This window comes from Peromyscus eremicus, chromosome 4, assembly GCF_949786415.1.
Source record: "Peromyscus eremicus chromosome 4, PerEre_H2_v1, whole genome shotgun sequence".
Taxonomy (NCBI): domain Eukaryota; kingdom Metazoa; phylum Chordata; class Mammalia; order Rodentia; family Cricetidae; genus Peromyscus; species Peromyscus eremicus.
This window is the reverse complement of record NC_081419.1, coordinates 101,434,834-101,495,781: the sequence shown is the minus strand read 5'-3', so window position 1 is coordinate 101,495,781 and position 60,948 is coordinate 101,434,834. Positions and strand designations below refer to the sequence as shown.

Sequence of the window (60,948 nt, the reverse complement as noted above, 5' to 3'; positions counted from 1 at the left end):
TCTACAGCAGCCCTATGGACAGGACAGCTTTGCCTGCCCATCCCAGGAGCATCTTGGAAAGCCATTATCTCCACAAAGGAATAAGGAAGCAGAGGTGTCATCCGTGAGGGGAGGGCTTTGTCAGCCTGCAGTGTGATAGGATATCCTTTGCAGGGTGCCCACACTTCCTCCTATGTACAGCATTCCCAAGTCAGAAGAGTTCTCTGGCAGGGACAATGGCCAGAACGAGTTGCTGGTTCACTGCTGTGTATACTCTTTCCAAATATACAAAGCAGTCGGGACAGAGCCCTAGGTACCTGCACGTCTGAGGGGTGTCATTGTGTACTCCCTCGTTTATTCCAAGTGTTGCTGGGCAACTACTGTGCTACCAAGCTGAGTGCTGTTTCTGTCCTGTCGTACAGCATGCTTACCAAGTAGCCAGTAGGGTACGATGGCTATGAGGTCCTATGGCGTCTATTCTAACAGTTTGGGCTGTGACCATAGCTCAGCTGCTACACAAACATGAGGCCCTGAGTTTAGTTCTCACATTAAAAAAAAAAAAAAAAAAAAAGCCAAGTACAGGAACAACATGGAAGGTATTGGCTGGAAGGGCCCAGGCAGGCAGCTTCCTCCAGGGCTCACTGCCAGGCCAGTCTAACCTACTTGGTGAGCTCCAGGCCGGGGAAAGCTGTCTCTAAAAGCAAGGTGGACAACACCTGAGGATGCCCTCTGGTCTCCACGTACGTGTCCATATACACCTGCACAGGCAATCAGTTCCAATAGTTCTGTAACGGAGGCATTATTGGTCTGATGGCAGCACAGTCAGCAGTACGTGTTCAATACACATTCCTGTCGCGACACTCCCTTCCCAAAACACTTCCTGACCTTGGGGTCATCTCAACTCCAACAGCCACACTCCAAAACTGTTTCGGAACCACATAAGTCTGATCACACTATCTGTCGAAATCCAGCCGAGCTCCTGGTATCAGGTTCAGTAATTGATTGTCAACTTGGGGAGGGAGGAATAAGGGATAAGGAAACAACCAGAGCCTAAACTGCCACACGGGTAGGACACTGGCGGCCTATGACATCTGACTCCGTGGTGGCTGACACTGAGGACCTGTGGAGCTGCAGGCAACAATAACCCAGAAATTATTAATGAGATGCGGCTCACACTCGGGACTTTGGTAGCACACTCTCTCTTCCTTATACTCTACAAGGCAGCTTGGACTTCACCCTGCTCATCTGTGTCTAATACTGCCAGTAAAGATTAATGCAGAACTTTGTCCTTTCTCAGAGGCCAACCTGGAGGCTAACAAAATAGCAAGAGGGGAAGGAGGAGGAAGGAGAGGAGAAGGAAGAGAAAATGGAGGAGGAGGAGGAGGAGGAGGAGGAGGAGGAGGAGGAGGAGGAGAGAAAGGGGAGGCGGGGACAAATGAGGAGGGAAAAATTGTCTCTAAAATCTTTATGATTGGAGAAATGAGAGATCTCATCATTCAAAACATTCATTGGGGTCCTCCACATTGCCAGGCAGCATTCAAGATGGCACAGTGGCCCACCCCAAGAATACTCCCATTCTTCAGCTCCTCTTGAGGCCCACAGCCTAAGGAAGGGCAAGGGCCAAGGGTCAGGGACAAGCAGCTAGTAGTAAATAAGCAAGAGACACTGCCGGTAGTGGTGAGTGTTTGCAGAGAATTCACTCAAGACAAGTTCAGTCTGCCTTTGCCTGCCCACTGGGTGGGGCTGAGGCCCTTGATCAGGACCAACAAAAACAAGTGAGTTGGGGAAGAAAAGCAGAATTCAAAAGTATTGCCGAGCTGGTAGGGACCTTCTCTCTCCCTCCTTCCCTTCTCTCCTCTTCCCTTCTTCTTCTTCTTCTTCTTCTTCTTCTTCTTCTTCTTCTTCTTCTTCTTCTTCTTCCTTCTCTCTCTCTCTCTCTCTCTCTCTCTCTCTCTCTCTCTCTCTCTCTCTCTCTCTCTCTCTCTCTCTCTCTCTCTCTCTCTCTCTCTCTCTCTCTCTCTCTCTCTCTCTCTCTCTCTCTCCCCCTGCTCTCCTTACTTTGGTATGTTTGGTTGGTTGGTTGTTTTGTTTTTTTTTTTTTCTGAGGCATGGTTTCACTCTGTAGCCAGAGACACTTACTTTGTAGTCTCAGTAGACCTGATCTCATGAGTGACCCTCCTGCCTCAGCCTCCCAAGTTCTGGGATTATAGCTGTAAATCACCATACCCACCATTCCCATTTTCTCTCCTCTGCTACCTCCCAGCCATGGACACATAGGCCATCTGAAACCCAGAACTGGACACAGAATGCAAAGACACCTCTAAAAGCAGCCATCGGGGCCTGGCCTAGAAAGAGCCCTGGGAACCAGAGAGTGTGCACGAAGCTGCAGCAAACCACCTGACCAGGCAACTTCAGGAAGGTTTGTTCTGACTGCTCATGCTTTGAGAAGACAGCCTAGCATGACACGGAAAGCATGGCTGCAAGAGCCTAAGGCAGCTGGCCACATCGCACCAGCAGGCAGGGAGCAGAGCGAAGAAGGTTAGTGCTCAGCTCACTTGCCCCTTTTTATTTAACACAAGACCCCATCCACGGCAGTGTCAACACATTAGGGTAGGTCTTCCCACCCCAACCCAATGTAGAAACTCCCTCACAGACATACCCAGAGGGGATTTGTCTCCTGAGTAGATTCTGTCGAGATGGCGATCAATACTATGAAGAATTCCTGGAAAGAAACTATGACTGCAAACACTGATTGACAGATTGGAACTGCAGTGATATGGAAAGGTTGGGATGTTGCAGGCCCACCGCCTAATTATATCTTATCCTGTCTCTTAGCTTTAGCCATCTAAACAGACATTTCCTTGCTCACTTTCTATGTTGGACCTAACATCCTGTGATTCATAGATTAAAAACCTTTTGGGATTTATTAGCTTAGCAGACTACAAGCTTCCACCAACTCGAAAGCTAAGGTCATCAGATAGTGTCTATGGCCTGAAGGAGAGATTCACTTCTCTGATGTTTGCACTAATTTTAAAATTACTTTGATTTATGACTTTCTTTGTTCTACAGCTATAAGAATTTGTGAAACATGGAACCTGAGGTACCTAGCTCTGTGTTTCTTGGACCATGGGCACTCAAATTTGGCTCCAGAACAAACCATCTCTTACTCCCTTTGAGGTGAGAGCTGTGTTTCTCACATCAATAATACTGATTATCCCGCAAGCCCTTGTACGCCTTTCCCGCTCCAGCCCTGGGCCCTCACGCTCTTGCCCACGCCACCCTTACTGTGTTTTTGGTCCTCAAGATAGCAAAGAAAAGAAAAAAACTGGGTTTAGCCAGAAGACCAAGATAGAAGTGGAAGTTGCGGTCTTCTGGGTTCTAGAAGGTGTTAGATCAGAGCAGGGACATAGCTCAAGAAAATCACCCCATAAGATAGTCCATATGGGGGAGACTGGGAGGAGTGGAGAGAGGGGAGGCAATGTCGGGATTATTGTATGAGAAGAATTTTTAAAAAAAAAAATAGTTCATATGGCCTGAGCTCACCCTGAAGCTGACCATAAACAAAACACCAAAGAGCTAGAGCATCCCAGGCTGGCCTTGGGTTCAAAGCTAGCACACCATTGCAAAACCTTCAAAAACTGAACCAACATCGAAACCACAGCCCAAAGGAGGCACAGAGCTTACTGCCTGATAAAACAAGACAAAATATTAGTATTCAAGATAGGATTTAAACAAGACTCAGATCCCACGACGCAAGACTCCTAATGTCCATGAGACAATCCCAAAATCACTCCATCTTTGAAGACTGGAGAAAATATCAACATTTATAAAAAGAAAAGACAAGCACCAACAAGTCTAAGACAACATAGCTCCTGGAACTGAGGCATTAAAGCAGCTACTATAACTATGCCCCAAGAAAGGGCGGAAAATCCACCTGTAGCTAGCAGAAGACATCTCAACAGGGAGCAGAAGATGCAAACCAGGAACCAAGTTGAAAGATAAACTGCTCTAAAATGGCAAACCTCCATGCTCTCACATACACATACACACAATAATTGTGTGAAATGAAAATACATATAAAAATATTACAGAATCAACTAAGCAGGGCTCATAGGGGCCCACAGAGACTGAAGCAGCCATCACGGAGCCCACACAGGTCTGTGCTAGGCCCTCTGCATACATGCCGTGGTTTAGCTTGGAGTGTTTGGGGGACTCCTAACAGTGGGAGAGAGGGTGTCTCTGACCCTTTTGTCTGCTCTTGGGACCCTTTTCCTCCTCCTGGGTTGCCTCGTCCAGCCTTGATATGAGGGTTTGTGCCTAGTCTTACTGCATCTTATGTCGGGTTCAGTTGCTATCCCTGGGAGGCCTGCTCTTTTCTAAAGGGAAATGGAGGATCAGTGGATCTGGGGGAGAGGGCAGGTGGGGATGGACTGGGAGGAGTGGAGGGAGAGGAGGATGCAGTTGGGATGTATTGCATGAGAGAAGAATAAATAAAAATATTTTTCACTTCAGCTAGAATACAGAAACCTTCTTATCGTATGGTCCCTTTATCTCTCACTTGTCCCTGTGGTGGTCATTGTATTAGATACATGTAAGTTAAAAATAATACCAACAGTGCTTTTGACTTCAACCATACTTTACCCAGATATTTATCACCCATGTCTCTATTCCTTCATTGCTACTGCCCCAAGCTCCCTACTGGTATAATTTCCTTTGCCAGAACTTGCATGTGTGTGTGTGTGTGTGTGTGTGCACAAACGCGCGCGCATACACACACACACACACACACACACACACACACACACACACACACCCAAGGGCACAGTGTGCATATGTGTACATGCAGGTGTGTACTTATGCTGCCTCTATCATGCTCTGCCATTGTCCCTTGAGACAGGATCTCTCAGTGAATCTGGAGTGAGGCTGGCATCCAATAAAAAGCACCAGCGATGTTCTGTGTCTGTGTGATTAGTATTTGTTTAGAAGCTGCTCTAGGAAGTACAACGTGCATAGTTAACTTTACAGACTACTCAGAATTAATAGTTTCTAGGCCAGTGATATGGCTCAACAGATAAAGTCACTTGTCCCTCAAGCCTGATGACCCAAGTTCTATCCCTGGAACCCGAACTCTACCCTAACAGCTTCCTACTGCCCCATGTAGATTATGGTCAGATCAAAGGGGGCCCCCAAGGGTGGCATAGTGTTTGTGGCATTCAGAAAAGGTGATGAGAGGTGAGATTCCAAGAGAAAATAGTGGCTTTGGATCCATCCTGTCAGCAACGTAGGGACCTGAGCCTGTGTACTGTAAGCTCTAGGACTTGGGAAGAGTTGAGGACAGGCTGACCTGAGGTCTACTGAGGAGCCTGTTACTGCCCTTCCTTGCAAGGCCTTGGCTTTGAGCTTCATTTACCCAACCCCCCCGCCTGGCTGTGCCCAGGCCAAGGGAGCTAACTGGCTACTCCTCCCACCTTGCCCAGGACAAGCCCTGGAATTCCCTGCTGTTGCTAAGGAACAAGACACAGGCCTCTTGTGCAGGACATCCCGTCTCCTCTCCCGTGCATCCTCTCCTCTGCCCGGGGAGGCTTTCCAGCTGGCCTGCTGGAGCCAGGGAGGAAAGGAAGAAGACTTTGGGGCGCCAAGCTTTCCCTCAGAGCTGTGGAAAAATGAAGGTCAGTGGGTTGGAAGGTAAAGAAGAAAGTGGCCCAGTCTCCAGACCTGGTTTGGGTGTGAAAGGAACACCTTTGTGTGTGGAAGCAGAGCAACGCCGTCAGCCCCGGGCTCTATTAGGGAAGGAACTGCCTGGCCCCAACCCTGGGTCCTAGCTGGACTAGGAAGACAGCAAGAGGAGAACCCCAAAGAGGGATTCAAGTGGGGCAACACCAAGTCCCTGAGGAGGGGAGGGGAAAAGCCTGGCTGCTCCAATCCCTCAGTTAGAATCCCAGAGTCGCCTCGATGGGAAGAAAGGCAATCTGCATGACCACTCTGTGACCTTGACTGTACCTCTTCGGTATCCAGTCCCCCTTCTTGGACAAGTATAACAGAGCCACGTGGTGGACTACCTGAGCTCCAGAGGTGTCTGTTGATGGCTACACATAGTAGGTCCTCAAGAAGTGGTCTTTATCTTAGCATACCAACAACAAAGAAAAAAAAAAAACCTGCTTTTACTCTGAGCGTATGGCTGTCACTCCTATCTCCTGGAGTCCTTTGTTCCAGGATTCAAAAGTTCCTTCCGAGGGAAAGTCTAGAAAAGAGCCTCCGCGAAGCCGGTCCTGTCCCCTCTCCCGGGTGGCTGGCCTCAGAGCGCAGAAGGACCAGCTCTTCTGGAACCTTTCTTTTTTCCCCTCCCAGGCGACGTCCGTCCCTCGTCCGATGGGTGTGTCTGTCGGGCGGGAGGTGATACTTGAACAGCTGCGGGCGCGGGCGAGTGCCGCGGAGCAAGGGTGCCGGCAGAGGTGACAGCATGGCTTCCCGGGACACACCACCGGCCACCAGCTACGCCCCGCCCGACGTGCCCTCGGGGGTCGTTGCCGTGCTCCTCACCATCCCCTTTGCCTTCTTCCTACCGGAGCTGGTGAGTGCGGCCGGCCGCCGCTACCTGCGGGGAGGGAGGGGCGGAGCGGGCTGGGCACCTCTCCCGTGCGCCCGACCTCCACCCCCTCCGGGGATGGGGAAAGGCTGCTCGCCCACTTTCCCTGCCGCTCACCTGACCCCAGACTGCGTCCCTCTAGAGCGAATTCTCCTCCTTCCCAACGGATGAGGAACCACCCCCAGGCCACTTGTTTGTTGGAGGGGCGCAGCCACCTTCTAGACTACCCAGACCCCTCGGAATAGTCTAGTACACGGTTTCTTTCCCCGCTAGCTGTTCGTACGTTCCTAAAGTTCAGAGAACCAGGGGACTCTCTCGTGGGCCTCCGGAAAGAAGGTCTCCCAGTATTTTCTCAAATCACATCAGCTGACTTTGAACTTTGGTTTATGTGCGCTCCGCACAGGAGGGAGTTCATGACAGCATCGTCCATAAAACAATCTCCTGAACCGCCCAGGTTATCCCGGAGAACTTGTCACTGCCCGACTCTGGGGCACCGCATAGCAGAAATGGGCGTTATCCCCTGCCTGGTCTCAGCAATGCGTTCAGTAGGAAACTCCGCTCCTGCTCGTCCACCTTCCCCGAAGCTTCCTGTGATAATCTAGTTTGTGGGTGAATTTTTCTTCCTAGCTGAATTTCACAGAGCTGCCTCTGGGCCGGGAGGAGGACTCAGTAGGATGACTTACATAAAATGGGCGCCAGGGACCAACCTTTCCCATTCTCCTGGTCTGCTGGAAGGTTGGGAACGATTGAACTTTAGGCAAATTGGTTAAACGACAGCCATTCTTGCCAATCAAGAAAGGGAAGCCAGGCTGGCCGGGTCCCATAGGTGGGCGGCTTTGGCAGAGACCCCGCCTAAGAGGTAGGTTTCTTCCAGCCCCAATCCCTCACAAATGTGGGCATTCTGCCAGGCTGATCACATCCTGAGCTCCGTGGGCCAGGCCCTGGGTGTGGCCCTCACTTTGGAACAGCCACACGGATGACAGGATGGAGGCTGACACTTTTTATTGAGCATATGCTGTCAGTCACGCAAATCATTGTGGGAAGGGTGGCTACCTCCAGGGGGCTGGAGAGAGGCTTGGGAGTGTTTTCTGTGCCGTTTAAACGCAGCACCAGCAAGAAGAGACGGTCTGTCCCAGGTCAGGGAGGGGCCCGAGCCTGTCACTGGGAGTTGTTGCCACTGGCAGAAGGCAGGAAAGCAGCCAGGCAGAGAACTGGTACTAGAGGGTTGGCAGATGTCCCCACCTGTCCTCGTCCTGCAGATGGATTCTTAGAAGAGTACTATCATGGTGTCCTGGGACTTTGAGGGAATGAGGACATTGTCACTGGCTTGATTTTCTTGACTTGTTTTTAAATAATTTTAGATTTCTCCTAAAGGACACAGTACAGAAGTCTGTTTCACTCTGAACACCACAGGGTTCCCCAAGCCGGAAAGTTAACGTTAGCACTCTGCTGTGGACCACTGTTGTGGGAAGTTAACGTTAGCCCTCTGCTGTGGACCACTGTTGTCATATCTGCTCATCTCCCACTAAGGTCCTTGCTCTGGTCCAGGACCCAGGTGAAAACTCCTCACTGTGCTTGGCTGTTCTTTCCCCCCTCAATCTGGGGCAGCCCCTCAGTCTTCGCCGTGGTGTTCTAAAGAAAGTACTAGTCCGTTATGGACAGTGCCCTTCTAGTTCACCTTGTCTGTAGCTCTATTTTTTAATTTGCAAGTCATCCTTATTCATTGTTGAAAACTTGGAAAATACAGAAATGGGTGAAACTTGTATGTATGTACATGTTCACAAGTTCACAGATGGAGCACATGCGGCTTGTGTGTGTGTGTGTGTGTGTGTGTGTGTGTGTGTGTGTTGAGTACATCATCCTGCACATACTGCTTGCACCTGCCATGAGCAAGTACTACAGAATATGTGCCTGGATGGAAGATGGGGAAGGAAGGGATGAGGTGGAGGGGAGGATCAAGCTTTGATTCCATGAACAGAAGCTGGGAAGATGTGTATGTGTGCTGAACCAGTTTGGCTCAGGCCCTTCCTTGGCTCAGGCAGTCTGGTGTATTCTCCCTTTGCTATCCATTGAAGCACCATGCCTCCAGGGACTCCTGACACTTCTGGAAATCTATGGATTTCCCATATCCATATTCTCTCTTTTTTCTTTCCATAATATATTCAGTAGTCTACCTTTTGTCATTTTTCTATCTTTCCCTTTTTCTTCAGTGTAGATTCAGTGATCTACCTATTTATCCTATTATTTCTTTATCTTTTTTCTCAGAGTAGATTCAATGATCTATCTCATATCTTATTCTCTTTTTCTTTTTGCTTTCTGGTCTGAGACAATAGAATGGATTAGGAATCGGGGAGGCCAGGACACGGTTGCAGAGCACAGAAAACAGTATCTGGGAACTAGGGTGTAGTGATTCCACAGTGGGGTAGTTCGGGTGACATTGCACAGTGGTGTCTGCAGTGACCCCCTCCCCCTCAACCACCAGTCACTGTCTGTGCAGTACCACATGGAGCCAGTGGGCAGATCAAATGGGACAAGCTGGGGTCTTCCCTTCTGGCCATGAGACATCCTGGCTGTCAAAGAGGTACCGCCTCTGGCTCTTTATGGCTCTTGAAGATGACAGGCTAGGGTAGCTCAGGCTCCCAGAGGCCCACTCTAGTGACCTTTGCCTACGATGCTTTATTTCCCAATCTTCAGCATTAAAATTCACACTTTAAAACTTTTAATCCTGTGACACTGATGGTTCCATAGGAACTTGCATTCCTGCAGCTCCCTGGTGGCCATGTCTTTCCTAACTAGAATTGTTTTAAAACTGGGAAATTGAGGTTGGCAAGACAGATCTCCAGCTTACCCATGTAGATTTGTCTAAGAGCAACCAAGATTCAGGACTATCTCATCACACCAAAAAGCCCCCTTTTGCTACTCTCTAGGGTCCCTCAACTCATCCCACGTTACTTCTCACTATTCCAAACAGTTTGTTAGAAATAAGCATTTCCACAAGGTAATTTTTTGGTTCAAGAAAGTTATATAAATAAATGTTATATAAATAAATAAATGAGTTATATAAATAAAGGAACAGTATAAGACCTTTTGAGACTCACTCGTTCCGTGAAGCCTAATGTCCTTGATGTCCACCTGAGTTGTCTGTATTCACAGTTTGTTCCTTTTTAGTGCTGAGTAATATTCCACGATAAGGATACTCTAACCCACCTTTACTGACTGTTTCCAGTTCTTGGCAGTTTCAAATAGAGCTAAACAGAGGTGCTGTTGGCATTCACGTCGGGCTTTTGTTGGAGTACATGTTCACTTCTCTTGGGGGAAAGGCCTAAGTGTAGCTTGCTAGCTAGAAGAGCAGGTGTCTGTTTTGTTGTTATTAAGAGAGGAACAAATTGTTTTCCAGGGTGGCTGGAAAATGTTTTGCTGTTTGTTTTGCATTTTTTTCTTCTTCACTAGCATGGTGTGAACCATTAACATAACTGAGGTTTTGTTCAGTGTAGTGGAGAATCTAGATTTCTCATTTGAAAGTGCTACTTGAAAACAACCTTAGCTGCACCGTAGTGGCACACACCTTTAATCGAAGCACTCTGGATGCAGAGGCAGGTGGATCTCTATGAGTTTGAGGCCAGCCTGGTCTACAGAGTGAGTTCCAGGACAGCTAAGGCTACACAAAGAAATACTGTCTCGAGAAAAGAAAAAAGAAAAAAAAAAACCAGAAAAGACAAAAGAAAAGAAACAAGAAAGAAAGAAAACGACCTGGGAGGGTGAGGAACTCAGAGGGTTTTAAGGTGAGAACAGACCTCCACTTATTTTCCCACCCCATGCAGAGTGTGGGCACTGGATTCCTCCTACACTGGGATTGAGCCTGGGGTGAGCATGGCAGCCAGCCCTACCTCTCTGTGCAGAGCCAGCATCTGTGAGAGCAGAGGGCCCATGGCATCCTGGCCTGGGTGGTATCAGTTGACTCCTGAGCTATTTGGCAAGCTGAAAGGTGGAAGCCGAGAGTTCACCCCAGTGGCTGTCTCTGGGGAATGCTTTATGAATGAGAGTCTGAGGAAGTCATCTGAACTTTACCCTTCTCATTAGTTTACTCTTTAATTAGATTTTTGCCTAATTAAAAAGCAGAGGGTGAGGAAATTCTTAGAGAGCCAGCTAGTTAAAAGGGGAGGAGGCCTGAGTCCGCTGTTTGATGCTGGATGCTCCCCTCCCTGAGCACTTCTCATCTCCACATTGGCCAGGAGGAAACACTGAGATGCCCCAAGAAGTTCATTCCCACCTCACCCCATCTTTATGTGTTACCCCAAATTCCCGGTTGCACCTCGAATCCAATCTGCTTGCTTTTTTTCCCCCCTATTTTGCCATATTTAAGAGTTTGTTTAAAACTGCACAGAGCCCAGCTAGAGCCAACCCTGCCAAGACTGACAGTAACCGGGTGATCTGCAAGGAGAAATTAGGGGCTTCCCTTAGGAGTTGGGTTTTTTGTCCCTAGCTGCCCCCTGCTCACCTTCCAATGGCCCTGGTTCGTGCGAGCAGCTAACATGAAGTCTGTTCCTCACAGACTGACGAAGTCACTTCTCCTGTGACCTCTGCTTCAGCTCCAGGCTCTGTTCTATGCTGCCTAAAAACCAGAAGGGAGACTGGGGCAGAGCGGTCATTGTGAAAGCATGAAGACCTGAGTTCAGATCCTCAGCACTCAGGTAAAAACCGAGAGGAGCGGTAGCTGTATCCCCTGCACTGAGGAGCAGATGTGTGGATCTCGGGGCTCACTTGGCCAGCTAGTGTAACCAGAGCAGCGGGCTGCAGGATCAGGGTGAGACTCTATCTCAAAAAAGCTAAGAAGCCATTGAAGAAGACGTCCCAGTGCTAAACATCTGGCTTCCAAATGGGCACACACAAGATCTTGTATGTGCACACATACACACCACACATACAAACATACATGCATACATCACACACACACACACACACACACACACACACACACACACACACACACCAAGACAAGAGCATCCCAAAGGTTAAGACAGAGAGTAGTAAACACAGGAAGAGACCACTGCCCACCTCCAGATAAGGGGAACAAAGGGGAAGTAGTGGCTGGTACTTAAACTCTGAAAGGAGCCCTTGGCTTGTGATGTTCAGATCGCTGTCCAGAGGGGCTCTTGTGAAGCAATGTTCACCCAGACAGGGCCCACAGGGTCCCAGGGGTGAAGCCAGCTGCTCCTGGAGAGAAAGACTGGAAAAGGCTACGGAAAGAGCCCACTCACCAGTCTCTCTCTAGCTCCCCCACCAGAACCTGGCAAGAACGCCACAGGAAGTCTGTGCCCCAAGGAAGATGAAGGAGCAGGACACAAGAGACACACTAGGAAACTGCCTGTTCAGCTTGCATCCCACCCCCCTCCCTACCTTTTGGAAACTTCTAGGTCTGTTCTGGCCACACGATCCAGCTAAACCATCAGCAACTTTCTCTACATACGTGGTTTGTCTCAGTACAAACAAGACAGACAGCCATGGACAGACAGTTCTGGAAGGCTAGCTGGTTAGAGTGATTTCGTGCAAATATCCGGCTTGGAGGAAACAACCTGGGACCAAGAGCAGAGGGTTTTGCTCAGTGTAGTGGAGAATCTAGATTTCTTATTTGAAAGTACTGCTTGAAAACAACCTTAGCTGGGCAGTGGTGGCGCACACCTTTAATCCCAGCACTCAGGAGGCAGAGGCAGGTGGATCTCTGTGAGTTCGAGGCCAGCCTGGTCTACAGAGTGAATTCCAGGGCAGTCAAGGCTACACAAAGAAACTAAGAAGGGTTAGCCTGGGCACTCAGTTCATTCCACCACATGACTTTTCCCTCAATCACAGCAGAGCTGAGAGAGTCAGGATAGTTTCTTGAGAGTTGTCCCGGGTGAAAGGAGGAAGCAGGTCAGATCAAGGAGGAGTCCGAGATCTTTGGCCTTTGCCCCTAGATGCACTCTGGTCACCACCTCTCGCAGGCTTCCTTTCCATCCTCCATCCCTGCCAGCCAACCTTGAAGCTGCACCACCTTGGGCCTTCTCCATCTGGAGTCCAGATTCCCACTGCCTGGCCACAGCAGCACCTATAAAATACCCAGAGTGGAGCTTCAAGGGGCTTCCCATCCAGAGGTCTAGAGTCCAGAGCAGTGGTTCTCAATCGGTGGGGGAATCATAACAGCCACTAAGACCATCAGAAAACACAGATATTTATGTTGCAATTCGTGCATGACAGTAGCAAAATTACAGTTACAAAGTAACAACAGAAATAATGTTATGGTTGGGGGTCATCACAACACGAAGAACTGGATTAAAGAGTTGCAGCATTAGGAAGGTTGAGAACCCCTGCCCTAGAGTGTTCTGATGTGTTTTAGACAAGTCCATCTAAATTCCTGCTGTGGGTAGGTTTTCTGAGCTTTCCCTTTTAATTCTGCCTCTGCAGGGCTTATAGCCCTCAACCCCTCCCTGCCCGTCTAGATGCCCTCTCTGCCCAAGTGATTCATTTAAACGCTGTCATCTTTAATAGCACACTTTCACGTCAGGGCTTTGGGTCAGCCTAGGATGGGGAAGGATGTGGGAAATGGACAAGGAAGAAGCAGTTGGGGAAGAAAAATCCAAACAGAGAATCTCAGGGATCTGGGAAGGAACAGAGCAGAGAGTGGGTGACAATGAGGTAAATGAGCTTCTCTCTCCATCAGCTGATCGAGGCTCCTGGGAAAAGTACCAGCTCACAGCTGGGCCACAGTGGCAGGCCCAGAAGGTATCAGGTGGTGCTGCCCGGCTAGCATGCCCAGGGACCTGTCTTTCTCTAGGTGGTCATCTCTGCTCTGGATCGCTTGATGCTGAGCTTTGCGCCTGATGCTGGGGACATGAAGGTCTCAGGGCCCACTCCTGCCTCAGAAACTCAGGGCCCTGACAGCAAGCAAAAGAGAGAGACAAAGTAGAGGTAGCAGCAGAAGAGGGGTGCTGAGGCGTGATCGGGTGGCTTCCTGGAGGAGGTGACATCAGTCTGGACCCTGCCCGCTAAGGACTGGTCACAGCTGAGCTGAGGTGGTCTTGGGGGGGGGTGCATCAGTGGGAGCACTGCGGGGGGCAGTGCCTGATGGAGTGAAAGAGAGGAGTGACTGTCATGAACCCATACCTGGGTTCCCGGATACTGTGGATGTCTAGAGCACAGCCAGGGGGTTCCTAAGAACTCACTAAGAGCTTGCAGTAAAATTAGTCCTAGAGCGTAGGTGTGAAGCCTGGGGGTGGTGAAGCCTGGGGGTAGCACAGCCCTAAAGGAGGGGCAAGTTTAACTTCCTAAAATCCACCAATGGAGAAGAAAAATGAAAAGCAAGCCTCTTTAGCACCTAGTGTTTTATTTTTAATTTATTATGAAGAATCACGAAAGAAAGTGCCTTTAGCCTCTGGGTAGATAAGAATGTTTTTATCATTCTATTTTATGTTACATTGTAAATCTGTGCAGTTTCATCAATAAAACTCGGGTCAGTCCTGGGTCTGAATGGGAGGGTGTGGTCCTGGAGCAGGAAGCCCCCAGAGCAGGGAGGAAGTGCTGGTCCGTTTGCTCCAGGTTTCCTGGGCTTTCAGCCAGGTCTGAAGAGCACTTAGGAGACCCTATGTGACTGTTCTGTAAGCAGCAGTGGCCCATGGGGCTCCAGCCCACACTATCTGGAGAGTCCAGAATAAGAAATGGCTTCACAGGAGGCCTGGGCAGGCTGGGCAAGCAATTTCCTGCTAACCTTAAAGCCACAAAGAGAAAAATGCTCTCGCCATGAGTCAGGGCAGAATGACTCAGAATTTGTAAGAGTCCTGTGTGTATTTATTGAGCATGGACGTGCCATACAATGATTGCTGTTTGGGGGTCCCGATGGAGGTCCTTGGGGAAGTTCCTTGGCCTCTCAGAGCTGTTTCCTCCCAAGAAAAGGAAGTAAGGCTGTGTGACCACAAGCTTCAGAAAGCGGCCAAACCAGCATGTTAGGCTATACACAGCACCTTGTGGGAACTCATGTCTCAGCTACCCACAGAGACCCGTGGTGAGCAGAGCCTGCCCAGGAACACCCAACGCCTCTGGATAAGGCCAGTGCTGCCGGTGGGTCTCTGCCTCCACCAGGGGTCATTCCTAGTGGGAGTCTGCATTGAGGGCAGTCCTTGTGTTAGTGACTAAGCAAGTCAGGTACCTCTGTAAATGCATCTTCAAAATACTGCTCATTTTTCAGCTAAAACTTTTTGGTATTCACCGAGCATGCTCAGAGGCTTTCCTGTCCATCACTTTAATCTTTGTTTACGTGTTCTGAGATTCTGAGCAAAATGCCACCCCCAACCATAATATGTCTATTCTTTTCTTTTTAAATTATGACCTTAACTTGAGCATGCTCAGAAATGGACCCACCGCACATAAATATATGTAAGTCCCCTGAATAAAATCCCCAGGCTTCCTATGCTCTGATGGAGCTTTAGACATGACTCCTGCACTCTCCTTGCCTGTTTGTTGCAGGATGTAACTCTTCACGTTTATATCTTGGCTGGGCTTCCTCCAAGAAGCCATCGAATTCCATGACACTCGTAGAAAGGACATACTCGAGGGCCCCTCCCGTTGCTCTGGCTTTATCTCAGCTGTGGTTCCCTTTACCACCCTGTGGGTGGCTCCCATTTATCATCCAGGTCCCAGCATTTCTCATCCTCTGACCCGCTCCTCCATCCTCATGCCATGGGCCTTGAGGTCCTGACCCAGAGTTACTGCTGGGAGGGAGAGCCATCCAGGGAGGCCAGCTAGGGCAGGACACTACAAAAGCCTCTGGTGTCAGGGAGGCACAACTGACTGTGCTTCACAGAAAGAGATATATTTCCACGGCAACTGGTGTGTTGGTGTGTGTGTGTGTGTGTGTGTGTGTGTGTGTGTGTGTGTTGAAACAAAAGACTCAGGAAACAGTATTTCCTTTTCCTTGGACATTTGTACTCCTATACTTTCCACTCAGGTCTATTTGATGTCTTCATGTTGGTCAGTGAACCACTAACATGAAGTCATAACCTTCAAATGGGTCCACATTTGAAAGCTCCAGTAGAGCTGGACGTGGTGGCACACGCTTTTAATCCCAGCACTCAGGAGGCAGAGGCAAGCAGATCTCTGAGTTCGAGGCCAGCCTGTTCTACAGTGCAAGTTCCAGAACAGTCAGGGCTACACAGAGAAACCTTGTCTCGAAAAACCAAAAAATAAAAGAAGGAAGGAAGGAAGGGAAGGAGGGAGGGAGGAGGTTAGGAAACCACCGTAGAGAGGGTACTGCTGAAAGCTGGGGAGTCTGGCATTGCTTGTGATGCTCCTCCCTGGCTAGGAGGTCACTGCAATCAGGGATCTGAAGAGATGGCACAGAACGTAAGAGTTGGGTTGCTCCTGCAGAGAGCAAGAGTTCTATTCCCAGGACACACACTGGGCAGCTCACAACTGCTATAACTCCAGCCCCAGGGCATTTGACATCTTCTTTTGGACTCATCAGGTACTGAACTCACAGGTGTACATTACGCCCACCACCACCCCACACACATATGCATAATTAAAAATAAGTCTGTTTAATGGGGCATGGGCTGGGTACACAGTTCAGTAATAGAGTACTGCCTGACACACACAAAGCCCTGGGTTCCTTCTCCAGCACTGGAAAAGAAGTATTCACTAAAATTGTGTCAGGGAAGGAACAAAACATGATGAAAAATTCCTCTACTGTTCACGCTGGTTTACAATCAACTTAAAATCTCATTGTTCCATGGTAATTCCTGCTGTTTGCTTTCATTAAAATCTCCCTGGAGTCGAGGCATTTTGATTGGATGTCACAAACCCTCAAGCAATGTCCACAGCAACAGGAATGCCTGCTTGATGGATCGCCATTCTTCAGGCCTTTTGCAAGGGCACTACCTGACGAGAACTAAACAGAGCCCAGGCAGGCTCAGAGGCGTCTCATTCTTCCACTGAAGGAATAGTTGCTTACCCTTGTGTGTGTAGTGGTATTATTCCCAATAGCCAAGAGGTGGAAGCGACCCACACAGATGAGAGGATAAGCAAAGAGCAATACGATGCCTCTTGGCTTACGAGGGAGTTTTGTACCAATGAGTACCATGTAAGCTCAAACTATCTTAAGTTGAAAACGCACTGAGTATACGTCACCTTCCGCACATTTTAACTTAACAGCGCACAGGTCCACTGTAGAGTGTCCCTGGTTTCCACCCATGAGTTCCCGGCCATCTGGGAGCCTTGGCTCACTTTGCTGCCTGAGGAAAGGACAGAGGACCCACCTTGTCACAGAACACTAGGCAAAACTCGAAAGCTTCTACCAGATGCTTGTCGTGTATGCATGTGGTGAAGCCAAGAATGATAAGCCTCGAACCGTTCTAAGGCAAGGACTGTATTAGGCAATGGAACATTAGTTTGCCTTAAACAAAGGGAAATTCTGACACATGCTAAACACAGAGCCTGAAAGAAATATGCTGAACGAAACCAGCCAGTCCCAGAAGAGAAAGTCTGTGTGACTTCTTTTATCTAAGGGACCTGGAGTGGTCAGGTGCACGGAGAAGAGAGAGTGAAGGGTGCTGGGGCTGGACAAGGAGGAAGCAGGAGGTTAGCTTCTGTCTTGTGATCAGGAGCTGGACCGTGGCAATGGTTCCATAAAGTCTTCATGTGTGTAATGCCACTAAACTACATGCCTACAAGATGGTTAATATGGTAATTCTGTGTATTTTAGTATGATTTTCACACTTTATCTTGGCCCAAAGGCTGAGAATCCAACATGACTTAGTACCATTTTTAAAAAGAGGAAAGGTGTACAACATCTCAAAGACTCTGGCTTTCATCAGCCTGAACTCAAGGGACAATAGTTTTCTTTACCTTGAAGCAACACAGTGTCCCAGGCAGCCTCAGGGCATCGGGGTTCCCACCGTGGACCTTGCCTGAATGAGTCCTCTAAGGGACCCAGTCCTCCCACGCTGTCAGTAGTCATGGGAGCCCTATTTTACGAGCCTCACCCATCATTCGATTTGACTTTTCCCTCTCAGTTCATGGGAATTCATGGTACATTCTGTTGTCACCCAAGAACCAAGTAAGGGAGGAATCTGTCGTGAAAACAAAGACAGGTAGGAAAGAAAGGAATGTAGTATCGGCAGGGAGTGTGACCTGCCCTGCTGAAGTGCCACCCAGCTATGCAGAGAAACCTGTCACCTTCTGTGTTGCCTCCCATCTGCAGCTCTTTGTCTGTTCCACACTGAAGCCACCCTGGCCTGGAGCCCCACCGTGCAGATCTGACACCTGCATATCCCCGCCACCTCCTGGGCCCCTCCTGGGCCATCACTCAGGTAGTCTTTCTCTGAATCTCTAGGGAGAGTGGAGCAGGCCCTCCTCAGTCAACAGCACTCACTCCTGCTGTATCACCTGGGAAGGCAGGTCTTAACCAGGATGCTTTAGGACCCTCTCTCATGCAGCCCAGTTACTTTCCTCCTCCTCCTCCTCCTCCTCCTCCTCCTCCTCCTCCTCCTCCTCCTCCTCTTCCTCCTCCTCCTCCTCCTCCTCCTCTTCTTCTTCTTCTTTTGATTTTTCAAGACAAGGTTTCTCTGTGTAGCTTTGGTGCCTGTCCTGGATCTTGCTCTGTAGACCAGGCTGGCCTCGAACTCACAGAGATCTGCCTGGCTCTGCCTCCCGAGTGCTGGGATTAAAGGCGTGCACCACCACCGCCCAAACAGTTACTTTCTTCTTGTTCTTAAAAAAAAAAAAAAAAATGTGTATTATTTGTTTGGGATCATTTTAAACATGAGCACGGTCCCACACTGAAAACTCTGTTCCCTGATGGTTGTGGTGAGATGGAGGGAAGCCTGTCCTCAGGTCAACCAGTTCTCCCCAAAGCCGAGACAGGGTCTCTGTGCAGAAATACTCTGTTCTTTTTCTTTTCGTTGCACATAAACCTGAGCCTGCTGGGCACGCTGCGGTCTGCTAGGTCTTGTTCCATTTCTGGAGGTAAACCCTTTCCTTCTTTCTGAAGGAGGTAAACCCTTTCCTTCCTTCTGAAGGAGGTAAACCCTTTCCTTCTTTCTGAAGGAGATAAACCCTTTCCTTCCTTCTGAAGGAGATAAACCCTTTCCTTCTTTCTGATGGCCACAGAGGGTCCTGCTTTGGCAGGCATGGCTGATTTCATTGGTGTCCTCTGGATGAGCATTTGGGTCAATTCCTATCTTTTCCGTATCTAACGAAGATGCAGCAAGCAACCCTGTTCATTCTTCATTTTGTTCAAGCATACAAAATGTGTATCCATGTGTAGGACAATTTTGAAAAGTGACGTTACTGAATGGGGCAATTTAAATTAATGTGTTGATCAGTATTTCTGAAATAGCAGAGTGGCTAATAACACAGGTATTTGCCAGGCGTGGTAGCATATGCCTCTAATCCCACATCGGCAGAGGCAGGGGGATCTCTTGAGTTGGAGGCTGGCCTGGTCTACATAGTAAGTTCCAGGACAGCCAGGGCTACACAGTGAGAACCAGTCTCAAAAAAAAAAACCCAACCAAACAAAAATGACAACCAAGCAAAAAACAAAAATCAGGTATTAATGTGGACTTTACAGGTTACAGATGGACATGGTTGGTGGGGGGGTGGGGGGGAGTGTCTATGAGTCTCTTAAATTTGGAGGCAAAAAAATTGTGTGTGCATGCGTGTGTGTGTGTGTGTGTGTGTGTGTGTGTGTGTGTGTGTGTGTGTGTTTAAAGGTTTTCATCTAGTCTGTGAAAAAGGTCTTTACCCCCCAAATAATACTGCACTCATCCAGCGTATCAGTCTCTCATTTCCCATCCCCACCCTTGGATGTGAACTTCCCACCCCTCAAAAAGACCAGCTAGGCCACCTGCTCTTCTGGTTCTTTCCCATGCAACATTCCTCTTGTCCTCTTGTGCCCTTTCAAGTGGTTATTATTGCCTTAGCTAATGGTTATCTGACTCTCTCCACAAGCCAAAGCGAGACTAGTTAACTTTATCTAAGAGTCCTCACGGCAGGGACCAGAGAGACCTCCTCCTCTGTTTGACGGGCGCAGAGGCACCGGTGAGTTATCTAACCCCCGGTAGAGCTGGGATTCCAACCCAGATGTGTGATGTGCAGATCCAAATGGGGCAGAGTGGAAGCACACGAAACTGGCAGAGGGTTTGGTTTCAGCATCATCATCTGGAGAGCTGCCAACAACGCAGCTTCCCTGGCCACTTCAGGCAGCACCTCCGGGGCCTAGCCCAGACCGCCGAGCTGTCTCAGAGTGCACAGAGAGTTCCAGGAACCCAGGGACTCAGAGCCCTGCCCTAAGGTGGTGCCAAGCCTCTCTGGGTTTCTGTTTTGATTTTGTTGTCTTCTGTTTTGTTTTGTGGTATTGGGAACCGAACCCGCGGCATAGATGATGCCAGACAAAACCTCCACCATCAAGCTGCACCCCAGCCCCCCCACCCCCATGTACATTAGAAGCTCTTTACCACTGTGCTGTATTTGGAATTCTTTTCCTTCATTAAGCTGTTTTCAAAGACAGCAAAGATGTTCCAAAAGTTTGGTGGTTTGTTTGTAAGTATTCTTTTGTAGTCCGGCATGGTGACACATGCCTTTAATCCCAGCACTCGGGAGGCAGAGGCAGGTGGATCTCTGTGAGTTTGAGGCCAGCCTGGTCTACACAGTGAGTTGCAGGACAGCCAGAGCTGTTATACAGAGAAACCCTGTCTCAGAACAAAAAAATAAAAAAATAAAAATTTTAAAAAAGTATTCCTTAGAATTCTTGCATTTCAATTTAACTGAAGCTAATACTTGCAGCTACTGTATCCAGTAGAACCTTAAAGGGCCCCACATTTGGTCTGAGCCCATGACCCTCTTGGGGGTTTCTTACTATGTAGTGATACCATGCCCAGGCTTGCTTCCTCTACCTCACCCATTCCTCGACATCCCCCAATGTGTGTGTGTAGATGGGTAGATAGGTAAGTACATACTCATGAGTACCCACAGTGGCCAGAGGCGTTAGATCCTTCTAGCCCTGGAGTAACAAAAGTATGAGCTACCCAACATGGTCTATCTGAACTCAGGTCCTCTGCAAGAGCAGTGTGCATTCTTAACCCCTGAACCATCTTACCAGCACCTAACAATAGAGTTATTCTCCAAGATAAATGACCAAGCCTTTGGCTCAACTCTATTCTACATTTCTTTTCTTTTCCTTCTTTCTTTCTTTCCTTTTTTTTTTTTTTTTTTTTTTTTTTGAGGCAGGGTCTTACCATGCAGCTCTAGCCCTCCTGGAACTTACTATGTAGACCAGGCTGGTCTCACACTCAAAGAAATCCACTTGTCTCTGCCTCCTGGGGGCTGGAATTAAAGGCATGAGCTACCACGCTACTGTAGAAGGTCCTTTGAGTTTAGTCCTTTAGGAAGGATGTCTATGAGAAATGCTCATTTTCTTCATAATAAAAAGACCCTGCCAGGGTTGTATTTGAGGTACCCTTACTCTGAATGTCTAACTGTAGCATAATATCCTTCCATGTGTTGGGGGTGGGCAGGCCACACCATCTAAAAATATGCCCTGCTCTTGGAAAGGTAAAATGGGGGCCAAAATGGGAGAGCAGTGTAGGCAGCCAGGAGATCCGTAAAGTTAAATATGAGCTTTTAAAAAGAAGTTGAAAATCAAGTTCCCAACCCAGACTGCTTGGGGTAGAGGTGAGACACCAAACACCGCTGGGCTTTCACTCACCTGGAGCTGGTCTCTGGCCCGGATCCCATCTGCTGGTTAGAGAGCGGAGGGGTGTGGAAGTATAAACCAAACAACATTCCTCTGCATAACAATTTTACAGCAGGGCTATTTAAAGAAAATTTCCGTGTAATTTGAGTAGATTCCCCGTGCTCAGAGGTCTTTGACTGGTGTAAAAGTGAATAGTGGGAATAAGGATTCCCAAACCTTGGCTGGAAACCAGAGGACGATGGTCCAAATGGGCCCTCTGGTTCTGCGGGCTTGAGAGTCCCACTGAGGCCTTTAACTGTACCAAGGCTCTCACTGTGGCTCTAGGTGACCAACCTCTGGCATTTTCTAGGAGCATCTAGCTCCCCCGCCCTCAGCATGAAGTCTGGTTTGGAGGACAGCCACACAAATGTCCTCCCTGTGTGCAGGCCCCACTCCATACTACCTGTGAGACCCCAGGCCTCAGCCCCTCCTTAGAGGCAGCGGTGGTGACTAAATTCACGAGGACAAATAACGTACACACAGCGGCGACGACCATGGCAGCTTCTGATGGCAGGAAAGGCTTGGGGGAGTCCTTTTCAGCTCCAACAGGGACAGAGGGACAGAGGGACAGAGGGACAGAGGCAGCCTGGCTGAATCTTAAAAAAAAAAAAAAAAAAAAAAAAGAACATAACATGACATCATCAATTATTTCTTTTAAAAGAGCCACCATTTTAATGAAAGTGAGGAGATGGAGAGCCAAGGGCCCTTCAGTGGCCCACCAAAGAGGCACCTGGAAGGAGATCTACTCAGAAAATGAGATAAACCAACAAAATCATGTAGTGCTTGTGTGGACTCTCTCCCTCCAGGCTTTCAAGTGAGCCTTCCATCTGTTGAACATTTAGCTCCAACCCTGCCCCCTCCACCACAGCCCAGGATCATCCACCACAGCCCTGGCTCCCCCACCACAGCCTTGGCTCCCCCACCACGGCCCTGGTTCCCCCACCACGGCCCTGGCTCCCCCACCATGGCCCTGGCTCCCCCCACCATGGCTGAGCCCAGCTTAGAGCAAAGGAAACACTTGCAGAAAGAAGAGGGAGATGGGGTGAGTGTCCCTGACAAGGGGACAACAAATGCCTGGACAGAGTTAGAGGCTATCAAGCTGGAACTACACTGGCAATTGATCCCAGAACATCAGCCACTATGACCTGAGGACCCTGAGCCAACTGCTCACAGGGCCAGGAGAGCCCTCAGTGGGCAAAGAGAGGCACAGGAAGAAGCAGCTGACAGGAATGTGCCACAGGGTGACATGGGGTTGGTAGAGGACAAGGCTTGCTAAGTGTTAGTTATTATTATGCGGCCCTGTGTCATTCATTAAGTGGAGCTGTTTACCGAGTGAGAAAAGCCACGAGGTACAACAAAGCCCGCTATAATGAGAGTTTATTAAGGAATGATGTGCTTAGGCCTATGGGAATGGTCGTGCAAGGAGAGGAAGAAGAGGGGCGAGGAGTCTGTGACCCGCTTTTTATGGACTCTCCCCCTGCACATGTGCATATGGGCTTACGTAGCTACGCCACGCATGCGCATAGATTACACGATCACACTGCGCTCAAATTATTTGATCAGGCAGCGCACAGATTACATAGGACGTAAAGCCCTGGAATGACTAAACATCTTGGCCGGCTACTAGACTGCACATGTGCGGTCACGTCGCTGGGGTGTGGCCAGGAATTCCAACACTAAGAACTTTAGGCCCTCTTATTTATATATATATGGGTGTTTTGCCTGCACATGTGTCCGTGTGTCACATGCATTCCTGGTGTCCAAGGAGTCCAGAAGAGGGTGTCAGATCCCCTGCAACTGGAGTGACCAGTAGTGAGCCATCATGTGAGTGCTAGGACTCCAGCCTGGGTCTTCTGGAAGAGTAGACAGCGCTCTTAAACTGCCATCTTTCCAGTCCCTCTATGTCGCACAAATCCTAAATGGTATTATAATAAAAACCTGGAGTCAGATATTGGGGTAAATGTTGAAAGATCAGAGACAAAGGAACAAGCCACTAGAGAAACCTCTCACCACTACTGAATCCTCAGGCCAAATGTTAGGCAAGATCCTGTCTCCACGAATCCTCTGACTGTAAGCCTCTGAGTCCTCAGCCAAAAGGGCTTAGTTCCTGTCTCCTCACACCTTATATGCCTTTCTCCGCCCAGCCCTTTCACTTCCTTCCTAGTGATGGGATTAATGGCCTATGTGTTTCCCAAATACTGGTAGCAAAGACGTGAGATCTCAAGTGCTGGGATTAAAGGTGTGTGCCACCACTGTCTGGCTCTGTTTCTCTCCTAGACTGAATCAATCTCATGTAGTCCAGGGTGGCTTTGAACTCACAGAAATCCAGACAGATCTCTGCCTCTCGAGTGCTAGGATTAAAGGTGTGTGCTACCACTGTCTGGCCTCTATGTTTAATCTAGTGGCTGGTTCTGTCTTCTGATCCTCAGGCAAGCTTTATTTGATGCACAATATATCACCACACCTCTAGGTCCTTTTAAAAGATCAGTCACAACTCATTCTGGTCTGCGTCACTGAGTCACCGAGTCATGGATTTCTCAAGAAAAAAATGTGTAATTTTTTTTTCATGTGAAAAGTCCTGTTTTAAATATTGACAACTTGTTCAGATACTCTTAAAAAACTACCTATCAACACGGCTTAGGCTCAAAGATGTGACTAAACTTGACTGGAGGTCTCTCCTCTTGCAAGGCTGGTCAACGCCTTTAATTTTACAGGATTAGATTTGACCTTGACTCAGAGAGGCCAGCTTCCTCTGTGTGCACACATACACATGCCATGGTGCACATGTGTAGATCAGGGAACAACTTGGGAGAGTAGGTTTTCTCTGGCTGTCAGGGCTGAGAGCAAATTCCTTGGTCTGTTTTCTGACCCTCAGCTGAGTTTTAACCAGAGAAGCTCTGCAAAGAGACCCCCCCTCCCAACCACGCACAAGCAAACTGGTAGTTTGAATTATTTGGCCCCCATACGCTCATAGGGAGTGGCACTATTAGGAGGTGTGGCCTTGGAGGAAGTATGGTCTTGTTGGAGGAGGCTGGATGACACATGCCTTTAATCCAGACCTTGAGGCTGGAGGGCACACCTTTAATCTGGACCACGCCTTCTGTGGGAAGTGTGTCACTGTGGGAGCAGGCTTTGAGGTTTCATATACCCAGGCTACCGCCCAGTGTGTCAGTTGATTTCCTCTTGCCTGCAAGATGTAGCAGGCTCAGCTCCAGCACCACCTCTGCCTGCACGCCGCCATGCTCCCTGCCATGATGACAATGGACTGAACCTCTGAAACTGTAATCGAGCCCCATCAATGAAATGTTTTCTTTGTCAGAGTCGCTGTGGTCACGGAACACTGGCTAAGATGCAAATGAAGCCCTCCCTGTGCTTTTCTCTTCCAGGTGTTTGGGTTCTTGGTCTGGACTCTGGTGGCTGCCACACACGTAGCGGAGCCCCTGCTGCAGGGATGGGTCCTGTATGTGTCGCTCACCTCCTTTCTCATCTCCCTGATGTTCCTGCTGTCCTACTTGCTGGGGTTTTACAAACGATTCGAGTCCTGGAGGGTCCTGGTAAGAACCAGGGGGTGGCATCTCCTGGACTGGTGTCCCCGTTTGAAAGGACGATGGGTTTCTCCAAGCGGGGAGGGAGGATGAAAGACCTGGGGTTAGAGACCCCACTGGGAATAGATTCCCAGGAAACCGAGGCTTCTGATTTTAGTGTGTTGATTACCAATCCAAAGTGGAAACATTTTTCCTTGTATTTCCCTCCACTGCCTTCCTTGTTAGGATGGTACACACCTTCCTGAAGTTAAGAATATTGTCTGGAGGGATAGTTTAGCAGTAAAGAGTACTTGTTGCTCTTGCAGAGGACCCAGATTTAGTTCCCAGTATCCACGTGGAGACTCACAACCATCTGTAACCCCAAGTCTAGGGGAATATGACACCCTTTTTCTGGCCTCCATAGATACTGCATGCATGTGGTACACAGAAATACACACACACACACACACACACACACACACACACACACATGCATACTTATATATATGTATGCATATATATATATATCTGTAAGCATATACATATGTAGGCAAAACACTCATACACTTAAACTAAAAAATATTGTAAGGTCATATGTACCTATAGTCTCCCAGTAACTTAGAGGCTGAGACAGGAGGATATATTGAACCTAGGTGTTCAAGGCCAGTCTGGGCAACATAGAAAGGCCCTGTCTCTTAAAAAATAATTCTGGGCTGGGGATATGGATTGGCAGGTAAATTGCAAGCATGAGAACTGGCATTTGAATCTCTACAACCTACATAAAGCCCCATGCAGTGGGACACATCTGTGACCTCATGTTCCCACAGTGAGGTGGGCATTGGGGACAGGAGAATTTCTGACTTCCAAGGGCATACCATGCCATGTGTGACTTACACTTTCTTAGAGGATGCAAAATGCAGATCAACCAATGCACATTCCCTCAAGAGCTAGTGAGCATTTTAATCACTGCAGGACCTTCCTGTTGTGTTGACAGAGTAACAGAGAATCAAAACTAAAAGCAGGAGCTAGCGAGCTGGCTCAGCAAGTGAAAGGGCCTGCTGCCAAGCCTGGCAACCCGGGTTCAATCCCTGGAACTCACATGGTGGAAGGAGAGAAGCAACTCCCACAAGTTATCCTCTGACCTCCACACGTGTGCTGTGTCCCTTCCCCAACACACACACACACACACACACACACACACACACACACACACACAAACACACACACACATACACACAAACACACACACACAAACACACACACACACATACACACAAACACACACACACAAACACACACACACACACAAACACAAACACACACAAACACACACACACACACACACACACACACACACAGATGTAAAAGAACTTTTAAAAAGACAACTAAAGTCAGAATTCAGACTCTCCTGGCCCCAGCATCAGCTGAGTCTCAGTTTCCTTGTCTATAAGTTGGGAATAATAAACACTGCCCTGTGACGTCAACTGCGAACATTACAGAAGAACAATACGGAAGTGTATTGTCCAGACAGTGGCAAGCCCAGAGCGGGTCTTCATCAAGCTGTAGTGTAACGTGGAAAAGGGTGGGAAAAGAATTCACCAAGACAGGAAAAGGCAGAAGTAAAAGATTCATTAGATATTCAGTAGTATACAGCAGAGAGAGACTGCAGAAGCATTCTGGAGTATTATGGAAGGCAGGTCTACACAGGCAGCAGTCCACACAGTCAGGCCCTGCTCCATTGCCACCCCTGCAGCTGGGGCTTGTTATGGTCCACTCTTTCTGAGGAGATAACAGTCCTATTTGGAAGGAACAAGCCCACAACAACCAGAAGCAAAACAGCCTTGTTCTGAGGTCAGTATAGCTCAGCATAGCTGTCTGTCCCAGGATGGTGTCCACAGTTACGAGCAATGGCTTGGAGTTCATGAGGCATGGGTTCAAACCTTTGCGTACCCATTTGGCGCTCATCTTAATTTTGAGGTTGCATTTCCTTAAGATCAGACCTGCCTTACAGCAGGCAAAGTCCAATGGGAAAATGCTTAGCACAGAGATGGGCATGGAATAAGCATTTGATACCATTTAGCTGGTTTTGGTATTATTACACTTGTATTTATTACAACATTTTATGTATCCACTCTTGTATGCTGCATAGATATTCCATTAGAAACACTGCAAAGAAGGGCTGAGGAGATGGCTTAGCTCATAAAGTGCTTGCTGTACAGAAACGAGGACCTGAGTTCATATCCCTAGCACCCATGAAAGCCAAGCCGGCACTTGGTGGAGGTGAAGGGTGGAAGGGCCAGGCCAGGAGGATTCTTGGATTTGCTCAGCAGCTGATCTAGCTAGATGTGTCTCAAAAAACAAGATGTTGAGGGGCTGGTTGGGAAGGTGGCTCAGTAGTTAAGAGCATTTGCTGCTCTTGCAGAACTAGGTTCAGTTCCCAGCACCCACACCAGACAGCAGACAACTGGTTCTAATTCCAGCTCCAGAGGCCACAGAGGATCCAATGCCCTCTTCCAACACCCACAAGCACTGTATGCCTGTATGATACTCATACAGACAAGCAGGCACATACACATAAATAAAAATTAATTTTAAAGCCTTTAATCCCAGCACTTGGGAGGCAGAGGCAGATCTCTGTGAGTTCAAGGCCAGCCTGGTCTACATAGTGAGTTCCCAACCAGAGCTACATAGTGAGACCCTGTTTTGAAAAGAAATTGAGGAAGACTCCTGAAGTTGACCTCTGGCTTCCATACACACACATGCATACAGCACACACACACACACACACACACACACACACACACACACACACACACGGTGCAGGGAGAGAGAGAGAGAGAGAGAGAGAGAGAGAGAGAGAGAGAGAGAGAGAGAGAGAGAGAGAGAGACTATAAAGAAAGGGCAGTAGGGAGGGGTTTGCTTCTCTGTCCCCCTCTTCCCTGCTGTGGAGAGAGAAAGGGAAGGTGCTCACTTGAGTAACATTGGCCCCGGCCTCTGCATTTCCAGGACAGCCTGTACCATGGAACCACGGGCATCCTGTACATGAGTGCCGCCGTCCTGCAAGCACACGCCACTATCATATCTGAACCTAATAACGTAAACCACTACTACATCAATACCGCAGCCTCGGTGAGTAGCTGCACTGTACTGGGCAGTGACACAGACACGCACCCCTGGAGGGCGTTTATTATGTGCAGTTCAACGCTCTCTTGGGTGTTTTGGACAACTGTGTCAAGCTGCAGGACACTGGAGGAGGGGGCAGTGTATGTATGTGTGTGCATGCGTCCAAACTTCAAGGGCCACCTCTTGTCTTGTGCTTGTCCCACTCAGTCTTCATCCCCACAGTCTTCAGAGTTTTGTCCTTTCCCCAGACAAACGGAACCACATTTCTCCTTTCTTACTGACATCTGCTAAGAGGTCCAGCAGCCTTGCTGTGGAGCCTGGGTTGCTGTGCACAGTCAGCTATTCTGAGTCCTTTTGTTTCAATGACAGAAATCCACAGAAATGGCATTGCTAAGTAATGGAAGCCAAGGCAAGGTGTGCACAGCAAATTGTGGAGAGAGCCTGATGCCCAGGCGCTGGCACCCAAGTGGTAGGCTTCTGAGCCCACCTATCCCTTTCTCTACTGTGAAATAAAACCCACTTGTGACAAGAAGCTGACTCCACTTTGAGTGTGAAACAACGTGACCCATGTCACCCTTTGGCTTCCACAGGCTCCCACACCATGCCAGAGGCTGTATTCGGGGGCACTGTCTCCAGAGTAAGGACGGGGTACCAGACAGACACTGTGGGGCTCTGGGAAGGCCACAGCATTTCCCAGCTGCCTTCCAGCCTCCCTGGTTCCTTTCCTCTCTGTCAGGGCTCTTGGATTTCATTAAACTCCTAGTCCCAGAGATGGCCTTTTAATGGCCTTGCCACTGCTGCTGGCTCCCGATCTGTCCCCAGACACACAGACTCTCTCACTCACGATCTGGGCAGGGATGCTCACATCTCAGATCAGCAAGGCAGCTCCTTTCCCCAAACACCGGCCTCTCCACAACCCTCACCCAGCACCCCCCCTTTGCCCTCTCTACCTCACACTCTCCTGGCCTTATACCCATCTGGACTATTTGTAGAGGACCTGCTTATCTGGCTTCTTGCTGCAAAATGTAACCTCCATGAGGCAGGTGTTATTTATTTCCACATTTGTGACAGTGTCTCACTTATGTAGCCGGGCTCAAATTTGTCATTCTCCTGACTTAGTCACCTGGTTGTGACATTAAAGGCACGTGTCACCAGGTATGTCTTAAGGGCAAGAACTTTTTCATGTCTTGCTCACTGTTGTAGCAATAGCTAGTCTTGAAGCACAGCAGGTGCTTAAAGCTATTTGGATGGATGGATGGGTGAGTGGATGAATGGGTGGGTGGATGGATGGATGAATGGATGCATGGGTGGATGAGTGGATGAATGGGTGGATGGATGGGTGAGTGGATGAATGGGTGGGTGGGTGGATGGGTGAGTGGATGAATGGGTGGGTGGGTGGATGGGTGAGTGGATGAATGGGTGGATGGGTGGGTGGATGGATGGGTGGGTGGGTGGATGGATGAGTGGATGAATGGGTGGGTGGGTGGATGGGTGAGTGGATGAATGGGTGGGTGGGTGGATGGGTGGGTGGATGGGTGGGTGGGTGGATGGATGGATTGATGGGTGGATGGATAGGTGGGTAGATGATGTATGGATGGATGGATGATGGATGGATGGGTGGATAGATGGATGGATGGAGGGGTAGGTGGGTGGATGATGGATGGATGGATGGATGGATGGGTGGATGAATGGGTGGGTGGATGAATGGGTGGATGGATGGGTGGGTGGATGGAGGGATGGATGGGTGGATGATGGATGGATGGATGGATGGGTAGGTGGGTGGATGATGGATGGATGGATGGGTGGGTGGGTGGATGGATGGATGGATGGAGGGATGGATGGGTGGATGATGGATGGATGGATGGATGGGTAGGTGGGTGGATGATGGATGGATGGATGGGTGGGTGGGTGGATGGATGGATGGATGGATGGAGGGATGGATGGATGGGTGGGTGGATGAATGGATGGATGGTGCATGGATGGATGATGGACAGGAACAGAGGGCTAGTGAACAGAAGGACAGTTAGGCTGGAGTGACCTCCATCCTGAGGAGAGCCATTGTATCATTTTAAGTTCAACTTTAATTATGGTCATGTTTTTCTGCTGGAACAGAATAGAAGAGGCAGAGTAGGCAGGAGATGAACTGAGGACCTGAGAAGCCCTAGTGAGGGGTGGTGGTGGCCGAGACAAAGGAGGTGTGGGTGTACCAAGAGCTAGTCAGACAGCAGACTTTGAGGCTGGCTTTGGCCAGGACAGTCAGATGGAAGAAAGGGATCTCAGGTTTCCGTCACTGATAGCTGGAGGGGATGAAGATCCTCTAACTAAACTTTGTGGCTTTAGCAGATCAGTGTGTGCCAGTAAGAGCTTTAGGAGAACCTGGGACATTCACAGATGGGTGCTCCTAGCAGAGTTCTGGGCCAGTGAGCATAGCTGTGGGTGTGGCCTGAGCACAAAGGCTCATACTGGAAATGGGCTCAGGGAGTCGGCTCAGCATGACACAGGTCCCAGGGCAGGGAAGGAGAAGTATAGCGTTTATGGACAGATAAAGAAACCCAGGTTGCAGCTGGAGAAGATTCAGAGCTAGAACAGTTGGAAAATGTAGCCCCAGCAATGCCCAAGGAGGGAGGATCCCAGAGGGTGGAACCGCTGCCCAGTGCTTGCTGCTCTCAGGCCATGCACGGAATGCAAGGCTGGGTGGGGATCTGGAGCTATTAGGGTTGAGGGTGGGCCCAGCAGGACCCTCTCTAACGCTCCCTGTCTTCCTCCAGTTCTTCGCCTTCCTCACCACCCTGCTCTATATTCTGCATGCCTTCAGCATCTATTACCACTGAAGTGCAGTGGAACCAAACCCGGTAGGTCTTGCCATTTGCCATCTGGGTGATAAATGGAAGATCCCCCAAGCCACTCACTGGGTCAACAGACTATCTTTCTGGAATGTGTGAGGAGACCCACTTGGGCATTTTTCTCTTTGGACATTCTTGCTCCTCACGGTGACTATGAGAAAACTATTCCGCCACCAAAGATGACTGGCCCCTACCCTGAAGATCTACCCCCACATCCCCGCCCTGAAGACGACTGCTTCTTGAGGTTTCCTGACCGTGAACTCAGCTTTTCTAAAAAACCAACTTTGAACCCCTCACCATTCAAAATGCCAGCTCTGCCATCACACCTGTTTAGGATCTTTTGTCTCGGCATTGGTGCTCCCCATGATAGGTTTAGGGAATATTCAATCTTATTTTCTAAAATAGGCAAGGCTCCATGAAGGCCTGAAGGTCTAACGTAATGCCCGTGCGCAGACAGACCTTCCTTGTAGCCTCTGCTGCCGCCCTGGAGCCGTGGTCCTGACCGGCCTTCTTCCTTCCTCCGATCCCACTCCTACTTCCTCTGCATTGACGATCCGAGGAAAATGTACATAAAACCAACTCTGAGGGCAAATTCATGGGAGAAATAAACGGTTGGGTTTGGAGAGTCATAATGGGAAGGACATAGCCAGTTGATGCATAAGCCGGGTCACTCGGAAACTATAGGGCTCAGTGCGCCTGCGTGGAGCCTCAAAGACCAACCTAAGGACCAGAAGTTTCCGCGTCCTTCAGGAAAGACTTCAGCGAAGGAGATGGGCACATCGCAGGCACGGATTTACCTTCCGGCTCCTCCCAACACAGCGGGAAGAAGCAGTTTCTATATTGTTGCAGGGGCTGTGAAAGGACCCTTCTGGAGGTCTGTGCTCACTTCTGTGTGCCCCCAACTCTTTCTGGAGACTCTCTGGGTGGGGCCAGTCTGCAGCATTCATTATAGAAAGGCATTTGAGTTTGGGGGCTATTTTTCCAAGACCAGGCCTTGTGAAAAGAAAAGTATGAAGTCAAGTCAATACTCCTAGAGCAAGCTGGGCTCTCTATCCCATCACCACCCTGGAGGGTCTCAGCCCCTTGCCAAGGGCGCCTGCATGGCTGGGTTTCCTCACCCAACAGGCCAACAGGGCACAGCCCCATAACTGCCTAAATAAATAAATAATTACCAAAAGGGAATTAGCTGAATCTAACTTTTCTCCATTCGGGTGTGTTGAGAGGGGGTAGGGATCACTTACTAATTGCCCTGATGTCTTGAAAAGCCAACAGTTATCTCTTATTTTATAGCCTGGCAGCTATCTGTGACGTTCACCATTGAATATTTACTGAATGGCCACGTACAAATAAAAGATGTTTGTATAGTGGGAAGTGTGGAATCTGTCACCTTCATATTGCTGGAAGCTGGACCCAGGCAACATTTTTTTTTTAAAGTTTATTATGCAATGTCGTCAAAACCCCCCTTGGGATTGTTTTAAGTTTCTATAGCTAAGTCCCTGTCATAGGGTTCTATTGCTGAGAAGAGACACCATGTACTAAGGGAACTTATAAAAGGAAGCATTTAATTGGGAGCTTGCTTACAGTTTCAGAGGGTTAATCCATGATCATCATGACAGAAAGTGTGGTGGCAGGAAGGCATGGTGCTGAAGAAGTAGCTGAGAACTCATATCTGATTTGCAAGTTGCAGAGAGAGAGAGAGAGAGAGAGAGAGAGAGAGAGAGAGAGAGAGCCTAAGCCTGACATGGGCCTTTGAAACCTTAAAGCCCACCCCAAGTGGCACACCTCCTCCAACAAGGCCACACACCTCCTAACCCCTCCCAAACAGTTCCACTGAGGACCAAGCTTTCAAATATATGAGCCTATGAGGGCCATTCTTATTCAAACCACCACAATCCCCAAGGGCAGAAACACAATCATTCTGTCTTACGTGTCAGGGAGGGTAGAATCTGTCTCCAGGTTGTGGTATCACCATCATTTGGGGGCAAGTTCAACCTCAAACAATTAGACACAGTTGGTGTCCCACCAGCCAGAGCTGGGGGAGACAGAAAGGTCTCCATCAAAGCCCAGATGCCTTGTTCCCGTTTCCATTCTTCCTTCCCAACCCCCATAACACAAGTCTTGTTTCGCTCCCAAGACACACCCACCCTACTCACATTGTACGGTGCTCAACCCAAGCCTGGCTACCTTTCCCTTCCGCACAGCGGCTGCTATATCACTGCGTCCCCTCTTCTCAAGCCCCTGGAGGGAAGTCCTGAGGCCTTCAGACATCTCAGGTCCTTACCTCCTGTAGACAAAAGGATGGCAGGATTTGTTGGTTTTTTTTTCTCCCTGTCCTGATCAGCACCCCTTCCTTTCCCACTTACCTTCCCAGGGTCCCACACTCAGGTCCCATCTCACAGTTGGCTTTGGAGGGAATGGAGAATAACTCCCTGACACTGTCCCCAGGGAATCTTATGTGTTTCCTGAGCACTAGGGAAACATAAGTCATACACAGGTACCCTGTACTGAGTAAGTTTTGTCTGGGACAGCCAGGGACTCTAATCTGGGAAATAACCTATGATATTTTAAAAAGACAGGGACAGGGGAAATAAAATGTTAAAATCTGAAAAGCAAGTCCACCTCTGGGGTCGCAGTGCGACTGGAAGGTGACTGAGCTGTCAGGGTGTTGATCCCCCGACCCCCCAATCTGACATTGACCATCCCACTGGGAATCTGAGGTGAAGCACATCTCAGGATGAACTGGGCCCTGTGATGGAGGACCACGTGCAGGCTCTTGTTCAATGGGAATACACTGTGAACATCGCCCATTCCCCCCAAAGTGTACAGCTCAGAAACCAAGGTGTACATTAGGTGTCTTACTTAGTCACACCTGGTCCTCCCTGGGGCACAGTGCTGCCCGGTCCCTTTACTCCCCTAGTGTCTTTGGGGCTCTCTCTGCCATCTCTGATGCACCTGCCCACCACTTCCCAGTGGTTAGCTCATAGAGGGGAGGGAAGCACCTTGTAAAAGATGGCTGAATCCTCTTCCGCTTGGAACAGTTTTGTGTACTGGTGCAGACAGCTGCACGTGGAAACCTTGCTGTCTCTCTCCCATCTCGTACTATACCCCTGGAGCCTGGCTTCCCTTCTGTTAGATGTACCCTGAGGCTCCACGGAGAAGCTGCCATCTCTCTCCTTCCCGCACTATGGACAGTGAAGCTACCCCAGAGCCCAGGCTGGACCTAACTAGCTGGTTATAAGGAAATCAGGCCTGCTGAGGAAGCTGGGCCCTTCCCACCTCCTGACTTGGATGCCTGTTCTGGGCATATCACATAGTAGGGCTACCACAAATGCACTGCATAGTGGTAGCTCTGTGTGGTTCCATTTGAGGGAACTGCCTACATCATGTTTCTCAACCTGTTGGTCTCGACCCCCACAGGGTTCATATATCAGATACTTACATCACAATTCACTCATAACAGTAGCAAAATTACAGTTATGAAGTAGCAGTGAAATAACTGCTACTTACCACAACATGAGGAACTGTACTAAAGTGTTGCAGCATTAGGAAGATTGAAAACCACTGGCCTAAATGATGACTCCGAGAACATCCAAGAGGCAGGTAGATGGGAGAGCCCCATGTCAAGACAACTGTCCTCTTAAGAAATGCAGGAGAAAGACACAGAAAAGGTATGTGGAGCCTGAGACAGGAGCGGGTGTTCTGCAGTCAAAGCACCAGGAATGTCTGGAGCACCCAGAGGTTGGAAATGGCGAAGGGCGGGTTCTGCAAGCCTGTCAGGGGAAATAGAGTCCTGATCACAGATTTAGAGCCTCTACATGATGAAAAAGTAATTCCCTACCAGATTTGCAGTCATTTGCTACAGTAGCCACAGAATGTTAATATAGTATAAAAATAATCACCTCTACTGTCAGAACTGCTGTTCCCAAGTGTCTTGATTTGGGGTTTAAAGGAAGCCTTTCGGAGCAGCCAGCTGTCTTAGTCAGTGTTCTATTGCCGTAAAGAGACACCAGGACCACGGCAGCTCTCCTAAAGGAAAACACTGAATTGGGGCTGACTTAGAGTCCAGAGGTTTAGTCCACTATCATGGTGAGAAGCATGGCAGCATTCATGGTAGCTGGAGAGGTAGCTGAGAGTTCCATATCTGGATTCTCAGGCAACAGGAAGTGAACTGTCCCACCCTGGGTGTAGCTTGAGACCTCAAAGCCCACCCCCACAGTGACACACTTCCTCCAACAAGGCCACACCTCTTAATAGTGCCACTTCCTATGGCCAAACATTCAAACACATAAGTCTATGGGGGCCATGCCTATTCAAACCACCCCACCAGCTAATACTCTATTTTACGGGGTTTACTTTTTAAAGGTCTCAACAATAGAGGCCTTTTCCTCCCTGTAACACCCAGAATCATCCATGTACTCACTGTGTTTAGTGGAGCACACAACCACCATGGACTCTGGAAGCATTCATCAGTGTGTGCGGTACATATGTGAATCTGCACTAGACAAAAAGGCTCTCTGGATGTGGGTGTGAGAGGGTAAAACAAGTCATAGACTTCTCAGAGAGTCCTGATAATCATGCTTTGTCTGCCTAGGAAGTCAGGGCCGAGGAGCTCTCTACAGCTACCCCCCCCCCCCACTCCTCTTCAAGTGCAGAGTTATTTATAACCACAAGGAACACATTTGGAATTCACAGTAAGTTCCTTCCCAGCACTGAGAACAAACGGAGTTAAGTGTGTAAAGAGGCTGTTGAGTTCTTTGTAAGTTCAAGAGAGCTTTATTGTAAAATGGTGAGCATACAACACAAAACAATGTATTATATACTTGAAAGTTGCTGGTACAGATTTTATTTTATTTTTCAGAGGTGGAGTAACCAGTCAATGATAAAGTTGAGGAAAACTGTAAAAGCCCTGGGAAATGTTCATGACCCAGTAGTGGAGCACTAATGGTCAAGTGTGCTGAGAACCACATGCAAGGGGAGGTCAGTGGTCTAAATTAGATTTGGTCTGTTGAGAGACAGAACTGTTTTTCTAACACGACAAGAAGGCAGGAAGAGCCCTCAGAGAGTCGCATTTGCATACATGGATCCAGCCTGAGGTCAGAAACTCAGTGGGTGAAGTTTTCTTCCTTGAGTCGGACCATCCTCCTGAACTGGGGTCATCATGCTTGGACTCAGGTGTTGGTTTCTCACCTGCAAAGGCAAAAACAACTGGTCACAATTCCCTAGTGTACTCTGAAGTGGTAATTAAAAAAAAAAAATCTACCCAAGTGATGGCCCTTTCCCCAAATCTGCAGCGTAGGTTCTTTTGTTTTCCCAGATCATTCCCCTCTGTGGTTCCCAGTCTTGGCCGCTCCTGCACATTGTCACTCTGTAAAGCGACAGATGATGAAGACCCTAGAGCCCCTTTCTGCACAAGCTGGGACAGCAGCACAGCCTTTGGAGGATTTCTTGCAGCAGCCAAACACATTAGCTTGAATTTTTGAGGCGCTCCAAGGAGAGGCCCACCCCTCTTCTCTTCAGAGTCTCCCTCTTCAGCCTGTCTCTACCCAGGTGACGTCTGCTCTGCTTCCCTCAGCAGCAGGCAATGGGTGCTTTAGGTTCTGCACTCAGAGATCTTTCCTTCCTCAGAGTTCCGAGGGATGCTGCTGCCCACCCTGTTCAGCATGTCCTCATCCTTTGGCGTGACTGCCGACTCTACAAAGACACTAAGCACTTTGTGTGGGCACAAACCAAGCCTTTATTTATTTTATATTTCCGGGTCTACCGCTATGAGGTGTTCAGAATTCACTTTCTAGCCCAGGCTGGCCTCCAACTTGTGAAAAGCCTCCAGCTTCAGATTCCCAAGGGCTAGTTTACAGGCATGAGCCTCCACTCCTGCTAGAAGGAAATAAGTACAGCATTGAAGTGATCAGCTCAACTCTAGGGACTCCAAAGAGAGGCAAAAATACCAATCACCACCCTCAAGGTGAGCATGTCCTACAGTCCACTGTTCCCCCTTCCGTGGGAGGATTGACATGGAATCACACCCTGGGTGTCTTTTCCAAGAGTCACAAGAGGCCAAGGGGGGAGAAATAGTCTCAACTGAGCAAAGAGCTTGCATTTCTTTACCAGTGTCGGGCATAGCACCCCACAGCTTTTTGTTCTTCAAGCGATGTTGGCTTTGGTGGACTCTAGTAACTTGAAGCAAAGATTATGGGGCACAACCACGTGGTGAAGGCTTTCAACTGTGGTGGAGAAGTGAGAAAATATCCGAGACCATAAGACCATGTCTCCCAAGAAGAAATCATTTGGCAGCCCTGGGAGAGCAATGCTAAGTCACCAGGATTAACCCCAGCTTCAGACTATGAGTAGCTCCCTATCTTAATGGCACCAGAAAGGGGACATGTGAGGTCTCTTCTCCAGGCACTGGCCACAGCTGACTGGGAGCTGCTACAGTAGACTGTAGTGTCAGCTTGAGTGGACAGAGCATTGTTCCTGGGTGGAGCTGTGAGGGTTTCTAAGGAAACTGGTGCGTGTGCATGGGTTGAGTGGGCAAGGTCCATTCTCAGTATGGTGGGCACCACAGAACCAGTGAGAGCTGGATAGGAGGAAAGGGGACTGGAAAGGAGAGTTCTTCCCTGACTCTGTCCTGGAACTGGTACACTCTTTCTATGCCCTTGGGCATCAGAACTCCAGGTCTCCTGGCCTTTGGACTCCAGGATGTGGGTTCTCAGACCTCAGATTGAGTTGCACAATCGGCCTCCTTGATTTTGCCTCTTTCAGACATGGACTGAGCCACACCACCGGTATTCTAGAGTCTCCATCCTGCAGGACAAAGGCTGTTGAGAGCCCTGCTCAGTCTTTAGACTCTTCTAGAACAATTGCCCTCGCTCATAGCTATAAGATGGACTCAAGGCCTCCAGGAAGTCTAACTATTGACAAATGGCTACACTATCCATTAAACTAAAGGTGTGTGAGCTCAAAAAAGCTCTGGGAGTTTCATGTAGGGTTGAATCGATGACTGAAGGGAGAGCAGCTGGAGAAACCAAGAAAATCAGGGAAGTCAGAAACGGAGAGAGTCTAGATAGGAGACAAACGTTAACAACCCTTGGGTAAGACCATCTAGACAATGTTCCCCAGAACACAGGATAAGTAGGAAAGCACACCAGAGGCGTCTGGGAAAACTGGAGAGCCTCGGAGCCCAGACCTCCTTCCCTTTTTTCTTTCATGTATTTGAAAACGGATTTTCCACAAAGCTTTTTTTTTCTAATGACTGCTACTTGAAAGTCGATTCCTACTCTCACAAATTTAATCTAACAAGATTTCCTCATTATTTCAAACTGTTGCTATTTTCTTGATTGCCAGTTGTTTAGAAGATCAATACTTTTAGATAAGCTGAGTTATCACCTCCCAAACACAGTATTTGCACTGACTCATCCGTCCCCTTCAAGATCAGGGGTGTTTCCAGGGCCAGCACGACTCAGCGGCCTGCCTTTTCTTTCTCGGCTGCAGTGTGATCTGCACAGCGGTATTAGACATTTCAAAGTTGCTTCTTCCAAAAGCTATCGGCAATCACCAAATTTCTGTAGAACCCTTAAAAGTTGAGGATCTGAAAACTGACTTGGCTTAACAATCTAAAGGGCATTTTTTTTTTCTTTTTATCAGATAGCATGGCAGGACACAGAACAGTACCACACAAGACTCTGTAGCCTGAGCCAAGGAAGAGGGACAGTGGAGGCAAAAGAGATGGAGGGAGGCATCAGCAAGCAGAGGCACACCTCCTGCATTGTTCAGTGCTCCGAGTTGCAGGAACCTGTCCGCCAGGGCTGACCTACCTTGTCATTGTGTTCCAGTCCGTGAAGCATGTGTGGCTAACCCAGAGGTGGTGGGGACCACAGCTGTAAAGGACCTTTCCAAAACACAAAGCACTGTTGACTTAGCTGGTAGCGTTTAGGTCACAGGCAGAAGCTTGTGTGGTTGACACAATGATATGGAGACGACATTTTTACACAGCTTTTCCGAGTGAAGAGCCAGTGGTAACCTACCTGGTCTAATTAGCATGACATTCTCTTTAGCTTGTGTGTCTGAGCCAGATGTCAACGGGACCGCATCTCCAACACAGATCTTCCACGTCACCAACTCCTGGTGACTTAGCTGGTGTGTTCTCTGTGTAGCAGGTTTCAGCCTGTGTGGCTGACACTAACGTGGTGAGGACATCTTCTCAAGGATGCTCCGAGTCACAAACAGCTGTGACTGGGTTGGTGGGGTGTCTTTGTAACAGCTTTCATCCTGTATGGCTAATCCCAATGCTGCGGGGACGTCTTCATAAGGACTTAGCAGGGGCCGTATGGCCCAGGTGGGTGACGATCTATGCTCCCAGATCTCTCTGGAAAGTTGTTGTCAGAGTTTTCCTGGCTCTTTTGAAAGGATAACCCTCTCAGAAAATTCCTCCACTCTTTTTCCTACAGAGAGAAAAACATTTAGGCTAACACTTTACGTCTCAGAAGAAAAAGCATAGAGGTGTCTGAGGTATAGTCCTATTTGGGTCTTATTTCCCAACCCAGAAGGCTTACTTTCCCTGATATTTCAAGAACCACGGAGGACAGCCACAGTCACCCTCTCCTAAGCTACTGTCCAGCTGTCTTTGAGGACAATGGAAGTCCCAATCTTCTTGGTACCCTGCTGTAGTGGGTAGCCATTCCAACCTTGATCTGGAAGTTCCAACCCCCATTGAGGCTTCGGTAACTGTCATGCCTACAAGGTGGGGCCAAGAGAGGACACTGAAGACCTGAGATCCGGATACGTGCTCACTTGGTGCCTGGACCCTGGACGCTGGAGGTAGACCAAGCAGAGTTCTCCAGAGAACACTGCCAGACTGCAACACGCCTTTCCCAGACCCTGCAACCCACCTATCCCTTCACTTGTAAGTTACCCACTAAATAAACCTCCCTTTTAACTATTTGGAGTGGCCTTAATAATTTCACCAATACCCTGCTGCATTTCATTCTTTGTTTTTCTGTGTATATGTGTGTGTACATGTGTCTCTGTATATGTGTTTATTTGTGTGTGTGTATATGGATATTCATATGCACGTGGGTGTATGTGCAATGTGTATACACATGCGTGGAGCTTAGAAATCAGCTTCTGGGGTCAATCTTTGGATGGGGTCCATTTTATCTTTTTCAGAGAGAGACAAGGTTTCTGGAGCTCCCCCTGGCCTGCAAGTGCAGGAGGTCAGCCTGCCTATAACTCTCCAGTGCTGGGATTTACAAGCAGGTACCAGCCTGCTGGCTTTTGATACTGTTCTTTTTATATGGGTTTTGAGGCTGGATGTCCTCTTCTTTACTAAGTAATCAGTTTACAGACTAAGTTACCTCTCCAGCCCTGCACTGTATCCTTCACCAAAACCTTGACACACTTTGTCTGTCCCCCCATTACTTGCTCCCCACAGTTCTAGTCAGGGTCTATGCCAATATGGGTATTCTGTATCCCAAACAGGCCAAAGAAATCCGAGTCCAGAATTACACCTGCTGTCTTGGGGGCTCTGGGGAATTCGAACTGGAAATGAAGCCTCCAAAACGTTTCTGATGATGGCGTCAACTCAGTGCCATTTAAAACAACACAAGCCATCACGTCATAAACTCCTTTCCCTCGCTAGCTACCTTAGAAACGGACAGCTCAGAGCTGTTAGCCCTCCGCTGACTGTCAGCACCAGGGTGTGAAACAGTCCAGAGACACAACAGTGCAAGGGTGTCCACTGTGCATCCCCCTCCCCACACGGGAGCACTGCAGAGCCCTGGGTGTCCTCCACAAGCCTAAACTAACTTCCAGATATGACTCAACGGGTGCTGCCAGAAAGACCAAATATTACCAACAAACCACTTATCAGTCAGACTTCCAAATCCTGAGTTCAGGAATCTTAAAATCTGGTGAAGATTTTCATGATGGTCAGGTTTCTTGCTCTGGCTATTGCAGAAAATGAGAGATTTCTGTCCCTCTTGGACACGCAGGCTAAGTCTGGTTGATGCCTCCATTTCACCACCACTATTTTATTTTTTTTTGTGGACCTTTGCCCCCTCTGATAAACTAGCACATTAAAAACCACATAGTTACCCCAGGGCACCTCTTCCTGCCCCTGTGCCGTCGTCGCTGACTCGTATCAGGTGTACCTTGTAACTGCTGGCGGTTTTTTCCCCCAAGAGTCCAGAATGAGTATCTCAGCTTTAGGAAAGGGCTGTGTTCTTTAAACTCTGCCATACAAAACAGAAACTGAGTTAGGACAGTTCTAATGTTGCTGAAGTGGGAAAGAACTGAGTCGGGTGTGGCAGCAACACCTCGCACCCCACCTTAGCCTGACCCTGTCAGCCCACTCCAAAGTGTGCTGCAGAGGGGGCCCCAGCTCTCCTCTCCCACTCTGGTGCTCAGAATCTCTACAGCTTACATCTCAGTCACTCTGTGATGCCCTGAAGCTTTTAGATGGGCCACAGGGAAAATGAAGACCCACCTTCAAGGTGTTCCCCCGCCTCAGGGATAAAGTACAGGGCTTATGGTCCTTAAACAGTTTTCCAAGGAAGAAACTGAGGAAAGAAACAATAATGATTAGGTTGCACAGAAAATGTCCACCTTTCCCCGAGATGCTGGTAATGTGGCCCCTGCATGAAGGATTCTAGAGTGCTAGAAATAAGAGGCGTGCCCTGAAAAGCCTTGTTGTCCTCCTTCTCCTTTCCTGGAGAGAAAGGCCTATGCCCTTCTCCAGAATCAAGCACATGACAACAAATACCATATCCAAAAGGACAGTCAAGTAGACACTGTGGTGTGTACCTGTCCAAAGGACAGTCAAGCAGACACTGTGGTGTGTACCTGTCCAAAGGACAGTCAAGTAGACACTGTGGTGTGTACCTGTCCAAAGGACAGTCAAGCAGACACTGTGGTGTGTACCTGTCATCCCAGCACTCAGGAAGCCAAGGATGGCAATGAGGAAACAGACCCTACTTCCAAACTTCCAAAAAGACATAGGGACATTGGTGTCTCTTCTCCACTCTCCGATCACAGTATGGATCCCTTCTACTTTTCTTCAGTACAGGACAAGACTGCACCTCAGAGAACTTAGGTCATGTCTGGAGACAGTGACGGCTGTCAGAGCAAGGGGAGGAGTGATTCTGTCGCCTTGTAGGTAGAAGCCAGGGATTCTCCTGTCCTACAACACTCAGGTCATTCCCAGAAACAAGAAGTATTCACTACTACAGTAAAAAACACTGAAGGGAGTATATGATCAAAAACTCAATGTGATACATCATGACATGCATATACCTGCCTGTGGAGGAACACATAAGGAACTGATAAATGTGTGTATCTTTGGGGGTAAGAATAGATGGATTTACTGTTTAGCCAAAGGTGCTCTTTTGTCTTCTCAATTCTACCAAATGTGTATGCTAGCTCTTCAAAATACCATAATACAAATAACCAGAGGATGGCCATAATCTCAAAAGACTGTCTTGAAGTTGCAGAACACCACTAAATGGAAAATGGAAAGAACCTGCATTGGAGAAGGAGCCCTGAAGCAGAGCTTGCAAAACCTGGGATGCGCCACTACAACCTGAAGAATGTGAGCTGGTCCCTAAGCCCTGCGCTTGCTCCCTCCTCTGTAGAACAGGAAAGGGATGTGTCCTACTCAGTGCACAGCTCTGCAAAGACCAGTGAAATCATGCTTGGGAAACCCCTCCCAGCCCTTGAGATCCTTACAGCCACATGCAGCTCTTTAGGACCTGGTGCACTAAAGACAAGACTAGACACCACTGACCGAGACCTTGCCAGTATTTTCTTCTTGTCGCTGGGACTTTAGGAGCTGTTCCCCGGTGACAGTTCTGGCATCTTCTATTTATGCTGCCTACCCAAAAAATGATGAAGAGCTCAGGGAAAGGCCTTCCTGGGATGGGCCACAAGAGCGCAGGTGGTCCACAGGTGTCTGGTGGGTTGCATGGTTATAGCAAGGTTAAAAAGAAAACCCCTTTCTGGTATCACTCAATTTGCTACAAATTGAGTAGAGCTGAGGAAGTCAGGCTCTGCTAAATACTACCAATAACTATGTGCCCAACTGCTTTAGTAGAGAAAGAACAATAAAAACTCTCACCAACACAGAACATGTCCTATTTAGCTACCAGCCCTTCTAACATCTGGGCCATGTGGGCACAGGCAGTGCGTGGGCATTTTGCCTGCATGTGTGTCTGTGTATCACACGTGTGCAGTGCCCTCAGAGGTCAGAAGTGGGTGTCAGATCCCCTAGAACTGGAGTTCCATGTGGGTGCTGGAAACTGAACCTGGTCCTCTGGAAGAGTAGCCAGTGCTTTGAATGGCTGAGCCATCTCTGCGGCCCCCTTTATTTCTTTTCAACAGTCCTGTTAGCTATGTCCCTAAATACTTTTTCTGGGGTGCTGGGGACTGAACCCTGGGCATAGTACTCTTCAGGTATATACCCAGAGCATGGCCAACAAAAATTCTTTACATAGAAACCTTTTCATCTGGAGTAGTTGTGAGCAAACACCATAAGAGAATCGTCCCTGTTTCACAGCAAACCTGGATTGCCTCTACCTGTCATCCAGCCAACTTCTTTCAGGGCCTGAGGCAAACAGATCCAAGAAGGCTGATATATTACTGGGACAAAATACCGGAGGGACAACTCAGAGAAGAAAGTGGTGTGTGGGCTCACAGATGGAGAGATTTCCAAACAAACCATCACTTTGGACCAGTGGTGAGACTCAGCATCATCAGTGGCATGGAAAAGAGAGTGACAATAGGAGACAAGAAGGGACACAAGCCCAGCATCAAGCCACAGCACCAGTGACCCACTTGCTTCAACTGGGATCCTCTTCATTTCTACCACTTCCCCATCACATTAGTACTCTGTGAATACATTAGTCCATCAAGTAGGTCAGAGCGCTCATGACCCCAGTCCCATCAGAAGCTGTGGTAGTTTGAATAGGAATGTCCCCCCATAGGCTCACATAATTGGAATGCTTAGTCATCAGGGAGTGGTGCTACTTAGAAGGATTAGGAGGTGTGGCCCTGTTGGAGGAAGTGTGTCACTGCGGGGTGGGCTTTGGGTTTCACAAGTCCAAGCCAGGCCCATAGTCTCTTCCTGCTGCCTGCAGATCTGGACGTAGAACTCTCAACTACTTCTTCAGCACCATGTCTGTCTAAGTGCTGCCATGCTTCCCGCCATGCTGATAATGGACTAAACCTCTGAAACTGTAAGCCAGCCGCAATGAGATGTTTTCCTTTATAAGAGTTGTCATGGCCATGGTGTCTCTTCACAGCAATAGAACACTGACTAAGACAGAAGCCCACCGGCTTCCTGTGTTTTCCTTGTATTTTTAGGGATGGCAACATAGCTTTCATACTATACATTTTTCTCAATAAGGTTGTTTGTTTTGAAGTAGCATGACCAGTTGAATCTGATGGACTTTATGCAATAGAAAGGCCCTGGAGGAAGGCATTATGGTGAGTTACACCAGGCCCCAAGCCTAAGAACAGATGTTTGCCGTCCATCGTCAAGAGAAGGCAAGGCAGGAATTCAAGACAGGAACCTGGAGGCAAGAAAGGAAGCAGAGACCATGGAGGAGTGCTGCTTGCTCCTCTTGGCTCTCTCAGCTTGCTTTCTTATACACCCCAGGACCACTTGCCAGGACCACAACCCAGGGGTGCCACTGCCTACAGGGTGCTGGGCCCTCCTGTATCAATCATTAATCAAGAAAATGTCTGCAGCCTCGCCTACAGCAGAATCTGCTGGAAGCATTTTCTCAGTTGAGGTTCCTCTTCCCATTTGATTCTAGCTTGTGTCAAGCTGACAAAACATTACCCAGCACAGCTTCCATACTTATTATGAAATACAAACTTTTCAGTGATTGTATATGGAAGATGTGACAGTGTAGAGATATGGCATAAAATATGTGAAATTTTTCAAGGGCTTGCTTTCCTTTTAGCTCAGCATCATACTTCAGATAACTTACTTCCATACTAGCCATTCATAACATGAGGCTTAAGACATACTCAAAAAGAATCTGCAAGCCAGACCAATCTCTACCTTCTCGTGGAAATCACAATAACTCAGAGCCTCCGCAGACAAGGGTGAGAGGCACACTAAGACTGACCAGAGTGAGGTGGGCTCGTTACCTTTCTGTTACTATGATAAAGCACCTGAGATAATCCTCTTTCTGGCCCTTCCAACTTACACAAACCATGACACTGTTAAAAGGCCTGAATTTTTGTCCCTAAACTGGATGCACAGTGATCATCATTGTCAAGATGCTGAATTAAGATGCATGGTGAGAAGATGTAAGCATGTCAAAGTGAATCCCCACAAAGAGTAGGTATAGAAGGGGATGGCCATACAAAAATGCTTGTAGGGTAAAGTATAGTTTTCTTAAGATGTAGTTATGTTAAGGTGGGTGCTGAAGACTGAACTGTGTACCCTCCTCCTAAATTCATAGATGGAAGCCTCAACTCCTAATGTGACTATATTTGGAAACAGAGGTTAAGGAGGTAATTAATGCTTAATGAGGCCATAAGGGCAGGGCCTAATTCAATAGAGTGGTGCCCTTATAAGAGAAGGGAGGGGCACTCAGAACCACATGAAGATCCTTCAGAAAGGCAAGTAGGAAGCCATATTTTGTCCTTGTGATGGTCAGCCTTTACTGTCAGCTCAACCGGCTTCAGAATCACCTAGGAAGCACACATCTGGCTACTTAAGTAAGGGTGCTTCCAAAGAGGGCTAAGTGAATGTGGGTGGTACTGTCTCATGGGCTGGAGACCCCCCCCCCCCCCGGCATTCTCCCTCTCTCTCTCTCTCCCTCCCTCCCTCCCTCTCTCTCCCTCCCTCCCTCCCTCCCTCTCCCTCCCTCCCTCCCTCTCCCTCCCTCCCTCCCTCCCTCTCCCTCCCTCCCTCTCCCTCCCTCCCTCCCTCTCCCTCCCTCTCCCTCCCTCCCTCCCTCCCTCCCCCTCCCTCCCTCTCCCTCCCTCCCTCCCTCTCTCTCTCTCTCTCTCTCTCTCTCTCTCTCTCTCTCTCTCTCTCCTTCCCGAATGTGATGTGACCAGCAGCCTCATGCTCCCGGTGCTGTACCTTCTCTGCCGTGATGAACGGTATCCCTGAGACCTGTGAGACCCTTTCTTCTTTAACTGGCTCTTGTCGAGGATTTTGTCACAGCAGTGAGAAAGACAGCCACTGTTATCTTCGATGCTCAGCCTGCATGTGTCTCACCCCTGTGGCGTTTGGCTATGTGCAAACTAAGACGTGGGGTGTCACCACACTGTCAGATACGGGCAGAATCGTGTCTGTGGGAGGTGTGAAAGCCTACGGAAGGATGTGGTGGTGCCTGCCTGTAACCTCAGCATGTGGGAGGTGGAGGAAGGAAGATCCAGAACTCAAGGTCATCCTTAACTATACAGTGAGTTCAAGGGTCAACCTAGGCTACAGGAGGCCCTCCCCGACAAAAAAAAAAAAAAAAGGAAAGAAAGAAAAGAGAGCCTATAAATTATTAGCGTTACTGACTTGCATCATTGAAGCAGGCAGAAACCCACAAGAGGATGACCCTTCAGCCATGCTCAGGTTTTAGAATTAAGACTCTCCTGAAGGTTGACATAATTCAATAAACCCAGTGAAGCAAGAGAAACTGGTCTTTAGAGCTCAGGTCAGTTACTAGACATTTCCACTAGGTGGCGCGCAGGCTCCACCACGGCACTTGAAAGCACTGTGCATCCCAGGCACTACCTGGTGTGTCAAGGCTCAAAGGCTGGGTACTCCACCAGAGCCCTGGGGATCTTGCCAGCCCACGCCGCCTCTGACACAGGAGCTCATCCGGACGTGATCCTCTCTCTTGAAGCTTTGCCTACTGCCTTGCACATGGGGAAACTGAGGTCAGGGAAAGTTGACCGAAAGGTGAACTTGCTTTGGCAAAGGTTGCAGGTTGGGTCAGGGCTGAAGGAAGGGAGCCAGGTGTCACATGGAGTGCCCCGCCCCTTTGTCACTGTGGGCTGGTGGTGGCTAAGGCCCTGCCATAGGGAAATGGCCAGCTCCACATGGAAGCCTGTGACTTCAGACAGAGGTCCCTTCCAGGCCACTTACACCACCTGCTCCTTTGCACTCGGTCTCTTCCACAAGGGGCTTGAAATCTGGACTTCTGCCCTTAAACAGGACAGAAATGCATGCTGGGGGTTCCAGGGAAAGCTGAGCAATGAGGATGGGTGAAGAAGACCTGGGATCATGGAGTGAGAACCACTGGCAGGCACATATTGTTAAAAACCAACCTGTTCCCTCAAGTTTCCCAGAAACTTCCAGAGGCCTCCTGGCCTGACTCAGCTCCCACCCTAGCTCTGCGGTGCCCCACACAGATGTGTTGTGCTTACAGCTGTGCTACACGGTCCTACCCATGGCTGAAATGATGCCTCTGAACCTGAAGAGGGGCCACTACAGGCCATGAACAGAGTGATGAGGCTTTTGCCTGCATTACCCATCACAGGAGGTCCAGTGGACAGTGAGGGGAGGTGGCCAGAGCCTCTTGGGGGCTTGAGTACTTCTCAAGATCCAACACACTTTGACTTCTTTAAGAGTTAAAAGTTGCCCCTGTAAATACCTTGTTGCCATTAAGATTGAACCCAGTACACACGGCAGGCTTTTGCTAGGTAGGTGAGCTGTACTCCAACCCCACCTCTCTCAGTTAGGTACAGACTGCCAGGGCTGTAGCACCCTGAAAGGAGCTAATAAGCCCTCATCTGGACCTTTCCTCCCTTGTCATTGGGATCTCTACTTGGGAAATCTGGGTGGTACAAGGTGGTTCTTCCAGTGTCTCCCAGGGAGGGAGTAAATAGGGATGAAGGGCTTCCACCACCCCAAAGTCCTCTTGGTCCAACCATCACAAGAGCCCCTAGGATCCTGCCCAATGACCTGGGACTCTAGCCAGGCCCAGCTCAGCAGCCTTGGGGAAAGGCTCACGACACCATCTTTCCCTCACCATACAGATCCACATCTTTGCATGGGGCTGGGAGGCCTTGGTGCGGGATGCCACTTGAAGTGTGACATAGTTCAACAGCTGGACCTGAGACCCATCTCAGACACTCTTGACAGACAGCTTCTGGGCACCTGCCCTGTGCCAGGCTGGGCCTCGGGCCCTGAATATCAGAATGAACAAGAAATGACCTCTGCCCTTGAGGAGATTGCACACACCAGAAAAGACCAACCAGGAGGGGTACTGGGAGAGGGCCAGCAAGGTTGTGTGAGGGTGAAGCCCAGATGCCACCATGGGCTAGCCTGAACCTAGATGCCATCATGGGCTAGCCTGAACCTGAGTCCCATCTTCAGTCTTAGCTCACCCTCCATATACATTTGTACATTTGTTCTCTGGGCTGGTTGGCTTTGGTCTTGCAGTTTAACTGTTGACAATTCGGAGTTTCTCAGAAGAGCCTAGTGACACGGAGTGGACAATTATGTCAGGGATGATCTGCTGGAGTCATAACATGGAATTTTACTTTGAAGCTTCTGTACATTTCTTTCATGTCACAAATTTACAAAACTGGGAAGAGTCACATTTATTTTTGGGCAATGACAACCTGTAAAGCATGTGTATAAGCAAGCACAGATGGACAGGTGTGCACACAGCCGGGTGGGTACACACACGGAGTCTGCGATGCTGCTAGGTCTAGCCTAGAACAGTCCCCAGTGGCCTGTCCTTCTGAAGGAAAGTTCAGAGAAACAGGACTGCTGGGTCCACTGATGGTGGCCAGTAAGAAATGCGGCTAGTAACACCTGTGGTGATTTGAAAGGGAGTGATTCCCATAGGCTCATACATTTGAATGCTTAGTCACCGAGGAGTGGAACTGTTTGAGAAGGATTAGGAGGTGTGGCCTTGTTGGAATGAGGTGTGTCCCTGGAGGGTGGGCTTGGAGGTTTCAAAAGGCCAAGCCAGGCCCAGTCTCTCTCTCTCTGCCTGCTGCCTGTGGATCAGAGGACAAAGCTCTCGGCTACTGCTCTAGCGCCACACCTGCCATGCCTGCCACCATGCTTCCTGCCGTGATGATGATAAACTCTAACCCTCTGAAACTATAAGCAAGCTCCCAGTGAAATGTTTTCCTTTATGAGAGTTGCTGTGGTCATGGTGTCTCTTCACAGCAAGAGGACAGTAACTAAGACACACCCCACAAGGATGTCAGAAGAAAGCAGATACGGTCGTTACTTTCTGATGCTGTGACAACCTCTAGTGAGACCAATTTGAGGATGGTTTTACGTTGGCTCACAGGGTATGGTCCCCTGGCTGAGAAGGCACAGCAGTGGGAGCCTGAGGCAGCTCATTGTATTCACACAGTTAAGAAGTAGGGATAGGTGCCAGGCCTCAGCTCATCTTCACCTTTTTATTCAGTCCAGGACCCTGATCTATGGAATGGTTTGCAAAGCTCTGGGCTTCCCAGGGAGCCCCTCACCCCCCTGCTCATCCAACTCACAAAGCAGGTAGAGCCTTGGCTCAAGGTCTCTGGAATTTCTAAGCCTGAATCAGGCCAAAGTATCCTGCAACCACTTGCCTTTATCACAAAATAGAATTGAAATACTGTTCTTGAAGTAAGTTCACACTAGAGTGTGATTGATATACTTGGACATCTTTTCCTTTGTCCAGTGGCTCTGGAAAGCCAACTCCATGGAAGTCAAAGCCCCTATCTGTGGCCATTATTGCCCTTCTAATATGAAGACCAGATGAGCAAATGTGGCTCAAGAGGCCAGCACGAGCTGGGCATGGTGGTACACACCTGCAATCCCAGCACCCAGGAGCCTGAAGCAGAAGAATATTGTATTGTAAGCCAACCTGGGCTGCATAGCAAGACTCTGCCTCAAGCAGAAACAAAACAAAAAAAGAGGCACACAGCAAAGGTCCTTGTATCTTACTTTCCTACCTTTGACATATCGTGGGATGTGCGTTGTGGACCCACAACATATATTCTGCACATTGGGTTGAGTGAGGGTAACTATATGGAGAACAGTGGGAAAATTATTTGTATTATCTATCCATTTAATAACAATAAAATGAAAAAATCACAAGAGAGGCACCAAATGGAAAAATAGCATCAAACAGTCTTTTTCCAAAACTTGATGGGAAACTTGAATTTGTTTATTCAAGTAAATTTATTTGTTTGAACTGACTATAATCACAGACTAAGGCTGCCAGAACATTTCTTTCGGGCATCACCCACAGGACTGGCAGGTAGCTGGGTGTAATGGTGCACACACATAATCCCAGCATGTGGGAGGCTGAGGGAGGGAAATTACAGTTTGGGACCAATCTGAGGCTTTCGGTCCTGGTGTTTATCAAAACAACAGAAAAGCAAACCGGGCCACCAACTAAGCTAACTCCCTAGTCTCTGTATTTGAAATTGTAGGCTGGTGTGATGGCTGATAGTGACTGTCAACTGAACAGGGTTTAGAATCACCTGGGAGACAACCCGCTGAGAGTATCTATCCCCTGTGAGGGCTTTGCCGGGGACTTTTGAAGGGGAGCAGAAGACCCAACTCGCTATGACATTCCATGGATTGGGGTCCAGGACCGAATAAAAGAAAAGAGCCACCTGAGCCCCAGCATCCACCTCTCTGCTTCCCGACCGAGGGCGTGATGTGGGCAGCCACCTCATACTCCTGCCGCCATGCCTTCGCCGCCATGATGGAAGAAACTCTCACACTTCAAACCAAAGTAAACTCTTTCCCTAGCTCACGTGTGTCTGGTGTTTTGCCACAGCAACAGGAAAAGTGACTGATGAGGTGATGGGTTGGAGACCTGGAGGTTTTGAGCTCCGGTGTGTACCCACGTGATTTAGATTTATGAATTTATATTGAAATCTAAGTTACTATCAGTGTTGGAATGTTTGGAAAAACGTAAAGGTCACCAAATGTCAAGTCAGCTTATAGGCATAGGGACTCTCTGTCTTTAACGTCAGACCTTTGGTGTTTAAGACAGAAGCATGCTTGCTAAAGGCAAGTTTCAAAGGCAGTTCAGGATGTTGGAAGATGTAACTAAGTTTGCAGTGGAAACCGGGTATTAATCAAAAGCTTATTAAAAGTTACTGTTGGCTACACATTAGCAACAAACATCCCCACAAAGAAGATTAATTCTTAGTACAAGCTCCAAAAATAATAAAGTTTTTAGCAATAAATTCCATAACAAGGCACAGAAAACAAACGCCTCTGAGAGAAATTTTAGAGAGTCTTGCTGGGCATGCCAGCAGATGCCTATATTCCTAGTACTTGGAAAATGGATACAGGAGGATGAGGAGTTCAAGGCTATCCTTGGCGATGGCAAGTCTGAGTTTAGCCTGGTGTACATGAGATGCTGTCTCAAAGGGGTGGGGGCAGGGAGCTGGAGAGGTGGCTCCGTGGTTAAGAATAGCAAACATAGAAGCTTAGTTCCTAGCAGCAATATCTGCTGTAACTCCAACTTCAGGGAATCTGACAGTTCTTCCAGTCTCCAAGAACCTCTGCACATATGTGAACATGTGTCCTCTCCTTTTTCTAAGTACACACCTCACAAAGTCCATGTTTAAATTAATATTAAAGTTCTTCTTAATAACTCCAACTCTGATTTTAAAAAAATATAAGGATTATCTTAGCTATGTTGGATCCTTTGCATTTCCATGTGAATTATGGGTCAGCCTAAAATATATGATCATATTATGTACAACCATTGAGAATTTGGTAGAGATTTTGTTATTCTATAGATCAATTTTGAGAAAATTTTGCCTTTTTAATAGTAGAGCAATTTGCCTGTAAACAAGGATCTCTTTCTGTCTACATGAGTTTCTTTTGTTTTGTTAAGATTTTGTTTTATTTGTGTGTGTGTGTGTGTGTGTGTGTGTGTGTGTGTGTGTGTGCTTGTACATTATATACAGGCGCATACACACCACAAAAGGCCCCTGCAGCCTAGGGCTGCCCACTGTGGCCAGTACACTTACCCAAATTAAGATGAGGGAGCACTGCATGCTGCCCTCCAAGAACTGGCCAGAACTGTAGCCAGAGTCCTGACCGATCACGCAGCTGCTTATAAAATAATCATTCAGAGGCTTATATTAATTATAAATGCTTGGCTGATGGCCCAGGCTTATTACTAACTAGCCCTTACAACTTAAATTAACCCATCTCTATTAATCTGTATTTTGCCACATGGCCATGGCATTACCAGTCTGTTGGCATCTTGCTCCTTGGGCAGCTGGATGGCCTCTACCCTTGACTCCACCCTTCTTCCTATATCTCTGCTTGGATTTCTCACCTGGCTCTTATCCTGCCTTGCCATAGGACAAAGCAGCTTTATTTATTAACCAATGGGAGCAACACATATTCATAGCATACAGAAAGAACACTGCCTGCTGCTCCCCAAGAACTGGCCAGAACCTCCCACTAGCCAAACCTAACAAAATACAGGCAGCCAACCATCCTGGCCAAAGAAAGGCCATCCTAAAGCGAAATAGGTGTGTCCCTTCTTTAGGCTATCAGACTATTGAGAAAATTGTCTCAATTATGAATTTATTACTCAGGAATTTATTCAGAAGGAAAAGACTGAAGACTGAGCCAACCAGAGGTAGAGTTTGTGCCTCAGAAGAGATTGCACACAGTTCTGAGGTCTTGACACCTGGCAGAGAGCTTAGAACCCAGACAAGGATGGGTCAGTGATGGTCAGGACCTCACCTTGACCAGACTTCTCAGGTTATTTAAAAAGATCTGCTGTGTGTGTGTGTGTGTGTGTGTGTGTGTGTGTGTGTGTTTGCACGTGCATGTGAGAGGGCATTTCATCCCCTGGAGCTGCAGTCACAGACGGTTGACATAGGCACTCGGAACCAAATCCCCACCACTACCCCTCTAAGAGCAGCAAGAGAAGAGATGTCAGCCACTGAGCCAGTCCTCCAGCCGCCCACTGCTTGCTTTTCACACCTCTTGCTCTCTATTTAAAACTTTACTTCATGTCAGGACCCTGAAGAGAGACTTGGGGGACACCCGACCTCTTTGTTCCCTATCACAGTGAAGTACATTGAATAGATACCTTTTCTCTGCTCTTTACTACTTCTTGTCTCTGTGGTTGGCATACTACAGACAGATGGGCAAGTCTAGTTTGTTAGAACTTCCAGAAGCCCAGGCTTTGACCCTAAACTCCATTAACAGTGGTGTCTTCCAGTGGACAATGGCCCATCTACCCTATATTTTCCTTCTGACATAAACTAACTAACTCCCAACAGTAAACCAAAGGTGATTAGCATTCTCTAGGGGTACTCAGGTAAGTCTGACCTGAGTTAGATGTTGACAGCACCTCCAGACAGTCAGGAAGGGGTAGGGCTTGTCTTATATCCTCAGGGAGAGGTCAGAGGTAGCCAAATTTAAGACTACATCTCTCTTAGCTGATGTGGTGAACACTCTTTTAATCCCAGCACTTGGGAGGCAGAAGCTGGTGGAACTCTGTGAGTTCAAGGCCAACCTGGTCTATATAGTGAGTTCCAGGCAAGCCAGGGCTGTCAAAAAAAAAAAAACAAAACAAAACAAAAAACAAAAAACAAACAGAAAAGGCGCCCATCTCCAGGGAATAATCTCTTCATATTCTATTAGAAGACATTGTTTTGGAGAAGCCTGCTTGTCAATGGCCAGGGGATCCTGTAGTTTCTAGTAAGGAGAAGAGCTGGTGCGGGGCGTTAGTAGTAACTGGGACCCGAGAGGGAACTTAAAGGTTTCCTTAGCTCATAGAGTTGCAGTTGACAGCTCTAGAAGCCGGGGCTAGGCTTGAGACTTTCAAGGAAGTCAGTAGAGTTTGATTGGTTTCCTGCTCACAAGTAGACAACATGATATAGTTAGGGAATCACCCCTGCTTTCTCCTATTCCTTCTCCTAAGCAGACAGACCATCATACAAGCCTGGGGCCATCTATCTGCAGGGCCATCTGTCTACAGACCATCTAGCTACAGGGCCATTTATCTACAGGCCATCTATCTACAGTAGAACATCTATCTGCAGGGCCATCTATCTACAGTAGAACATCTATCTGCAGGCCATCTATCTGGGGTCATCTAACTCCAGGGCCATCTGTCTGGTGCCATCTATCCACAGGGCCATCTATCTATAGGGTCATCTAACTCCAGGGCCATCTATCTATAGGGCCATCTATCTCCAGGGCCATCTATCTGGTGCCATCTGTCTACAGGGGTATCTTAGTCCCAAACCAGGTCCACAGCAGAAAAAGCTGCTGGCCCAACAGTTGGCTGAGTTAGAGCACGTAACCAAACCCACAGAGATGGGAGGTTTTCATAAATCTTTGTCTCTCAGCCCAGGGAAGAGTTTGTCCCCAGAAAATGTATATGTCAACCCACAAGAGGTCAGAGATCTTCGTAATACATTGAAACTCAGAGTCATCTGAGAATTTTTTCTCAAATCTGAATTCTTTCAGCCCCAGGTGCATCCTTTAGCTGCCCCTAAGAACATACAAGCCTGCTGGGCTCTAGAAAGTTTCATGCAGGATTTTGTGTAGAGAGGAGTTGGGGAATAGGTTCCCAAGTCCGACGAGGTGAGTAAAAAGATGGAAGTCCAGGCACTCCACAGAGGGAGTCTCAGAATCCCCCTGCCGAGGTTGCAGGCTGTAGGGAGAAGACTTTAAGAGAATTCCCCCAAGTTCCTGAAAGACTGCATCAGAGCCAAGAGGCCAGGATGAAGCTCACACCAGGTCTTTATTATCTCTAAGAAAGAAAAAAGTTGAGCATAAGGAATTCAGGTAATTTTCCTTTCAAATTGAAGGGCAATGTTATAATTCAATTGCCATCCGGAGGCCACAGCTCACCTTTGTTCAGGTGGTACTGGGGCCTCAAAGTGTTCTAAAAGAAAACCATAAGGCCCAAGTGGCTCCTGGGCATCTACATGAAGGGCTCTATGCCACAGAGATTTTCTGCACATCCGTGTTTACTACTGTACTATCCACAGTTGCAAGAAAATGGAACAAGCCTCAAAGACCATCAACAGAAGAGTGGATAAAAATGTTGCAATAAAAATGTTGCATATATACAGAACTTTACTCAGCTGCCAAGAAAAATGAAATTATGAAATTTGCAGGGAAGTGGCTGGAACTAGAAAGAATTATGTTGTGGAGTGACCCTCAAATGGACAAAATCCTGTGTTCTCCCCTATGTGAATCCCAACTTTTAACGTGTGTATGTGTGCCATTAAGAGACACAGAGCAGGTGTAGACTGTGCACGTGGTTAGGAGACTGGGCGAGGCCCGATAGGTGCTGAGAGGGGGAGGCAAAGGTCACGTGTGACGAGAGAGGGGAAGGGGGCTACTGAGGTACGGAAGGCATGGGGAAGCGGGGAGGGTGTGGAAGAAGTGGGGGAGAAACAGCAGAACAAAAAGCGACACATCTGCCCACAGGGAAGGCCCTCTAGAAAAGGGGTCTAACGTCTGCCTAACAGATATGGCTATGGAAGTAGAGCTGGGATTATAGTGACGTAGTTTTGAGACCCTGAGAATGGGCACTGAGTCCTCTTCCCCCTTTTTCTTGCAGTGGGGGAGATTGAACCCCTGGCCTCAGGAATGCTAGGCAAGCACTCTACCACTAACCTACATTCCTTTATGAGACATGGTCTTGGTAAGTTTCCCAGGAAGACCTTGAACCCATGATCCTTCTGATTAGTCTGCTTAGCATCTGGGATTACAGGCAGGAGCCACCAGCTTGCTGGCACCTTGACCCTGGCTGTACCCTCCCTATGTGGCCCTGCCTGGCAGCTTGCTCTCATTTGGAACTTAAAGTAACAAAAGGTTCTGCCTCGTGTCTGCTCAACGTCTTTGTTGTGTCTACCATCAAAAGATGCTTTAAGCCTTATAAGACAATTGGCACTGTGAGTAGGATAGTGTGACTGTGGCCACTGACTTGCACGGTGCCACCCGGGACTGCTCTTGGCTCCTAACTGGGTCCAGACCACTGTGAAGGGCCTGGGAAAAGACTTCCGCTTCCACTGCAGCCTATTTGCCAGCTGCTGGTTTGGTCAATGATTTCTGAGTCTTTCCTTACCTATATTTCACCAGCATGGGAATATCTAGAGTGGGGGTTGGGCACCTTAGGGCCAATCGCGGGGCACTTTCTGAGCCAGGCATTTCGGTGTGCTTCTAAGTTAGTGCTTCTGTGACTATCTGGAGCAGAAGCCTGGTTGCTCGTTCCGGGGGATCCCACTAGAAGAAGACATGGTTGCCCTGGATGGCAGTGAAGTGGTACCTGGCCTCCTGGTCATTGTTAGGCATGGGCGCCGGCAGCCTCCTGTGACCTTCCTTTCTGTCCCCGTCATGGTGTGACTGCCCTGCAGAGAATGGAACAAGAGCTCCCATTAGTCAGGAGAAAGAACAGAAAAGGCTTCAGGCCTGGAAGTGCCTCCTAAAATGAGCTGGGAAGCTGGTGTATGGGAGAGGCCAGGGCGGCCTGTAACAGACACTTTGTCCCGTGCAGGGAGAATTTTTTTTTCTTTTTCTGAGACAAGGTTCACAAACACGGACAACATGAGTCCCAGGGTGCTGTGAGCCCTGTTAACACCAATGTCATCTTCCACAACTTCTTTGTTTTTTATATGTGCGTATATGTATATACATGGTATGTAGGTGTGGTATATATGTGTGTATACATGTGTACAAGTGTGTACCCAAGCACACACATACAGAGGCCCAAAAATTGAACCTCCAGTGTCTTTTTTCTATTGTTCTCCACCTCATTTTTTTTTTGAGACAGGATCTCTCACTGAACATGGAACTCACCATTTCAAGTAGACTGGGTGGCAAGGAAACCCCCAGATTGACCTGTCTGTGTCCCCCAACACTAGGGTCACAGTGCATGCTGCCACTTTTACATGGCTGCTCGGGACACATACTTCCTCAGCAAGCACTTTACCCCCTGAGCCGTGTCCCCACACCTTGAAGTTCACTTGTGCCGGGCACGAAGGGTGCTCCCCACATTTAGTCTTGTTAACCTGCAAGTGGCCTACGGCAGAGGGATTACTATCAGCATTGTGTAGTCAAAGAAAGCAAAACACAGAGACATCAAACAGTTTGTGTAAGTAGTAGAGTGAATTAATACCCACCCGAGTTTTGAGTTCACTCTGTAACCTCAGGGTGCTTGAGGATCTCTAAATAAATGAGTATCTGTTTTGGACTCAACATGGCACAGAGCCAAGTGCTGTCAGAGAACATGGGCACAGCCTGCTTGGTGCCTAAATGGTCAATTCCTTCTTGTGGAGAGAAAGCCTGAGGCAAGAGGGTTCTAACCATGCATGGCCTAAAGGAGTCCAAGAAACCAAAGATCAAGGTGTGCTTGCCAGCTGGGGCCTCTGGGACCTAGGAGTGCCTGCCCCCACCCCCACCCCATCCCAGGTTTACAGTCATCTCTTCCATCCATATCTCCTGTACCATAGAGGTCGGGGAGATGGGGAGATGGGAGAAAGAAATCTCTGGCAGCACTTCTCACATCCATCCAGTTGTGCAGCAGGCAAGAACTCTCAGGCAGGATGAAGGGACCACCAAGATCAGCAGGCTGCAACTGGGAAGTGCCTTCCTCTGATTGTTATGACAGAGAGAGAGAGAGAGAGAGAGAGAGAGAGAGAGAGAGAGAATATGAATATGGGGGCTGGAGGGATGACAAGGGTAAAGAGCATGTACTGTTCTTACAGAGGATCTGAGTTCCAAACCCAGCATCCATGGGCAAGCTGCTCACAATCACTTCTACTGGTAGCTCCGGGGCGGGGGGGGGGGGGGGGAGGGGGATGGGACACACTCTTCTGGTCTCCTTGGCCACCTGCACTCATGTGTTTTCATTTACTTTTATTTTATTTTATTTTATTTTTTGAAACAGAGTCTTACTCTGTAGACTAGGTTGGCCTTGAATTCTTGATTCTCCTGCCTCAGTCTCCCAAATGCTGGAATTATACCAGGTTCAGCTCAGATAAATGGATTAAGCTTTATGCTGAGGTATACAGCTAAATTCCTCTTTTCACTTCCCAAAGATGTTCTCCTGGGGCCAGTGAGGTAAAGCTGCTTACAGGCAAGCCTAACAACCTGAGTTCGATCCCCAGGACCCACCTGGTAGAAGGAGCAAACCAACTACAAACATACACACACACACACATACACACACACACACACACACACACAGAGAGAGAGAGAGAGAAAGAGAGAGAGAGACAGAGAGAGACAGAGAGAGACAGAGACAGAGAGAGACAGAGACAGAGAGAGACAGAGACAGAGAGACAGAGAGAGACAGAGAGGCACAGGCACACACACATGCATGGACATGTAACAAAGCATTTCCTTTGGTGTGAAGTAGGAGGGACTCGTGAACTCCCAACCCTAACTAAAAAACTGTGGATAGCTGGTGGCTTCTGGAGAAGGGAGAGGCAGTTTTCTTTAAGGGTGTAGCTGGTAGGTCAGACACTCTCCAGTGGATGATCCCATGCTCAGAACATCTGAGCGGCACAAATTGGAGTTGATGGGTTATTTTAAAGAACACAATGTTGAACAGAATAGGGAGTTAAAGATTAATCTGAGGGGAATTAGGTAGAGGAGTTTTAGGTAAACATGATCAAAATATGTTGTATAAAATTCTCAAAAAACATTTTCAAAAATTTTAAAGATTTACTTCATTTGAAAAAAGGTTTTCCTGTATCCCACTGTACTGTCTCAGTGATGCCCACTGGCCTTCTTCCAATTTCAGCATGGTGTCCCCAGTCTGGGCACAGACTTCCTGTGTCTGGTGAGTGTCCTATACTGAGTAGATTGGACCCAGGTTCTACATAAGGAGCAAAGGATTGGGTAGGAATGGGGGGCAGGAGGACGGGGCGCTGATATGTCCCAGGGAAGCTGGTAAGGTCTGGATCCTGGACTCTGTTTTGCTTTGGTTTTTAAAGAGTTTGGGAGCGGTAGCTATTTGGGAAGGTGGTGGGTTCTGAGATGTTGATAGACAGGTAGGAAATGGGTCTCAGTCACTCCTGTGACTCAGTAACCAGGTCTTCACTCAGGCAAGCTCCCCAGACAGGTTGGGCTAGTCAGTTGAAGGGCTACGGTCACCCTCCTGGGCTGGTTTGTTTCTTATACGCCCCTGAGAAGCAGCACCTCTCTCTGGGAGCCTTCTCCATCATCTAGGTAGGGCGGTGGTGAGGTCCTGCCCTTCCTTTCAAGGATCAGCTACTCTGAATCATAGGCCAACACCCCAGGGCAGACAAAAACTGTTCCTTCCTCTGAGTCAGCCCTACAAACAACCAAGGCATACAGCACTTTGTGTCAAAGGTGGCAGGTTTAGGGATCCAATGGAGCCCAGCTGTAGAGCCTGAGCATCCCTGGGCTTCCCCGAAGCCCACCTGTATGATGGGTTTTTCTCCCTACCGTCCTCCCCTCGTACCCTTCTGTCAGGTTCCCTGGTTTTGAGTAAGTGCCCGTTGTTGAAACCCTGGACCAGGCCCCCAGCTGGGCGTACACATTCCATGGTCTCTGCAGCCCTCAGCTTGACTTGCCTGGGGCTTCACTGTGCTGTCTGATCTCAGGATGTTCCTGATCTCTAGGGTTCTACATCAATTCAGGGAGCTCTGTGCTGGTACCATCTCGGTTTCTCCATCTCTTCCTTGTTTTTTTTTTCCTTTTCCCTTTCCTTCCTTCCTTCCTTCCTTCCTTCCTTCCTTCCTTCCTTCTTTCCTCCATCATTCCTTCTTTCTGTTTCTTAAGATAGAGCCTCAGCTAGCCCAGGCTAACCTCAAGCTCAATATGCTTGAGAATGATATAGGATGACCTTGAACTTCTGATCCTCCAGCCTCTGCCTCCTGAGTGCTGGGATTCAAGGCATATGTTATTATACCTACTTTATACAGTGCTGGAGATTAACCCAAGCTTTCGTGCATGCTACGTAAGTGCCCTACCAACTGAGCTACTAAACTACATCCGGTGCTGGGGTGTTGGGGTGCTGGGGATTGAACCCAGGGCTTCAGGCATGCTAGCCATATGCCCGATCAACTGAGCTACATCTCCAGCACCCCCACCACTGTCCCAGTGTCTTTAGTTCTAGTCCAGGTACCTCAGCGTTGGCCAGCCATTCCAGGGACTGAAGAAGCATTGACGTTTAACACTTCTCTGCTCCCTCAGAGGAGCCCACATTGGCCTTGGTAAGGGCCTCAAGAGCAACCCACACAATACTCCAATGGAAGACATGATGGATGGCTTCACCCCAGTTCCCACTGGCACCCCATGTCCAGCCTGGCTCCCTGGTCCCCAACAGCTTGAATATGGCACTTGAGAAATTTGTTTGAGGTTGTTTGAATGGTCATGTCACTCTGTGTGTGTAAAAGTTCAAAGAACTACTGAGTTCACCTCTACATGAGTTCTAGAAAACAATCTGTAGAAATGAAAAGTAGTTGGAAGAATCAGGGAATGCTCGTCAAATGCTCTTTTTCTATTTCTCTAAGTACAGATCATTTTTTTTTCATTCAAAATAAAACAGGAATGCTAAGAAGAAGCCACAGCTGGAAGAGTGTCCATTGCCAGTCAGTGGCAGGATATAAAGAGGTTTCTCCTTTCTTTCCACTCCTTAATGAAGGAGTCAGTCCCTGTGGGTGCTCCCCTCCCCAAACCCCGGGATGGAGTAGCAGTTGGAGGTAGCTTCAGGTAGAAGTATGAATTTGAGAAAACTCCAAAGCCAAGGTCATTCCAGGTGCACCTGCTAAATTTCAGATTTACCCAGCAAGTGTCTCCCCTGCCAAGAATGCGCTGTGTAACCAAGGTGATCTGAGAGCTGTTGTAAATGTTCCGTCAATGAAAGGGACCCCAGCGCCAAGAAGGTCAAGCCCATCGGGCCCCAGACCTGCCTGGCCTGCATTCCTGGGACCCACAGGCCCAGTCTTGGTGTGAGACTCATGTTTCCTGAGGTTTTGACCAACTTTGGCTGCCCAGCAGAGGTGTGCCTAGGGTCCCTGCCCAAACAAGAAGGGATGGGCTCTGTCTAGGCGAGGAGGAAGCGAAGCCTTTTCTCTTGTGGTTGAATAGATGGTGGAGACAATTCATGCACGTGCCCTACCTCTCTTCCCAACCCTGGTTCTTTCCTGCTCTGCCCTGAAGCCTCCTGCTGCCAACAAGGATTAAAGACTTTCTGCCTG

At 48.5% G+C, this 60,948-nt stretch overlaps 1 protein-coding gene across 1 annotated transcript; it reads left to right on the top strand.

The window, feature by feature from the left end:
* Nucleotides 1-5,489: 5,489 nt before the first annotated feature.
* Mall (mal, T cell differentiation protein like) lies at nt 5,490-32,159 on the top strand. The gene is made up of 5 exons (XM_059259567.1): nt 5,490-5,648; nt 6,328-6,550; nt 24,707-24,874; nt 27,851-27,973; nt 30,736-32,159. Exons 2-5 carry the CDS (start codon nt 6,440-6,442, stop codon nt 30,796-30,798), a joined length of 465 nt encoding a protein of 154 aa, XP_059115550.1. The 5' UTR covers nt 5,490-5,648; nt 6,328-6,439; the 3' UTR covers nt 30,799-32,159.
* The last annotated feature ends 28,789 nt before the right edge of the window (nt 32,160-60,948 follow it).

Bases quoted from the DNA above. Each gene is read 5' to 3' on its own strand.
- Mall (XM_059259567.1), top strand. From the start codon at position 6,440: ATGGCTTCCCGGGACACACCACCGGCCACCAGCTACGCCCCGCCCGAC. The intron at 24,875-27,850 runs GTAAGAACCAGG...CTGCATTTCCAG, and splicing joins TCGAGTCCTGGAGGGTCCTG to GACAGCCTGTACCATGGAAC. The intron at 27,974-30,735 runs GTGAGTAGCTGC...GTCTTCCTCCAG, and splicing joins ACATCAATACCGCAGCCTCG to TTCTTCGCCTTCCTCACCAC.